This window comes from Mustela erminea, chromosome 3 (genome assembly GCF_009829155.1).
Source record: "Mustela erminea isolate mMusErm1 chromosome 3, mMusErm1.Pri, whole genome shotgun sequence".
Lineage (NCBI taxonomy): Eukaryota > Metazoa > Chordata > Mammalia > Carnivora > Mustelidae > Mustela > Mustela erminea.
The window spans coordinates 40,952,914-41,025,002 of NC_045616.1; the positions used below are offsets into that span (position 1 = coordinate 40,952,914).

Here is a 72,089-nt window from a genome sequence, read left to right on the forward strand (position 1 = left end):
TTGTGCATTTAATGCATAGGTCCCAGTGATGTAACATAAGATAGTAGAAGAAAAGTATTTCCTCCTTTATACATATTAAATATATATTTTATATTTTAATCCCCCATAACATTTTACTACCCTTTACAATTCTGCTTAGTACTGAGTGGTAGAAAGAAATAGTGTTGTGATAGATATTATGTTAGAAAGAGTATCATGTCATATTTAAGAGAGGTCCCTTGTCATACTGCCAACTTTTAAATCTGCTTTATCACTTATCATGTAACCCTGAGAATTTAATTAAAATCTCTTGCTTTAGAGGGTTATTTATTTATTTATTTAGGTATGACAACAAATTTGATGCCTCACAGAATTATGGTGAAAATTAAAGGACTCTATAAGTATAAATCACATTGAACAAAACCTGACTCAGAATGCTCAACTAGTATTAGCTTTAAAAAGTCGTATAAACATCCTGAACACCCTATGTTGTAGATCGCAGTCTCATGGCTGCCCTGTAGCAAAACCGTAGTGCTCGCATGACATGAAGCCTGTTAGCTTGAAGGTAATTTATTTTGATGCTTTAAAAATATTAATTTGTAATTCAGCTTTGGTTTTATCTCTTTAACTGGTCCCTCAGTCAACTCACATATAAAGCACACTGTCCTCTGTCTTCTTCTGTTACCCCAAGTCATGACAACTCAATCCACCCTAGGAAAGCAAACACGTAAGTAGCATGTTGGACAATACGAAGATTAGTAAAGTGTGGCTTCTGGCGAGAAAAAATAGAGTTGTTTTCTTTTTGGTAGAGTTCTAGGAAACTGCTGTCTCTTCTGGTAAATCAGAGAATTTTGAATACAAATGGATTGCCAATTTACTCTTGCAGTTGAATAACTGAAATAATGCTTTTGGTTTATAAGACAATGGAAGATAAACTTATATGTTTACATATGATGTAGATTACATCTGCATTTTTTGTAGAAGTTAAATTTTCCATCTCTCTAATATATTCATATAATTGGATAAAAATCTTACCTCATTTCTTATATCTAATTACTCACATCATTAATAATTTAAAAATATACTCTTGTCTAATATAAGACTAGTCAGGACTCACACTTCCTGGGGATTTCTTTCTAAAGCGACTTTTCCTGACTATCTGGTTCTTAACCTTGTTCTGTATTTTGGCAGAGACATGAAAAGTGGAATGATCTGACAAGTATAAAGTAACATATTCACAGTGTTTGCATGAACGTACAATGCTCCCCAACCCCGTATGATGACTACTGTGATTGATTTATTTAGTATTGTAGGAGCTTTTTGCACTCTGCTTGAAATGGTTAACCTATATGAGCAAAAGGTTTACACAACACAGAAGCCCATCATATGTTTATAACACTAAATATCTTATCACTAGGACTTAAATAAAAACCTTCAAAAAGTGATTCTGTATCATCTAAGTGATATTTAAAAAGTCATTTTAGAATACATATCCAATTCTGAAAAAAAAAAAAAACTATAGGAAGACCAGGTTTTCATTTGTAAATGAAATCACATTAAAATAAGCAGGACCTAGATCTATCTTTGGCATAGTCAGCTTTCCATGATGAATCTCTTAAGACGCGGAAGGAAGGTGACCTTTTCAGAAAATATCTCTGCTCTGAATAGTCTTCATTTAATCACGTTGCCTCAACACTGACCAATTTAGGTTAGCAAACTCCTTTTTTAAAAAAAATCTAGCTGTCTCAGGATGTATATTAACTTGGTTTATTAGTCATGCATACCTATTATAGAATATTAGAAAGTGTTTAAATTTTAGAACTTCACCGAAATTTAAAAATTCATCTAGTACACCCTCATATTTAATAGCTCCAGATTCAAGGTCATTTCAGCATAACGGTCAAAACCATTGCTTTAGAGACTGGACTGCCTGAAGACTGCTAGAAAGTTGTGAGACCTTAGGGAAATTACTTAAATTCTCTTTGCCTCATCTTTCTCAATTGTGAAATGGGGATAATGTCTGATACCTTGGTAACAACTTCATGGGTTATTTTGAGTATTAAATGCCATAGTCTATATAAAATGGCGAGAAGAACACCTGATACATGGTAAGTGTTCTTTTGCTATTATTACGAACTTACTATGGAGATCACAATTGACTTACTTTAAGTGAATACCAGGGTTATTATTTAAAGAGATTTAGAAGAACATTTCCTTTTGAAATTCACTAAATGTCAATGGGCATAGTAAGTAGAAAAGGAACTCATGCATGCACACACCTGGGTCAGAGTGCTACTGTGACGTAAGCCTCACCACATCTTTTTTAAGTGGCATGTGCTCTGGAAGAAAGAGAGATCAAGAGCAGACCTAGACTCCTACTTCATTTTTGGGAGGAGATAAACAGGACAACAGAACAAAACCACTGAAGGTCAGGTTTCCTCTGACTTCTGCCTGGTTTTCTCACACCTCAAATAATCAATTGAATAGTGCTCTGGTAAAAACAAGAAATAATAATAAAAAATTTAAAAATGGTGCTTTAGTAAATGGGAGAAATTTATTTATTTATTGTGTGTAAAGGAGACAGGCACAGTTAAAATTAAATTCACTGAGTTAGCTACTTCTGTCATCCTCAATATCTCCTAATATCAGAGTGATTTGGGTAGAAATAACAATAGGAATCTAGTTCTAACATAAAGACCTAACACTCTTGGGATGCCTGGGTGGCTCAGTCAGTTAAGCATCTGCCTTAGGCTCAAGTCATGATCCTGGGGTCCTGGGACTGAGTCCCACTTTGGGTTCCTTGCTTAGCGAGGAGTCTTCTTCCCCTCTGCCTGCTGATCCCCCTGCTTGTGCTTGGCCTGTCTCTAATAAATAAATAAAATCTTAAAATAAGAAAAGGCCTAATGCTCTTTTAGCAGAATATGTGAGAAACCAACGATAATCATCAGTCTTATGAGAACACTGAAGGACGCTTAAATAAAGATACCCATTGGTGAAAACAGCAAAGAACTTTAAGATGCTTTTGCAGTATAGACAGAAAGGGTCAGTTTAGTGAATACCACAAGTGCTCTAATCACATTCTCAACATGAGAGTCCAATTGCTTTCTTTTCAAAAACCCCATTTCCCTAATCATTTCTTTCCATGACATATAAGGATATATAAAGGATTATAATGTTATGATGTTTCCAGTTTACCCAGAACACTGGTTGGCCTTAGGCTCTCTTCTACACAGAGTATTTAAGTCAGTAGTTATTCTGTCTGATGAAATTCCCTTTATTATTTGAAATTAAAGCTAACATTACTCTGTGGTTTTGTGTCTCCTTTGCCTCTATTTGTAAGACTACTTCTCAACAAATAGCAGCCATTTCTTCTCAATGAAACCTGAACAATTCAACATAAAAGGGTGAAAACCTTTTTTTTTTTTTTTTTCCCTTGAAGTGTGTCTTCTTAGATGAGAGAAGCAGGAATGCTAGAACTAGGAAGGGCCCAGGTCTTATATGGGAGGAATTTTCTCCCAGTTCATACCTTCCCTAATACGTGGGTAATGGAAAGGGATGAGTTTGTCTGCAGATAAAGTTGAGTGTTTCTTTCTTTTCTTTTCCTTTTTTAAAAAGATTTTATTTATTTATTTGAGAGAGGGGGAAAGAGAGAAAGACAGCAGGAAGGAGAAGGAGAGAATCTGGAGCTGACTCCACACTGACCACAGAGCCCAAAGTGGGATTCATCCCACCGCTGCGAGATCACGACCTGAGCCAAAACCAAGTGTCATGCTTAACTGACTGAGACCCATCGGTGCCCCCAGCTGAGAGTGTTTCTAGAAGGCAACTGGAAGGAATTATGCTGGTAGCCTCCTGGCACTGGCTCCTGAATGTTGAAATGCCAGTGGGGAGTGTATGAGGCTATGGTTACCACCAATCCTAAAACAAGCAGTGTACTCTTGTTCTGTATCTGTATATAGTTCTAGACACAGATCAGTTTAATTGCATCAGAAGTATAAGTTGAATCAGAAGATGGAGGAAGATACACCAAATGGAGTTGGTTCATAAGTTTCATTAGGATCTACGGGGGATAGGACTCAGGACAGGTGAGACAGGGAAGAAAATGAAAGCTGAAAGCAACAGTTATTGTTTCCAGGAATTTCTGGATCCAGGATAAATGTTGGAAGATAAAATATTGGGAACATACAAAAAAACCATTGTAAAATCAACATCAAAATAAAACACATTGGATTTTAAAAGTATTTTACTTGTTTGCTCTATTTTCATGACGGTTCTTTTTCTGAATTCAGCATTTGTTTAGATTTCTGTTTAGATCTCACAGCCAAACAGCAATGTTTCTGTCAAAGCAGCACACAGTATGGAACCAGGGTCGGAATTTGAGTCCTGCCCTCGCCCTCATTACCTTTGTGGTCACGTGCAAGGTGCTGTAACTTGCACCTAGATGAGTCCTAATGATAAAGTTTTGGAATACAGATGAGGTTCGGTGGGGTGAGGTCTGGAGCTGATGACCAAGAAGGATTCTTGAGATGTCTTTGGTGCAAAATGGTGGTTTTTCTGAAGCACAGGGACAAGACCCATGAGCAGAAAGAGCTGCTACACTGGGGTTTTGGGAAATGGCTGAATATATAGTCAGGAGCAGGTGAGGTGAGGAAAATGAGGTGTCCAGAAGGACTGTCCTGTGCTAATGAAGACGCTCAGGCTACTGGAGGTTGGTTATTGTGAAGCCAAGGCTATTTTCCCCTCTAATGAGGCACTAACATGAAGACGGTTGGGAGTTTCCTAGAGGAATGTGACATTCCCCTTGTCACTTGACCTTGTCAATGGGCTTCAGGTTTAAAAAAAAAAAAACAGTTACATTTATGTTTCCTTCCACCTCACCTCCCTCATTTTCATGGAGCGGAGGGTGATGGTAGGGCTTCAGGAAATGGAGTTGTGTACCTCCGGAAGTTAGGCTATTGATAAGAAAGCTTCTTCCTTGTAAACTGAGGGAGGCTCCTGTCCTGTAGGACTGAGATCTCCATCAGTTGACCATTTGTTCTTCCTTTAGGTTAGGCAGGAGTGTCTGAGGAATGTCACACCTATCACAGGAGCGGGCGGTGGAGGGTGCCATTTTCTGCTTTGAACTCAGCTAGCCTTCTGCTTCCTCACCACAAAGATCTGCGATGCTGTCTAGGAGTGGACGGTAAACACTGGGTCCAAAGGCCAATGCAGTGGGAAGTTCTCTGGGTCCTCCGCAACAGCTTTCCAGAGTTTTCTATATCAGAAGTTGTTTTGGCATCTGCCAGGAGGTTCTGATGCCTACATGGGGGCAAACTGCCAGGATTTCTTTTTTCAGTCTTACTCTACCTAGCCATTCCAGTTTATTTCAAAACACTCATGATTATTTAACATCCTCGGGACCATGGCCCAAACCACCTCCTCCTTCATTTCTGATCTTTATCCAAGATTTTTGCAGGAGCTTTGTTTATAGGAATTTAAAACACTACTTCCTCTCTATAAGTTACAGATTTTTTTTGCTGTGTTCTCTATGAGCCATGAGTAACAGCTATAATTGCAAAGTAGCCAAGGCGAAAGTAAGAAGTAATTCCAAAACCTGGCTCCAGAGCCTGGGCCACTCTCTGCTGCTGGGAAAGGACATGAATTTGGTATGCCACCTCCACGGAGATGCCACTGGAGATTCCACTAATATATGTCGCATTAGACTCTACCTTTTAGTTATCAGAGCACGTCAAAACCTATCTGTTGTGTAGCCAAAGGTGGAGACACACTTCCACATCTAGTGAGTCAAGATTGAGGATGACAATAAAACAAAAGACAGGAACAAGAGGTCCTGACCACATTTTCCCCCCTTTCAGTTGATGGGGTAATTTTTGCTTTTGAGCATCTGACTGCTATCAAAATCATGCAGTCTTTTCCCAAACATGGTTGATTTAGTTTTTCATTATTATCATGGGATTCATTTTTTGCTCTGCTTTTTGGTAAATTATCGATCTTTTCCCAACGCGAGAGTTTTCCTATCACTAGTATTCACAATCCTCTGTTTTATTGTTTTTAGTCAATGATAAAAGCAAAGCTTAGTTGGTCTTTCAACAAGCACCTGTATTTTATGTACACCTACATTATTTTTCAGTTTTCTATCTCCTTTTCTGTATTTATGCAAAAGAGTCAATAAAGAGGCATGCTTTTCTGAGTCATGGAGCATAATTTTTAAACTGAGGTATAACTGAAAAAATGTATTGTTCTTCTTATATCCCAGAAAATAAGGTATCAACTGTGTTCTCATGTCCACCCTCTCATTTTATCTTCAAATGTTCTTTTCACCTGGTCTCGGTAGATGCGCTCAGAGGAGGTTGAGGGAAGACCAAGGAGTAGATAGAAGCTATTGGTCTATGTCTTTTGAAATTTTTGTGGATTTTCTAGTCTGTATGGAGTAGTTTATAAAGTAAAACTCTTAAAAAACAAACCAAAACAAAACAAAACAAAAACAAAACAAAACAAAAAACACTCTTTGTCTCACTAACACCAGAAAGGATGTTTAAGAAGCTGGTGACATATCCCACTATTACTGAATTTTCAATTACTTTAAAAGGCATCTTTTCTTCCAGAACTAATTTATTCAAAGGTCTCTAGCTGGGTCTTGTTCTGATCTGATAGGTTACATTTTCTAAAGGTGCTCATTATTAAATTGGAGAATGCAGTGACAAAAGTTAGTTTAAAAGTGTTTCAATTCCACCTTAGAATCTCGTCATCATTTTATCAAAGTCTGCTCCCTTGTTATTATGTAACTAGTATTTTTCTATGGAAACTAACGGTTTTCACTGAATTGTCAACATGATTTAATCCTAACAGGATTTACGTAAACATTTCCCAAAGAGCAAAATGAGTTCTTTAGAATTTCCAGAGAAGAAAGGAGATGGACACAGGGCAAATGTGAAGGGTTAGTTTACTTACAAATCCTTATTGATTCCTTCAGCATATGTGTCCATTAGCAGTTCCTCAAATTACAGTAGCAGCACGTCTGGTACAATGCGAAGTACCCGCATGACAATTAACCAGTCTAGTTGCTCTGGTAGTTTTGGCCAGGCTAAATGATATGGGGCTTTCTGAATGTGTTTGGTTTGTGGTTTTCCCAGACAGTCCAAAACAGTTAAACTAGCACATAAAGGGCCCAAAGCTAAAATTTAATTCTTAAAGCTAAAAAAAAAAAAAAAAAAAAAAAATTGTCACAAAGGAGATCTAGATTTATACGGGGATATACATCTGTATCTCCAAAATTTCCAAGACCAAAATTCAGGTTTATTTTGCTATCATTTGAATCAGGTACCTAAAAACAGGCAAATGAAAAGAGACAGGGCTCCTTATATATCTCATAGAGGCCCATCTGATGTAGAAGATTTTATTTCCATAATAACCAATGATATTCCTTTTCTTCCAAGTGCATATTTGGTAAATCATGGAAAACACAAGGCAAGCATTATCTCCTGTAATCCTCTTAACAGCAAGACAGGCACAGGGGAAGCAAACTACTCACCAGCTGTGGGACTCCTGCGTAAATCACTTCACCTCTCCGTGACTTCATATCCTCCTCCGTAAAACTGAAACGATGATATATAGTACATAACTCATTGGGCTGCTGTAAGAATCAAAAGCCATAATTAATATTCAATACTTAAGAAGCCTAACACCTAGTACGCCCTTTATAAATGCCCTTATTGAAATGATATGATTGCTATGATAGGATACCACGTTTTGTGGACGAACACAATAAGCCCTGGTTTAAAGGTTTTCATGAGCACACAGGTTACGGATTGTGGAGCTGCGATCCGAACACGGGTGTATCTGATTTTAAATCTACAGTTATTTATTGCTCTAGTCTCCCTCACTGCTACTGAGCTGTTCGCCACTGAAAGTCCAAATACAGATTTTCAGAAAGTGTCTCTCTTAGAATGACCATTGGCTCAAATGTGAACTAAAAAAATGTTTATTGAAAATATTGTTCTGGGGGCGCCTGGGTGGCTCAGTGGGTTAAAGCCTCTGCCTTCGGCTCAGGTCATGATCCCAGAGTCCTGGGATCGAGCCCCACGTCAGGCTCTCTGCTCAGCAGGGAGCCTGCTTCCCCCTCTCTCTCTCTCTGCCTGCCTCTCTGCCTACTTGTGATCTCTGCCTGTCAAATAAATAAATAAAAAATCTTAAAAAAAGAAAAAAAAAAGAAAATATTGTTCTGGCAATTAATACCTCTTATTTTCTCACTCAAAACCAAAGGCTTATGCTAATTGAGGGGACATACTCTTTTAATACTTCACTTGTTTATGTAATAAATAATTGAAAAAAAATTTTTAAATCATTGAAGAAAGCTCCATGTGTTAGAATTCATAAATATTTGAAAATGAAAAGTTTTTAACTACTCTTTATTCATAGTTTAGGTGATTGCGATTTTCAGTATTATATACCTTATTATTTTTTTCATTCAGATATACAGAAATCAGAAAAAAAATTGTATTTTTTAAAAATAAAGTTTCGGCCTCCTGGAACCACTGAGTTTTGCCTTATCTCATTCTATTGCTTAAATCCTGCATATGTGCTTTACTTTTCTGCATGTTAATAGTGACCTTGAAAGCTAAGAAAGTCTTTGAAATACTCTCTGAATATCCAGTCTCTCCCCCCCACATGGTGCCCACCCCATCCCCAGCTGCCTAATACAGTTACTCTGGGATCACTGCTTTTATCAAATTCTCACCTCTACTCCCTCTAATCTTTGTCTCAAAAACACAGTTTTTGGGTGACTGTCTATTTTTATTTTATTTAAATTCAGACACTATAAATTTTTATAAAGTCCCATAAAAAGAGGCATTAACTTCCTTAGATATCCTTCAACATCCCACAGGAATGAAATAAAAAGCAAATAGAATTTTTAAAGCATAGTGTTTTTAACAAAAAGAAAAAAAAAATTAGGGCAAAGTGATGTGTTCAGAGCCACTGTCAGAAATTCAAATGCCATTTTAAAGTTAGAAGTTAAAAGAGCCTGAAGCTAAATCACGTGGAAGAATGTTAGAAAATAGGCACTTTAATGAACTTTCTAGTCTAAAAAAGAGTATTTTGAGTAGGATTATATATGATAAAAAGAAAGTTTTGAAGTATAATACCAGACCAGAAAAATGAAATGAGCTACTTGGCTATCTCTCACTCTGTATTTCCCTTTTTTCTCAGAAAGTCTCTGTCTCTCTCTAACAAGCCAAAAATTCCCAGAGCAATCAGCCCCAAATGGCGGGTCTTGATTAATAATTCACTGCTTCCCTAATTTTTGTCTTTGCTGGTATGTATTTTGTCTCTGCCAGATACGAAGCCCTCACCCATCACACAGCGGCCCAGTTTCTGGTTTTCCTATCTACAGCTTCCCAGTGACAACAGCCTTCCAACAGGGAACCTGCAGGCTTCTCTTTCTTCTGTCCAAGCCTTCCCACTCTTCAGCTTCCCTTTGAGTCTGCCAAATGCAAGTGGCGGCGGCTGACTATGGCAAGCTTTTGCTTTTCCTTATTTGGACTATCCACACTTACTTCATTCACTTTGCCACCTCCCTCTCTCTGAGGCAGAACAGGCAAGGTGGGATATGTAATTATATATATCTCACCACAATCAAGATAACACATATATTCACCATCCCTGAAAGTTTCATCATTCCCTTTCATAAACTCCCCAGCCGGATTAGTCCTGCCTACTCCATCCCTTGACAACCACATACCGTCCTTCTGTCTTTACATATTTGTGTGCATTTTCTAGAAATTTGTATAAATAGGGGCGCCTGGGTGGCTCAGTCAGTTAAGCCTCTGCCTTCAGCTTAGGTCATGATCGCAGGGTCCTGGGGTTGAGTCCCACATCGGGCTCCCTGTTCCACTAGGAGTCTCCTTCTCCCTTTATCCCTCCCCACCGCTTGTGCTCTCACTCTCTCTCATGCTCTCTCTCTCATAAATAAACAAAAATAAAAATCTTAAAAACAAGAAATTTATATAAATAAAATCATAAACTATATGCTCTCTTATGTCTGCCTTTTTTCATTCAGCGTGATTGTTTTGAAATGCATCGATGTTGTTCCATGTGTTAATATGTAATTCCTCCTAACTGCTCAGTAGTACCCATTGTATGGCTACAGACCTATTCACTCATTCATTCACCTAATATCCACATCTGGATTATTTTCAGTTTTTCACTGTTATGATAAACCACAACAAATATTCATATACAACTCTTGGCACAAACATATGGTTTTATTTTTCTTGGGCAAATACAGAGGAGCAAAATGACTGCGGTGTGTGATAGGTGTACGTTTAACTTTTTATGAAATTGCCCCACAATTTTCTAAAGTGATTTTATTATTTTAAATTTCCACTGGCAGTGTACGAGATATCCAGTTGTTCCAAATCCTTACCAACACTTAGTATGGTCAGATGTTTAAATTTCAGATATGCTGTAATTATGTAGTACTATCTAATGCCTAATGATATTAACCCAGTTTTCATGTGCTTATTTACAATCAGCGTATCTTCTTTGTTGAAGTGATTCCACTTAATTTCATGTGAAGGCTCATTAGCTATAACTCATTATAGTTAATTAATTTCATGTGAAGGCTAATTAGCTATAGCTCATTAAAAGATAATCAAATCTTTAAAGAAGAACAATGCAACATATTTTGGGACTTCTATGGTGTGGAAATAAAAAGTGTAACCATACCACCCACTCCTGAACTTGAAGAAAGTCCAGATCTTTTACCACACACCTTGGAATAACATTACCTAGGCTAGCTGATTTATCTGAGGAAAAATTGCTCCCAGGAGAATCTATGAGATTTTATTAAAATACTGGTATAAATTAAATATAACAAACTGAAAAACTGTACTAGATGAAGCAATATTAATAAGCAAGCAGAAGTAAGATTTACAACACCCTCAAAGATATGAGGTAAATTTCAATAATATGGAACAGGGACAAGGAGAAACAACTGTTTTGTTAACAATTGCTAACAGAAGGACTAATTGGAAATATTAAACATAAAAGCAGTTTAAATAAAGAACTCCATGAATGAGATTTATAACAGAACTGATACAGGTAAGCTACAAATTAATGAGTTCAAATAGTCACAGAATTACCTCAAAAAGCATCAAGAAAAAATAAAGAAAAATTTAATAATTTAGGTGATTTAAAAAATATAAATAGAAGGACAGATATCTATATATTATGAGTGCCAGAAAGAGAAAACAAAGAAAGATAGGGAATGTTAAAAGAAAAGTGTCCCTCAAGCAGAAGGAAATCCCCATCAGAAAGTAACATGAATCTACCTGATGCAAGTAAGAGAAATTAAAATGGAAACAATGTAGGTAAATACAGTATTTTTTTTCCTTCTACAAATAAAAAAAAATGGTAATTGGAAAATACTAAAATTTATTGCAAGTCAAAAGATCTTAGATGGAACCGAGTTATTATATACCAACCAAAATTTGCCAAAAGAGAAAAAAAGTACACTGCTTTCCACCATGTCTGGTGATGATGGTTAGGCCAAATGTCATTCTGCAAGAGTGACTTAACTACTTCCAAGTTTATTTCTGCATAAAGCTCCTGAAAGCTTCCTTTATGTCTTTCTTCCTGCCATGAATGCACATATCATTGTTGAAGCTCCAGATCATCTTCCTACACTGAGGGTAGGCTGTGGCATAGCTCAGCACCAGCAAGACAGTAACAGTTGACCTCAAGATTTTGTGTGGGTAATTAGAACACTGGTTCTCAGCAGGAGGAATGCAAGCATTTTTTTTGTTGTTGTTATTGTGAATTCGTTATCTTTATATCAAAATACTTTTGTCAGTGCACTTCTATTTCAGACACTGGTCAACAGCTTTATGCAGTTTCATTTTTTTTAATTAAAAAAAATTTAATTAACATATAATGTATTATTAGCCCCAGGGATACAGGTCTGTGAATTGCCAGGTTTACACTTCACAGCATTCACCATAGCACATACCTTCCCCAACGTCCTTAACCCCACCACCCTCTCCCTACCCCACTCCCTGGCATGTCCATCAATAGATGAATGGATAAAGAAGATGTGGTATATACATACAATGGAATACTATGAAGCCGTCAAAAGAAATGAAATCCTGCCATTTGCGACGATGTGGATGGACCTAGAGGGTATTATGCTTAGCGAAATAAGTCAATCAGAGAAAGACAATTATCATGATCTCCCTGATACGAGGAAGTGGAGAGGCAACATGGGGAGTCTGGTGGGTAGGAAAGGAATAAATGAAACAAGATGGGATCGGGAGGGAGATAAACTGTAAGAGACTTTTTTTTTTTTTAAGATTTTATTTATTTACTTGACAGAGAGAGATGACAAGCAGGCAGAGAGGCAGGCAGAGAGGCAGGCAGAGAGAGAGGAGGAAGCAGGCTCCCTGCTGAGCAGAGAGCCCGACGTAGGGCTCGATCCCAGGACCCTGAGATCATGACCTGAGCGGAAGGCAGCAGCTTAACCCACTGAGCCACCCAGGCGCCCCCCATAAGAGACTCTTAATCTCACAAAACAAACAGGGTTTCCAAAGGGGCGTGTGCACCTGAATGTTTATAGCAGCCATGTTCACAATTGCCGAACTACGGAAAGAAGCTTTATGCACTTTTCTGGTGCTTTCCTAATTTTTCCTTCCCCTCCTCTTCTTTAACCCCTTCCCTTCCCACTAATCTCTGATATCTCACCACAGGCCTTCGTAATTTTCTTTACCCCTGACCTCCTTCACTTCCTCTGCCTCCTTCCATTTCTACTCCCCTAAAGAGTGTTATCACGGACTCAGGGAAAAACCACAAAGAGGAATAGACTCTCACTAGGGAAAGGGATGACACACTGGGGAAAGGTACTGCAACTCAGAACCGTTGCGAAGATCGAAGATCGGAAGAGCTTCTGGAGATGGTGCTTTTGCAAGTGATCTCTCAAAAGAGTTAAAGAAAATACTGAAATCTCAGCAGAAAAACTACATTAGAGATGACAGGTGTGAGAATGTCCTTGACAGCAGGGCAGGCTTCTATGGAAGCAGCAGAACAAATATAGTAGCTAATAATTTATATTAGAATGTTAATAAATGTTTAACAATTTTATTATTAAAAATTTATTTTTTCTTGATGGATTATATATTTTATTTAAAATACAAAAATTTAGTTCTACCCTTCTAAAATTAATATTGAAGAATTTATTTTTACCAACATATTAGAATGAATGTCAGAACTGCATTAAGACCTAGATTTTTAAAAATACCAGCATTCTGCTTAGTTATTTTCTCTTGTTTTTCCATAATCTTCTCGCATGAGAAAAATAAAGCCTTATATGTTTGTCACTGTCTTTCTCTCATTTGCAAGTGAATGAACACATTTCTAATAAAGAAACTATATTTCTCTTTAAGTATACACATTTGTATATGAAACAGACAGAAAAGGGTCAATTATGATCTATCTAATTAACAATGTGCCTCTATCAAGGAGTATTTCAATTTTTCTCTCCTTCTTGAAAAATCGTATTAGTTATGTAAATGAAATAAAAATTAAAAAGCACATGTGACAAAAAGCAAAGATGACCAGGACCGGTTTTAATTAGGATCCATCAAAGAGCTATTTTTAGATAATTTTAAAAAGATGACATGGAGGATGAGTAGTCTTTCAACAAGACTACTTCCATTTTCCTCATATTTTCAACCCATTCCACCACCATCTCATACCCCCTCATTCTCTTTACTTTTCTTGCTTTTATTTCCAAAGAAAATAGAAACCTGTAGCTAGATGTTCCTTCAAGTGAAGTTACCAGATATTTAATGATTCCCACCTCTGAACACATATATATAATATATAAAATATATATATTTTATATATTTATTTATTTATTTATTTATTTATTTATTTGAGAGAGAGCATGAGACAGGGAGAGGGGCTGAGGGAGAGGGAGAAAAGCAGATGCACCACTGAGCATGGAGCCCAATTGGGGGGGAGGGTGAGTTTCAGTCTCACACCCCTGAAATCTTGATCCTGAGATCGTGACCTGAGCTGAAACCAAGAGTCAGCTGCTTAATTGACTGAGGCACCCAGACACCCCTACATCTAACTCTTCATTTCAGCTCAGGTCTTGATCTCAGGGTATTGAGTTCAAGTTCCATAAAGTCCACAGTCAAGCCCAGCATGGAGGCTGCATAAAACAAACACAAACACAAACACAAAACACAAAACACGAAAGAAGTCATCTCATATACGGCACAGCTGAGACAGAAATCTTTCCTTCTTCAATTTCTCCCATTGCCAACTTTTATTTTGCTTTTGTCGTTTTTACTGTTTCAAATCCAGAAAGATGCTGGGCTTCCCTAATACAGTCAATCCTTCTTCCATCCCTTGCCAACATCCAACTAATCAGTAAGTCCTGTATACTTTTTAACCTCTTGAACAGCCAAGAGTCCAACCAATTTCTTGAAAAAATTCTACTATATTTACTATTACCTAAAGCATCATCCCTTAAACTATGACCTAGACACGAAAATGATATTTTTCTAAGCACTTTCTCCATTCTCATTTCCAGCATTCATGAATAAAACCAGAATCATGATGATGACTATTTAAGTCTCAACTGTGAGTATACATGTATTAATTAAAACATTCAGTAAATTTCATTTTGAGGTTATAAACCAAAACCCTTTAAGACAACATGCAATTTCTCACTAATTTGGCCCTTGCTTCTGTCTCATCCTTCCTTTGATATCATACTTCTACTTGTTCACCACATTTCTTTTTTGTTCTGAAATAGGTCACCTTTCCTCCTGAAATTAGATATTTAACATATGATCTTTATACTGTGGTTTCTCTTCAGATCACATAAATCTTTTGCCTTTAATATATGATCTTTTCCCTGGCTAGAAGAATTATTTCTTTCATGCAACTTACTTAAAATCTTATTTTTCAGATAGCTTCAATTCTTTCACATTCTCTGTAATGTCATCTCTGGCGTTATGTGTAGGGTAAACCAGCTCTCATCCTAAGATTTCATCTCACACACTTTTCCTTATTTAGGAGTTTTCACACTTGAAGGTATGCATTGAATTAATTTCTCTCTTCCCAGTCTATGATGGTAAAGATTATGGGTGTTTTTGAATCCTCAGTGTCCAACAATATATCAAATACATAGTTAGATGGCCAAGAGATATTTAGTGAATTAAATAAAATGAGATGAGTGAATGAATGACACAATCATTCAATCAACCAACACTACATTGGACAATAAAGTTTGTGACTTAGCATGGAAATTCTTGTTTCCAATATAATAAAATTAAGGCATACATAAATATTTTTTAGACACTGAACAGATTTCCACTGAAGATAGAGGAAAAAAATGCAGGCAGATTGTTTCTGGAAAAGAAAAATTCAGTAATTGAACAGATATTTATTAGCCATCTTCTGCATTACCGTCATTTTGCTAGATAACAAAGATACAAATTCCAAAGTACACAGTCCTTTCTCTCAATAGATGAAGGAAAACATGAAATATAAATGTGAATTCAGTAACAGGGGGTGAAAAGTAACAGATTCAAAAGAGGTTACAATAGGGAAAATGAAATTATTTTTAATGCTCAGGTAATATTGTCTTTGTGAGATAGTACTAATTTTGAAATATTCCTTTATCTAACAGTCCTATAATTGCTACCTTTATGTGTCTAAGAGCTCTGAAAACAGTATGCATTTAAAATACATTTTGGTTGCTATCTAGTCATAAGTTTACCCAGTGATAAAATACACATGATGGTATCTGCTTTCCATCTTACCTCACAAGGCTAGAATGAGGTAATAATGTAAACATATTCTGGAAACAAATATAAACTACTATATTAATGTAATATATATATATTTTTTGATTCAGCTAAAATTGATATAAAATATTTTGGAAACAAACATAATTTTTGCAACAGTATTAGACTTCCTCATTCCTACCTTGTTTAATCTCCAGAGCTGTGTCACAGGATGGACAATTGAAGACATTTTTATATAGTTGTAGACACTCTCATTTGATCTAAAAGTTAATTTTCAAGCCAAAATGTCTAAATATAATACAAAATATATGTTGGTACTACCTGTATAAAGGTCAGAAAGCTGAACAATTTGTATACTAAGATACTCTTCATAATGTTTTTCTCATGAACTTATATAAACTGGAATGGAATAAAGTCACATATCTGTCCTGAATCATGATACTGAATTAGCAACTATGTATTATACAATGCTGGTGAATTACATGGAATATGAATTACATCTTTAATAAAGCTGCTATAAAAATATTAGCATTTTTGCCAAATAGTGAAATAATGCAATCAATTGAGGTGCTACATTGAGTAAAAAATTATTTTTCATGGTAATAATAAGATAAAAGGGAAGTTTCTTCAAACTTAGAAGAAAATGAGTGATAAAAGTAAAATAACATTTAATATAATAAAAATGTAATGTATGATATAGGAGTTTATAACTATTAAAATATTTTTGTTTTTCTTAAAGCTCTGTGTTATCCAGGAAAAAATTACTGTCTGCAAAAGTAGATGGGCATATACCCAGTAAAAGAAGTTCTAGATCATCTATTTTGATTAAATATGTAACAGAAGAAAACAAAATGGATGATTGCATGTCATGGTTTTTGATATCAGAATGAGGCATTATCTTATACTATGAAACACAAAGTTTAAAGGAGAGAAACTTTTTTAAAGGGCCATATTTCTGAGGCAGATAGGGAGATCTTTATCCTATTGCTATCTAAATTATAGGCAAGCTAGTAGAATTGCTAAATTAAAACATTATAGCAATAAATATATGATAAAAGGTATTTCCCTCAACTCAAGGTAAACATCTGAGTAACTGCATTGGAAATAAAAATGGTGTTTATAGAAACACTAATACTTGGCTAATGTTATTGATGATTATTCCAAATACATATATAATTAGTTTGGTCTACCTCTGGTAACTATTAATTTCTAGGCTAGAATCCAGTACTTTAGTACATAGATACCTTCAAATGAAGATTAAGCTAAAATTTAGTCCACAATAAAATTTCTATCACAAAATCCAGTGAATGAACTTGAAAAAATACATTGTTAATTTATCGCTATATCTTTAATCATACTACATTTCTTTTTCCTGGCTATAAAGATAATACGATCAGACTTATTTTTAAAAAAAGAAAAAGATTATTTGTTTGAGAGAGAGAGCAAACACAAGCAGGGGAGGGGCAGAAGGAGGAAATCTCAAGCAGACTCCCTTCTGAGCATAGAACCCCATGTGGGGCTTGATCCCATGACCCTGAGATCGTGACCTGAGCTGAAACCAAGAGTCAGATGCTTAACCTAATGAGCCATCCAGCTACCTCACAATCAGACTTTTAAAATAATGGAGAATATCAGGATAAATGTATCAATATCATTAGCTAAATATGTGATTGAACTGGTGAAGTTTCAGAGTAATTGCAGTAATGAAACACTTAAGCAATAACACTGTTATTCTTCAGTGATTAGTCAGTGCTTGAAATATCTGATACTGCATGCTCTTACGTAGTATAACTTGTCTAAGAATCTCATTTTTTAGTAAAAAAAAGCAAATGACAAGTTATTTCTAATTCAACATAAACTGTAGATTCAATAAATGTTTACTGAAAGAATGAATAATAAGGGAAAGTTCAGTTAAAAAGGATGGATATTTAGATGCAAACTAATTGGTAGGAATATATTTGGATGCAATAAAGTGAGATTTTATATATGTATATACATATATATATCCCAAATTTTATTATATGTATATGAATGATGTATACATTTATTATATATTACATATTTTACATATGTATTAAATGTATACATCAATATAAGGAATAGAATTCACATATACTTTACCCACATGTGAAATATACTAGTATTTTAAATTAATAGCTTAATAGCTTAGTGTTGGATTATAGATGATTAGTAACCAAGGATGTAAGTAACATGATTTAAAACTTATTTAGGTAGACAGAGCTCATATAAATATATGATTAATTCCTGATCCACAATTAAGTAGTGAATCTTTCCATTAATTAAAAGAATTTCTTTTATCTAACTACAAACTTTTTAGGAAGTTCATCAACAGAATTTGAAATGATAGAGAAGCCCTATGATACATTCTAGAATTTTAAGTGGAAGGTTTTATGACAGGGAACTATACATCAGTCTGAATAGAAATGATAAAAATGTTATCTCAAGCATAAACTGTGTACCTGTGGGTGTTGAGAAATTGAGTAGGAAAGGACTGGATTATACTTCGGCAGTTGATGGAAGGTTTACCCTTGATACAAGGGGTTGGAGTGGTATTGAATCTCTGTGCTGAACCAGAAAGGGTCCAGTTCCTAGGATGAGACCGAGAGTCCTCTGTGTATCTGTTGTTGAACAGTTACAATCTCTGAACCTTCATTCCCTCATTAAAAATGAGAATTATACTACCTTCCTCCTTAGGTGGATATGTGAATTACATGAGTTATGAGAGGTAAAGTGTTCAGTATGGGTCTTTTGATGGTTGTTATTATTTTTTTTTAATGCTCCTGACAAAGCAAGTGATCACAGAATCTATTCATTTTACCCTCACTTCTTCCCAGAAATGGACAGCAGCAATTGTTCCTTTGCTGTCAGATAGAAATGTATCCAGGAATTTGCAGGCATGGGTGGTCAGATCACGTCTGGTTGAGGTTCCACAACTCTATACTTACTTGTTGTTATTTGAAAGTAATTCAACAAGAGATAAATGTGTAGTTTCACAGTCATTGATTAAAATTGGTAGCTATAAATGCAAAATTTGCTTTGCATGTTGAAACTGATTTCACAAAAGTGACATACAGATTAATTGTTTTAATTAAATGGGGATAAGAAAGCACTCAGATTTTAAGATACCTGAGGTGGGGGAAGAAAATACTCCCATGTGTGGCTAGCTTTCTGGAGGAGAAAGCAGAGCACACAGGAGTAACTGGAAGCTTGGAATAAATTTGTAATGGGGTCATACATAATATTGTCTTGGAAGAGGTATTTTATCCCTGGTTATAAGTACATAGAAGGTTCCTTTTCTTATGATACCTAAAGCAGTTAGTTTTTATGACTTGAGAATACAAGTTATTGCAATGTGGAGTTTTTGAAGCTTAATTTTCTTAAAAAAATCATTAATCACCATATAACTGAAATTGCTTTTTTCCATAAAATTATAAGTCATGAAGAAAAAATAGTAAGTGCTTACTGATTGCATATAATAGAAAAAATAAAAGACTGTCATATGATGTTAACATGATTACTATCTTCATTCGCTCACCCACTCATTCATTCACTCCATAAATATTCATTTAAGATCTATGTGCTAGGAATGGTGCTAACTAGTAGAGGTTCAAATAAGACATAGAACTACCCCAAGAAATGAAACAAAACAAAACCAAATACCTATACATAAGTAAGCATTTCAAAAGACAATTTAAGATATGAATTAAATTTTTAGAAACTTTCCTGAGTTAGTTTTTTAAAAAGATTTATTTAGAGAGAGAGAGAGAGAGAGAGAGAGAGCATGCATGCACATGGGGTGTGGTGGGCAGAGGAGAAGGAAGAGAGAATCATCAAGCAGACTCCCCGCTGAGTATGGAGCCCACCACTGGGCTTGATTCCAGGTCCCTGAGATCATGACCTGTGCTGAAATCAAGAGTTGGACACTTAACCTACTGAGCCTCCCGAAGTGCCCCATGAATTACTTGTTAAATATCCCCAAATCCACAACTATAAGAAGTTGACAGTTAAACTCCAGCCACAAAAACAATGAAGAAAATATTATGATTTGGACTTCAGGAGAATAGGGAGAGAAACCACTGTTTAGGAATGGTGGATTTATGATCTATTTTCTCCAGGAGCAACGGTCTTCCATTAGTTACATACAGGAAAAAATTGACCCAAATTATTTGATATCCCCAATTGATGGTAAGTAAACTATCTCATGACATTTATAATTCTTATGATGCATTTAAAATTGGAGTATTTATTGGAAGGTTTATTAATTTTATTACACAAATTAAAAATGCAAATGACTCACATCATATACAACAGATAGCAAGAAACCTCACCAACTATTTTTTAAAAATATTATTTTGGGGGTGCCTTTGTGGCTCAGTGGTTAAGTATCTGCCTTTGGCTCAGGTTATGATCTCAGGGTCTTGGGATGGAGTTCCCTATAGGTTTCCCTGCTCAATGAGAAGCCTGATTTTTCCTTTCCCTCTGTTCCTCTCCCCCACCCCCATTCATGCTCTTGCTCTCTATCTCTCTCAAATAAATAAATAAAATCTCTTTAAATAAAAAGATCTTATCTTTTTGAGCAATTTTAAGCTTACAGAAAAATTATGAGGGAGGTACAGAGATTTCTCATATATCTCCCACCTCCACTCATGCATAGCTTCTCTAAATATTAACAACCCCTACCAGAGTGGCACATTTGTTACAGTTGATGAACCTACATAAACACATCTTAGTCAACTAAACTTCATAGTTCATATTAGGATTCACTCTTGGTGTTGTATATTCGATGGCTTTGGACAAATATATAATGATATGTGATAATCATTATAGTATTATACAAACTATTTTCACTGCCCTGAAATCCTCCATGCTCCTTCTCTGCATCCCTCCACCCCACAACTTCAGACAACCACTGATATTTTTCTTGTTGCCATAGTTTCACCTTTCTCAGAAAGTCATATAGTTGCAATCACACAATACGTAGCCTTTTCAGAACAGCTACATTCACTTAGTAATATGTACTTAAGATTCCTCATGTCTTTTCATGGCTTCAGAGTTCATTTTTTAAAATTTTATATGATTTTAATTAATTATTTGAGAGAGAGAGAGAGAAACTGGGGGTGGGGGGAGGGACAGAAGGAGACTGAGAGGGATAGGCAGACTCCCTGCAGACAGTATAGCTTTGGACACATTCATTTTTTTCACTTGAAACTATTTTAAAGATTGTTGTAAATTCAAATGTAATTATAAGAAATATTGTAGGGATGCAAGCATGGATCAGTCGATTAAGTGGCTGCCTTTGGCTCAGATCATGATCCCAGGGTCCTGGGATCCAGTCCAACATTGGGCTCCTTGCTGAGCAGGGAGCCTGCTTCTCCCTCTTCCTCTGCCTGTCATCCCCCCTACTTGAGTGCTCTCTCACTGTCTGACAAATAAATAAATAAAACCTTGAAAAAAAATAATATAGTAATATTCTGCGTACTCTTTATCCCATTTCCTTCTGTAAGAAAATCTTTTAAAACTATAGTACAATAGCACAACCAAGATACTGACATTCACACTACCCATGATTACTGTATTCATTTGTTTATGTGTCTATGTGTGTTTAGTTCTTCATAATTTTATCACATGTATAGGTTTATGAAACCACCACCAGAGTCAGGATACAAAATCACCCCAAAGATTACTATGTTACCCCTTTATAAATTCCCTACTTCCTTCACCTCTGTTTAGCTCTTAAAGCTCAACAGAAAACAAAACAAAACAAAATAATCTAATTAGAAATTGAGTAACAGACATGAAAGAAACACTAATTAAATCTATCATAAGACATCACTACACACCCACCAGAATGATTAACAAAAAATAGCAATAATACCAATACTGGTGAGAAAAAACACTGCTGGCAGGAGTGTAAAATGTTATAGTGAAACAAGATGGGATCGGGAGACAGACAAACCATAGCAGACCCTTAATCTCACAAACAAACTGAGGGTTGCTGGGGGGAAGGAGGTATGAAGAGGGTGGCTGGGTTATGGATATTGGGGAGGGTATGTGCTGTGGTGAGTGCTGTGAAATGTGTAAGCCTGATGATTCACAGACCTGTACCCCTGGGGCAAATAATCCATTATATGTTAATAAAAATTTTTTAAAAAATGTTATAGTCTGGTAAATTCTTAAGAAATTTCCTATAAACCTAAACATGGAAGTATTATATGGCACAAGCAGTTGTACACTAGGGCATTTCACTCAAAAGAAATGAAAAATTATGTTCACACAACATGTACACTAGGTTCATTATTGCTTTAACTGCAATAACCACAAAAAAGCACAGATGACTTTTAATGGATGAATGGTCAAACATACCACACATTTTAATACTAATTTATGATTCAACAGTAATTCTAGTTTTGAATATTTTCTAACCCCATCAGGAAACCTTCAACATAAACAAGACTTTGAATAAATTCACCCTTTCAAGAAGTTTCCTCACATCCTTTGCAATCTCTTCTTTTCCCCCATGTCTCCCTTCTTGTTCTGGAAGTCATTGATCTGCTTTCTGACACTATAAATTAATTTGAACTATGTAGAATTTAATGTAAATAGTGTAAGATATATTGCTCCTTCTATGATTTATTTCACTTATTTGCCATTCGTACATATTCTTTCAAGAAGTTTCATTTCAAAAATTTGGCCCGTTATTTATTAATTTAGTAGGGTATTTATCTTTTTGTTAATTAAGTTTTAAATGCCTTAAACATATTTTGGATATAAGCCTTTTACCAGATATACGATTTTCATATGTTTTATCCTGACCTGTAACAAATCTTTTATTATCTCAATGTAACTTCTCAAAGAGCCAACTTCTCAATTTTTATGAAGTCTGCATTGTCTTTCTTAATAGCTTGTGCTTTCAGTGTCATAGCTAAGACATCTTTGCCTAAGTGAAGTCAAAAGTATTTTTTGTGATGTTTTCTTTTAGATGTTTTATAATGTTAGCTGTTTCACTTACATACGCTACATCTTAGTTAATTTTATACACGGTGCAAAATACAGACCAAAATTATTATTTTGTATATATGGATATCCCATTGATTTAACCCATTTATTTAAAAGATTTCATTCCACCACTGAATTGCCTTTGCATCTTTGAAAAAAAAATTTCCATATATTTAGAGTTCTATTTTATGACTCTTCAGTTCCAATGATCTTTTGTTCTATCTGGACAATAAACAACATGCTTTCTTGATTAGTTGATGATCATAGTCCTATAGAGTAAATAAATTACTTTTGGTATTTAAGTAGCTAAGTACATATATCATTTCAATCAATTTTACATAATTTGTCTATTGTTTGTTACTAAGACTTGTGCATATTTAGAAAACTTCTCCATGAGGAATAGAGCTAATGTATGATTCACCTCATTGTTACCTAACCAAGTGTTATACTTGAGAATGTTTGGCCCAATTAAACATTTACACATGCCAGGGGAATGCAGTTACCATGTCAGAAGGACTGCTTCTGTAAAACTCAGGAATCTCAGAAAGAGTAGGTGAGAAATTTCAATATATTTTTTTCTGTTAAGTTATATTTTTCACCTAAATCTGTGAACAGCAAACTTTGAGTGCAAACATATTTGATAACACATTCTTCTTATTGTCAGCTAAGGCTGGCTGAAAACTTTGACTTGTGCATAAGTCAAACTATTAAAATGAACTTTAGTGTACATCATTTTCCTGAAATTTTCTACCTTTTCCATTTATTGGTTGGGATGCATTTTCTAAGTGTATTATTGGAAAGAGTTAAACGTTCACTTTCTCCTCTTTTTAATAGAAGATAAGGCTAGAAAATCATGAAAGTCTTTGATAGTTGCCAAGCTGACAAATGACACTAAGAAGAAAATAGACCCTATGCAGAGGAATTAATTTTGACTTTCTAATAATATATTTGGTGTAATTATAATGTCATCTTTGATAGATAGAGTCTTTTATTCCTCATTTATAACTTATACAGTGTCTTCCGCAAGAAAAAGACAAAGTTACTGATTGTTTGAAGTAGGTTTGCTCAGAAATTCACTAATTATTATCACAGATTTATTTAGGTATTTAATTAACATGACCAAATAATTATAGAAAGAGCATTTTATGGCTTTCAATAAGTTTATCTTCGCAAATAATTTAATGCAAAATAGTTTTGTAATATGTGCATATGCATATTGGTCAAAAAACCCCTATCTTTAGAATGATTATAACAAATCAACAAGAATGTTCTTTAATTCTTAGTAATCAATATAGACTACTAAAATATAAATTGTGAGGTTAATAGCAAATTAATATAAAGGTAGCCACATCAAATTAAATCTTGTGCATGTTGTGTGAGTTTGCAGATTTTATAACAGTATAGAGTCATGGGCAATGATATAGTATCAAATTCATGCTAATAAATTTCTTTGTAATATAAATAATAAGGAAAAACATTTAAGACAAATTCATTAAAAACAGAGCAATACTATAATAATAAAATTCACAAAGAATATATAAAAGTAGCATAAATATTTCTGTCACCCTGCAAATTTTATCTATATCAACACTCATATCTACATGTATATCCCTAAGTATATCTGTATTTGGATGAATGGATAGATAGATGCAATTATTAGGGCTATAAGGGAAATTGAGAGAAATTCAGTAATATTAGGGTAAGCTAACATATTAACTTCTCGCTACTCAGAGTGTTACTGAAAAGCATAAAAGTTAACAAATTGCCAAAATCTTCACAGAAGGAGGGATTGTAATAGAGACTTCTGGAATTGACTGAAACAAGATGGAGAGTAAGTGGTATTACCCAATGGCAGGGGTTGCTTGGTTTAGGATGAAGGTGGGGACAGAAACCTGTATGTCGTAATGAGAGGCAAAAAGCATCTCTGATGCTAGCAGAATGATGAAGTAACTAGTCACCCCTTAAGAAGCCTGCAAAAAAGAAGCTTCCTTTCAAACAACCAGGCTTTAAGTTACATGATCAGGTAGGAAGATGTAGAGCAAGTTCAGGGGTAGATAGTTGATAGACTGTAAGATACAAATTGGAAGGGTTTGGCACAGAAGATAAAATCACACAAAATAATGTTGATTGTACTATATCATTTTTTCCTGAGTCACAGTATGTCATTTTAACCTGCAGATTCAAGTCTTTCCTTTGGGAATACTTTCCTCTATCTGGAGTATTTTCCATTTGTCTGTTCTATTCTCCTCTTCAAAAAGCCAATTACTAAATCTACCAAAATATTCATATTTTCCTTTTAAACTTTTTTGTTTCAATTTTCTCTAGAATGACTGCAATATAACTTCCTGAGTTTATAGTCTTTAATATTTTCTACTTCTAATGTGATAGTCCTTTTTATAATGCCTTTATATACTCTTTAATTGATTTGTTGGCTTGCTAATTACTCTTTACATAAATTATCTTTGAATCTTTATACTGACATATATTTATTTCAAATGTAGAGGTAGATGAGTTTATTCAAATGGATAGTCATATAACTATCACCACAAACAAAATATAAAATATTTCCATCACCACAAAATTTCTCTAGTGCTTTTGTTTGCTTTATAATGTCTTTTTTGACAGTTTAATTGATATATAATCATATACTGCAAATTTATCCATTTAAAGTATACATTTCAATGTATTTAGTATAATCAGAGTTATGAAACCAACACAACAATAAATTTTAGAACATTTTATCACTCCAGTAAGAAATCCTATACCCATTAGCAGGTACCTCAAACCCACCTATCTATCTCTATCTCTGGGCAACAATTATTCTATTTTTGTTCTCTACAGACTTTCCCAGTCTGAATATTTTATATAAATTGTATCATATAATATGTGGTCCTCTGTGACTGATTTTTTTTTCACTTAGCATTGTTTTCAGAGTTCATTTATGTTGTAGTACCTAGTATGTTTTAGCATGTATCATCATTCATTTTTACAGCTAAGTAATATACCACTGTACAGATATACCACATTTTGCTTCTTTATTCTTCCATTGATGGACATTTGGTTGTTCCTAAATTTTAGTTATTATGAATATGCTGCTATGAACATTCATATGAAAGTTTTTGTTTTTATTTATCTCAGGTATTTATGTAATAGAATTGCTAGATCATATGATAACTTTACATTTAATCATTTGAGGAACTGTCAAGACTGTTTTTCACAGTAGCTGCAACAATTTTACATTCCCACCAGCATGTATGAGTGTTTTGATTTCTCTACATCCCTGTGAACACTTGTTATTATCTACATTTTTTTATGATAACCATCATATTGGGTATGAAGTGATATCTCATTATGGCCTTGATTTGTGTTTCTACTTGGATAACGAGCAACATTTCATACATTTGTTGGCCATTGTATATCTTCTTCTTCTTTTTTTTTTTTAATATTTTTAAATTTATCTTAGAGAGAGGGAGAGAGAGCATGAACGGGAGGGGCAGAAGGAGAGGCAGAGAGACTCTAAAGAGACTCCATGCTGAGCAGAGAACCAGATGCAGGGCTTGATCTCACATGAGGCTTGTGAGATCATGACCTGAGCCAAAACCAAGTTGTGAGCTCAACTGACTGTTCCATGCAGGTATATTGTATATTTTCTTTAAAGAAATACCCATTCATATCCATTACTCATTATTTAATTGGGTAATTTCCCTTATTATTCTGCTGTAAGGGATGGTTATACATCTTAGATATAAATCTCTTGTCAGATCCATAGGATTTGCTAATTTTCACTTTCCTGTTGGTTTCTATAGAAGCACAAATATTGTTAATTTTGATGACTGGATTGTCTTTTCATTTGCTTTCATTTGTTTTATCTGTTGTCTTATTATTAACTAGTAAGAGTCTATTATACAACATAGTTATAAGTCCTTGATCTGATAGTATGTTTTACAAGTATTTCCTCCAAGTCTCTGACTTGTTTTTCATTCCTTCAACAATGGATGGTGAAGAGCAAAAAACATCTTTTCAGATAAGACATAATATTTACTTACTTTTCTTTAAGTCATCTGGTTTAAACTGTGATTTTCCTTTCTCTGATGAATTGCCTTGGCACTTTTGACAAAAATCAATTGGCTATGCTCCTGGACTCTCCACTCTTTTTCATTGAGCTACAGATTTCTTTTTCTGAATACCTAGCTATCTTGATTACTATGACTTAATTATAAATGTTGAAATATGTTTAAGATAACTTTTGCAGCATTATTTTTCTTTTAAATATTGCTTCGGACATTATAGATGCTTTGAATTCTTTTATAAGTCTTAGAATAATCTTGTCCATTTCTAGAGATAAAAACCTGCTAGGGGTTTCCTCAGGAATATACTGAATCTAGACATCCATATGGGGAGAAGTGCTCTTATAGCACTGTTGATTCTCTAATACATGAGCATCACTTCTCTTCTCATTCATTTAATTTCTCTCAGCAAGGGATGCCTGGGTGGTTCAGTCAGTTAAGTGTCTGCCTTAGGCTCAGGTCATGATTCCAGGGTCCTAGAATTAAATACTGCTTGCTCAGCTGGGAGACAGCTTCTCCTTCTCCCTGTCACTGCCCCCTGCTTGTGCTCTCTCTCTCTCTGATAAATAAATAAAATTTTAAAAACTATCTCTCTCAACAACATATTTACTTCTTAATGTAGAAAACGTGTGCGTAACATTTTGGATACAGTCATAGGTAATTTTTGCTATCATAAATGGAATTATTTTTTTAATTTCAATTTTCCAATCCTTTGCTGCTACCTATTCAAATAAAATTAATTTTTATACTGAATTTGAATCTGCTAACTTCATACATCTAATAATTTGGCTTCTTAGTTACAACTATTATAGATTTCCTACAATTTTTCTAAATAATCATAACATCTACAAATAGGAAATTTTTACTCCTTCCTTTTTAATCTTACACCTTTATTTGCCTTACCTTATTAGAATGGCTAGGTCCTCTAATAAAAAGTCAAATGCAACTGATGAAAACACATATCCTAGTATTCCATCTTAAGGAGAAAACATTCAGCATTTCACCACTAGTATGATTTTTGGTTATTGGTTTTTTGCAAGCTACTCTTTATCAGCTTCAGTTCCTTAATATTTCAAGTTTGCTCATTCTTTTTATCCTGAATGGAAGCTGGGTACTGTCAAACAGAACAGTGATTTATTCCTCTTCATTTTATAGGAAAATTGAGTAAATCTGGCATTTTTCCTTTTGAACTGTCTAATAAAATGTACTAGAGACACCATCTGTGTCTAGTATTTTTATTTCAGAAAAGATTGATATAAACATGCATATTTGGAAATATTTGGAACTAATCAGATAGTCTATTTCTTCTAATCAGTTCACTTGCAATCCTATCTAGTGTATGCTTCATTTCAGATATATTTTTTCAAAGTTTTTTTTAACTTTATTTTTTCAGTGTTCCAAGTTTCATTGTTTATGCATCACACCCAATGCTCCATGCAATATGTGCCCTCCATAATACCCACTACCAGGCTCACCGAACCCCCCACACCCTACCCCTTCAAAATCCTCAGTTTGGTTCTCGGAGTCCACAGTCTCTCATGGTTCATCTCCCCCTCTGATTTCCCCCAATTCCCTTCTCCTCTCCTTCTCCCAATATCCTCTGTGTTATTCCTTATGCTCCACAAGTAAGTGAAACCATATAATTGACTCTCTCTGCTTGACTTATTTCACTCAGCATAATCTCTTTCAGTCCCATCCATGTTGATACAAAAGCTGGGTATTCATCCTTTCTGAAGGAGGCATAATACTCCATTGTATATATGGACCATATCTTCTTTATCCATTCGTTTGTTGAAGGGAATCTTGGTTCTTTCCACAATTTGACGACTGTGGCCATTGCTGCTATGAACATTGGGGTACAGATGGCCCTTCTTTTCACTACATCTGTATTTTGGGGTAAATACCCAGTAGTGCAATGGCAGGGTCAAAGGGTAGCTCTATTTTTAATTTTTAAAGGAATCTCCACACTGTTTTCCAAAGTGGTTTCACCAACTTGTATTCCCACCAACAGTGTAAGAGGGCTCCCCTTTCTCCACATCCTCTCTAACACTTGTTTACAGTTTTGTTAATTTGGGGCATTCTAACTGGTGTAAGGTGGTATCTCAATGTAGTTTAATTTGAATCTCCCTGATGGCTAATGATGATGAAGATTTTTTCATGTGTTTGTTAGCCATTTGTATGTTTGTAACTTTTTCTATTTTGTTTCATCATGTTATACTTTTGTTTATATCCACAAGAATATGGAGATTATTGATTTAACATCTTTATTTATTTATTTAGTTAGTTAGTTACTTATGTTAGTCACCATATAGTACATCATTACTTTTTGATGTAGGTTCCATTATTCATTGTTTGCATATAACACCCACTGATTGTAACATTTTTAATATACTTTTCTTTGTTCTTTGCAGATCTCTTTTTATTGAATTTTTGGTAAATGACAACACTAACAATTTAATAAAATAATACCAAAAAATCAGTCCACTAATATCTCACCTATATCCCAAATTCAGTCTATTGAATTTTTAAAAGAACACTCTAGTTGTTTCTTACTAAAGTTACTGTACATTGGCATAGTACTTAACAGTTGTTTTAGATCAGACAGTGGTTTCCTTGCAATCTCGAAATATTTCAGTTACTTACTGTGGTAAATATATTGTATTTCTGCTCAACAACATAAAATTCTTTCACCAGAGTCAACATAATAGTTCCCTACCACCTTGATATGAAAAACAGCCATCTGATTTGATTATGACAATGAAATGTTAGTGCTAGTTTTGAGGATTTAAGGGCTGCTGAAGTAGTCAGCAGTGTCCTAGCCTGCCTAAACCATCATCCTCAAAGATTCATGATGCCAAAAATTAAAAAGCATAACCACCAGTCAACCATAATGAATACATAGCCTGAAAGAGAACTATATGTTTGTGTTTATCAACCATTAAGATTAGTTTTTGTTTATTTATTAGTAAGAGTTATGATCATTTATTAATAAGAAATAAATTATTGTATACATTACAACTGACATTTAACTGGTAGTTAATGATGTTTCCTATCAGGTTCTAAACACTGCTGTAGAATCAATATTAGACTGTGTTCCAAAATCTATACATTATTTTGCTAGAAATAAAAAATTGTCTATAGAGATACTATGACACAGAAAATCCCTAAACCAGAATTGGCACTTGGGATGGGGAAATTATTATTGCACAAATTTTGGGAACTGAAAAGTAACTGACTTAAATAAATGTATCAGAAAAGAAGTTGAGTTCATTTAAATTTTTAGAAGAAATTATTTTATGGTGATAGAACTTTGCCAGTGCACTGAAAAATAATAGTTCATTTAAACACCTTTGAAGAATATATTTGCTTTGCTTCCTTGTCCATTAATGAACTATTTAATGTTTCATCCAAAAGAATTTCAATCAAGGGGGGTTACATTTGTCAAACTGTTATTATTTTTATTAAAAAAAATTTCTCAACCTAATTTCACCAAGACATACATGACAGCTAGTGCTCATAGTCTAATACACTTAATTTTAGCGCTATAGTTGCCAGCTAATGAAGTCGATCTGTTGATCCAAGACAGTTTTAATCCATTTTGATTAATCTAATTAAATGTCACTTCTGCAATCTTCCCATTAGTCTGTGACATGTTAAACTTTTATCAGCTAAGAAATTACTGTATTTTATGTCCAGTTTCTTTATTTTTGAGAAGTGCCAGAGAGACCCTGTTTTCTGTTGCCTGTTTTCTGTACTTCCAATGAACATACTTGCAAATATGTTTTCTTTTTTTTTTTAATTTATTTGACAGACAGAGATCACAAGTAGGCAAAGAGGCAGGCAGAGAGAGAGGAAGGAAAGCAGGCTCCCTGCTGAGCAGAGAGCCCGATGCAGGGCTTGATCCCAGGACCCTGGGATCATGACCTGAGCTGAAAGCAGAGGCTTTAACCCACTGAGCCACCCAGGCGCCCCGAAAATATGTTTTCAATGTGTAAAAAGGTAAAGGTCTCCTTTTAAACATTGAATAATGTTTACATATTTATTGTCAATTTCTAAAACATTAATTATTTTTATTTCAGGGGTGACTAACAAATTAAAACTAAGACCTCACTTACATTTCAATAAACTATTATGCCTGGGGAGTGTGCACCAGACGCTTACATTGCTGTCTTTGTGGTTGGTTTCTTTTTCCCTTTCTTCCTCCCTCCTTTCTTCTTTTTCTCCTTTTCTTTTCTTTCTTTCCTTCCTTCCTTCCTTTTTCTCTCTCTCTCCCTTCCTCCCTTCTTTCCTTTCTTCCTTCACCACAAAAAATGTATACCTGTTTTGATGTTTAGTTTTGTTCCCAAAAGTTCCTTTACATTAATAAGACTGTTAGCCTTTTTCAAAGTGAAAAGTGAGAAAGTGTTTTAAATATAATAACAAATTTGAGGTAAATCAAAATTTTAAACTTAAAACTTTACATAAACAATTTGGGCTTTTTTCTTGAATCACCTGAATACCTGAAACTTACAAATGTTCTTTAAAAGAACTTTTATACCCATTAGCTTTAGGAATATAATATTTCGGACTGTTCTGAAAATTTAACCTATTGCCATTCTAATACACAACAGATAAGAATTATTCAAGTTACCCGTGTTGTTGGCCCCCAAAGCCAGAGAGAGTTTCTTCCTAAAATCCAATTTTATTGTTTTCTTTCTTTGCATTGATTTAAAATTCTTATCACTTAGAATTTTATTGAAGGCCCTCAGAAATTTAGTTTCAGTCTACCCTCACCTTTTACTGGCTCTTCACATCTATGCATCGAAACAATTAGGCATTTTCCTGAGACATTTCACTTATTACCTGAAAACTTGATAATATACATATAATTTTTTTTTTTTAAGAAGTCAAGCAGCATTTATTACCTTGGTCTATCATACTGGTCTTGTTACTTTTCCTTCACAATTAAATGGTTTTCTGCCTTCTCCTCCCCCCTCCCCCCAAGTCTGGCTACTAAACACAGTACATCCTTGAACCATTAGCTCATAGCAACACTATGCTTATTCTCCTTCTCTAACACCATTCATTCACAGATCAAAGTTCTGGTGCACAAACCCTTCCCTGTAGGAAGTTCAGTGCTTGTGGAAGGATCTGTTATAATCCAGGTCCCTAGGAAGGCCAGCTCCAGTGACATGAGGATGGACAGTAGCAGCCTGCTGGTTGTCACTTTTCTGAACACTGGACAGAGAATCTTTCCACTTCTGCTCAAGTTTTCACTTGTATTTGTTTACCGACCTCCTCTTGGTACATTCCAACTGGTCACACTGCTCCCCCAGCTCTTCTGTGATTCCTGGGCCAATCTGGCTAGTCTCTGGGGCAGTCCAATGAGAGCACCCAATACTCTGGGTAGTCCAGTTCAGGCCATCAGTACCTTGCAGAAGCAACTCTCTTTGAGACTGCAACCCCCTCACATGCCCATTCTCTACAGTGTATGCGCCATATTTCATGTGTCCTCACCCTCCAGGTGGGGTTGTCAAAGATGTGCATCTTACTTTCTGATGAAGGTTTGGCAAGGCCTTCTGGTAGGTTTGAAGATTTGACATCATAAGGTTAGGGAAAAATAGAGGTGCATGATGTGGTTTCTCTTCCATCTCTGCCAGAATTTCATTTGCAACAGGAAAAATCTGATCAGCTGCTGCTTCTCTTCTGTCCTTGCCATCCACAGGAGACACTCTGGCACCCCCGAAAGGTGTTCATGGAGGCCATAGAAGATCTCATGAAGTTTCTTAAAATGTTACAAATAAGGTGTCGGAAGTGGCCATGGCACAGGTCATGCTCCAGCAGTGGCCACCGAGATTTGCATCAAGAGGTCTACTCCGATCCCCAGGATCAGCCATCCACCCCAACATATATTGGGGCAACTGCCCCACCACTGCCTGGAACAAGGTGCTTCCTGCAGCTAAAATATTCTTTAATACATGAGGAAATTCATTGTTTAAAGGAGAAAATCTTCTCCCCGAAAGTGTTCTTTTGTTTAATCTTAAGTTAAAAGACTGCTTTTTGGATAACTTGTTTTATCACAATAATTGTTATAAAACTGTATTTTTCTTTGGCACACAGATCAAGTAATATTACGCAAAGAAAAGACTATGACTTGACATACAGAACCAGATAGTAACATCCTTTCGGACAACTTCTGGGTCAAAATCTCCTGCCTGGGGGGGAGTGGGTTTGGGAGAAGGGGGTGGGATTATGGACATTGGGGAGGGTATGTGCTTTGGTGAGTGCTGTGAAGTGTGTAAACCTGGTGATTCACAGACCTGTACCCCTGGGGATAAAAATATATGTTTATAAAAAATAAAAAATTAAAAAAAAAAAAGAAAAAAAAATCTCCTGCCTGTTATAAACTGATATTTTAGAATTATCACATTTGTAAATGATTTATATTTTGATTAGTTCTGTTTGTCTCATTATACTCTGTTTACCTCTATTTGGCTGGTTCGTGTCCCCTATAGTCTACATTATCTATAGCCTCCATTGTTCTAGGTGGTTACATTTATCAATATTTGTAGTTCTCTTTACTGATGATTGATTGCTACATCTTCATTGCTTCTTTGGCAGCTTATAGTATTTTAGTTAAGGATCATTTGCAGAATGAACACATATAAATCAAATCACTGTTTTCATGATTTAAAAAAAAGTAAGCCTATTCTCTCTCACTTCTTTCAGTTATTTAGAATAACAGTTATCACTTGATATTATTAACCACAAATTTTGCTACCAGAAGGAAATGATTTATACCATTTTTTTTCAACAAAGCAAAGAAAAAAGTGACAAAATAGATTTGCCAGTATCAAAGATATTATATATCACTCTAGGTTAATACAAAATATAGCGTCATGATATCAGAAAGCTACTTGGGTTGGAGAGAGAAGATTAAGAAATTGTTCTGTGTTGGGCGCCTGGGTGGCTCAGTGGGTTAAGCCACTGCCTTCGGCTCAGGTCATGATCTCGGGGTCCTGGGATCGAGTCCCGCATCGGGCTCTCTGCTCGGCGGGGAGCCTGCTTCCCTCTCTCTCTCTCTCTGCCTGCCTCCCTGCCTACTTGTGATTTCTCTCTGTCAAATAAATAAATAAAATCTTTAAAAAAAAAAAAAAAAGAAAAGAAATTGTTCTGTGTTATTTCTGTGGGGCCTTATTGACATAGCATTGCAACATTTATATATTTTGGTCAATTGTACTGCTTAATGAAACAACCACAAAAACTTTACAGTCAAACTGAATTATTGACTAACAAATTATAGACTAACAAAGGGGTGGCATGGTAGAGAAATTAGTGTCATTTGGGTATATATATGGGTATGTATATATATGGCTATATATAGATAGAAATATATAGAAATATATATATAGAAATATATATATTTATATTTAAATATATTTAAATATATATATTTATATTTAAATATATTTAAATATATATATTTATATTTAAATATATATATTTCTATATATATTTATATATATTTATATATTATATATTTCTATATATATATATATCTTGTTTCATATATATATATATATTTTATTTATTTATTTTTTGGATGCTGGAGACAAACATCTTTATTAAAGATACTACCAAAATTTTGGCAAACATTTCAAAACAGATTTGTAAACATAATGCTTCCCTTTTCAACTGGCAGCACTTTGAAAAGACAATACGGTAAGACAACACAAGTTGAATCAACATTAGTTCAAAATCCTTATATATTTTTTTTTTTTTTTGAATTCAACATTTTTTTCCATTTTTTTTTTTTAAATTTCCAGCATAACAGTATTCATTATTTTTGCACCACACCCCGTGCTCCATGCAATCCGTGCCCTCTATAATACCCACCACCTGGTACCCCAACCTCCCACCCCCCGTCCCTTCAAAACCCTCAGATTGTTTTTCAGAGTCCATAGTCTCTCATGGTTCACCTCCCCTTCCAATTTCCCCCAACTCCCTTCTCCATTCTAAGTCCCCATGTCCTCCATGCTATTTGTTATGCTCCACAAATAAGTGAAACCATATGATAATTGACTCTCTCTGCTTGACTTATTTCACTCAGCATAATCTCTTCCAGTCCCGTCCATGTTGCTACAAAAGTTGGGTATTCATCCTTTCTGATGGAGGCATAATACTCTATCCCCAGGGGTACAGGTCTGTGAATCACCAGGTTTACACACTTCACAGCACTCACCAAAGCACATACCCTCCCCAATGTCCATAATCCCACCCCCTTCTCCCAAACCCCCTCCCCCCAGCAACCCTCAGTTTGTTTTGTGAGATTAAAAGTCACTTATGGTTTGTCTCCCTCCCAATCCCATCTTGTTTCATTTATTCTTCTCCTACCCACTTAAGCCCCCATGTTGCATCACCACTTCCTCATATCAGGGAGATCATATGATAGTTGTCTTTCTCTGCTTGACTTATTTCGCTAAGCATGATACGCTCTAGTTCCATCCATGTTGTCGCAAATGGCAAGATTTCATTTCTTTTGATGGCTGCATAGTATTCCATTGTGTATATATACCACATCTTCTTGATCCATTCATCTGTTGATGTACATCTAGGTTCTTTCCATAGTTTGGCTATTGTGGACATTGCTGCTATAAACATTCGGGTACATGTACAAAATCCTTATATTTTTGACCACATAACTTTTGTTCCCACATGATAAAACAAATGATAGTTTAAATCAACGTCAACAGATAAACTCCATGAAATGAAAGTTTGTGCTGTTTGATGAATCACAGCATGTTATGGTTAAATATATCTGCTCTTTTTTATATTCCTGGCTCCCAGGATGAAAAAAAAAATCTTTAAATATACATTTCATGTAGGTAATAGCTTCTTTGCATATCTCTCGTCAAAAAATACTTTATAGCAGTATATAAATAGGTTATCTACATGTTTAATTTTATAATTTTGCCCCAAAACTATAGATCTGTTTCATTTTCATAACATATTGATTTTGCCCAACATTAATAAAGCTGATGAACTGTATATATATATATATATATTTATATATATACTTATATATATATTTATATATAGATAGGCATATATACATGGGAGAAGAAGGAGGAGGAGGAGCAGGAGGAAGAAGAAGGGGAGGGGAGGGAGAGAAGGAAGGAGAGGAGAAGAAGAAAAGAGAGATTACTATTAACCCAAAGATTATGGTAGCTATGGGAAAGCGATAATACAGTCTTTTAGTCAGACATCCATAGGAATTTAGATAGTAGCTTATCAGTATCAAAATTTTTAGATTTCACGTGTTTTACTCGTAAAGACAGAGCCTTGTGTTTGTGGAATAACTGGAACCAGATTAGTTTTCTGCTGTGAACAGCTATAAAACTGGACAAAGCATATGAGGCATCTAGTTTCATAAAATGAGTGCAAAGCTACAATCCCCAACAGAACTTCAGCAATGACTTGAGCTCAGTGATGTGAACTCAACAATCACACTCCTCTGCCTGGGGACGATTTTCTCAGCCTTAATAAAGATGTGGAATTTTGCAAAACACAGAATTCCCATTGTGCTGAGGAGCCAGAAATCAGAGTTCTGGTCAGCTGAAGCAGCAGGAGTCTATAAGCCAGGATAGTGATGAGGAAGGTGCTGGGTAGAGACTGGAATTCAGAAGTCAGCATAGGGATTCCTTGGGAATCCATGGCTGAGGGGTGGCTTGTACACTCATGTCTCAGCAGAAAGTGGCCATCAAAGATTTAAAGAGGAATAGATACCAGAAGGTGAGGGACATCCTGGTAGAAGAGTTCCTTAGGACATAGGAATTCTTTCAGAATTGTTCAACTTACTCGATACCTCCTTGATACCCCTGGAATTCCTCTGAGAATCAAAAAGGCCGAATCTGAAAAATAAGGACCATTCCCTATCGTAAGACTTCTATTTGTTTCCTGGAACTGCCATAATGAAGTACAAAGATGTGAGTGACTTAACCAACAGAAATTTGTTCTGGAGACTAGAAGTCTGAGTTCAAGGCTTTGGCCGAGTTAGTTCCTTCTGATACCATGAGAGAGTATCTGTTCCATGCCTCTCTTCTAGCTTCTGGTGCTTTGCCAGCAATCTGCCATCGTTTGTCTTGTAGACCCTGTACTGTATCTCTGCCTTCATATTCCCATGAGTCTTCTCTGTATGTGTGTCTTTGTTCATATTTCCCCCTTTTATACAATCACCAGTTATACTGGGTTGAAGCCCACCTTACTCCAGTATGACCTCATCTCTACTTATTACATGTAGAATAACCCTATTTCCAAGTAAGTTCACATTTGGAAGTACTTGGGGGTTAAGATTACAATATTTGAATTTGTAGGGAGACACTGTACAACCCATAATACTTTAGAATCATCTTAAAAGAAAGACTTAAAGCAAGTTCTGAAAAGATTCCCTAGGGGACAAAGGGTCTGGAGGGTGAGCTCCCGTAGTTAAAACAACTATGAAATATCTTGGGCCTTCCACAGTTAAAACTAACAAAGTTTAAACAAAGCCTACAGAAATTCAAGTATACATAAAAGCCTCATGCAAAATTGTGGTCTCTAAATTGCTTCATATTGAAATTGTTTTAATTATTCATTATTCTCAATCTTTTCTTACAAGAGGCCTATATATGCTTTACTAAATTCCTTTTAATAGTTATAGTGAATACTGAAATAAAAATACTTTTTAATTGAACTGCCTGCTAGGATAGGAAAATAAACATTCTGCAGAACTTGGTTTATGATGAAAAATGTAAGGGAGCGCCAAAAAATCAGGTTATCTAGATAAATATTTCAATGCAACTCTCAAAAACAAAAATAATGTGAAAAATCCATGATAAATACAATAGAAAGATTTTAAATATAGATAGTATCAGCTACACACACACACACACACACACTCAAACACATACATATGTGTATATAGCCTCAGGCTACAATATCCAACATAAAATTTAAGCTACACATTCTGAAACATACTAAATATACTAATGAAGTATAATTTAATATGCTGCATCATACATATACTGTATTTTAAGTGTTTATTCTCTCAGGAAATCAATAACTTAATTTTTGTTTTAAATTCAGTCATGCACTCACAGCTTTGTAGAAACTAGCAGCAGTTGCATTTTAATTTTATTACACATTTCTAAAAAGTATCTTTATTTCAATGTTCACTAGCACTATTAAAAGGAGTTAATGTAGAATATATGGCCCTTTTCTGCAGAAAGGATCGAGGATAATGATATATTAAAGTAATTGGAACATGATGTAATTCAGAGGCACAATTTGAATGAAGCGCTCCCACATATTGCTTGTATCTGATGGAAATTTGAAAAGTCATTTAAGTACCTAATAAATTGAACTATACTGTAAGCCCACATCTATAAACATCAGAAAAGAACAAAATAATAAAACTAGATTTAACTATTTTTGTACTAAAAACTAGACTATTAACAATGACGTTACAAAAGAAACGAGATGCTATGTTGGCAATGGAGTTAATATAAAATAAGCCAACTGATAGAGACATTCATGTTGCAAAATTTTGCTGAGCAAATTTATGCAGTGCTAAGGTATCTATTTTATTAATCTTATTTTATAATTTCCTCAGCAGATATATTACATACTTTGATTCTGTTCCTGTGTTTATAGCCTATCAAAAATAGCACTACATTGTTGTTTTAATAGGTAAATATAAAATAAAAATACTAAAACCTTTCCGAAAGTAATAAATGTAGAATTTCAGTGACAGGTTTAAAAATAAGAAAATTAAGTCAAATTAGGGGAAAGTCTCTTAAATACATGTTGACAGGCATACAGAAAACAACAAAGGAGCCCAGTAGAACTGCAGGATCTTATTCTGGTAGTTCTGTCTTTAATTTCTGAGGAAGCTCCATACTGTTTTTCATAGTGGTTGCATAGATAGTGCACAAGGATTCCCCTTCTCCATCCCTGGCCAGAATTTGCTAGCTTTTGTCTTTTTGATAACAGCCATTCTAACAGGTGTGAGGTGATAAATCATAATGGTTTTGATTAGCATTTCCCTGATGATCAGTGATGCTGAGCCTTTTGCCTTTACCTGTTAGCCATTTGTCTTTGGAAAATATGTCTACATCTACTCAAGTCTTCTGCCCATTTTTTTTTTTTAAGATTTTATTTATTTATTTGAGAGAGGGAGAGAGAGCATGAGAAGGGAGAAGCAGACTCCCCAAGAAGCTGGGAGCCTGATGTGGGACTTGATCCCAGAACTCCAGGATCATGACCTGAGCTGAAGGCAGTGGCTTAACCAACTGAGCCACCCAGGCATCCCCTTCTGCCCATTTTTAACTCACATTACTGTGATTGTTGTTTGCTATTGAGAGGTATAAGTTCTATACACTTTGGATATTAGTGTCTTCTCAGACAAGATGGTTTGCAAATATTTTCTCCCACTCTATTAACTGACTTTTTCATTTTGCTGATTGTTTCTTTGGTGTTGCAAAAATTTTCTTTCACACAATCCCCCCCCCCTTTTTTTTTTAAGGAATCACATTTGTTTAGTTTGTTTTAGTTGCTTGCACTTTTGGTATCACATACTTAAAAATTATTGCCAAGACCAATCTGAAAGAGTTGACCTTTGTTTTCTTCTAGGACTTTTCCGGTTTCCAGTCTTATATTTAAAGCTTTAGTCCACCTAGAGTTAATTTTTTTGAGTGGTATAAGATGGAAGTGCAGTTTTATGTCATTTATGGAAGAGACTATCTTCTCTTCATTTAATATTCTTGGCTTCCTTATCAAATATTTGTTGACCATATATGTGTGGGTTTATTTCGGGGCACTCCATTCTGTTCCATTGCTCTATGCCTCTGTTTTTGAGCCAGAGTCACAGGATTTGTTTACTATAGCTTCGTAATTAAGTTGGAATGTAGAAGTGTGAAGCCTCCAGCTTTGCTCTTTTTCAGGATTGCATTAGCTATTCGGGATCTTTTGTGCTTCCATGCAATTTTTAGGTTTTGTTTTATTTTTATTTAGTGAAAAATGCCATTGGAATTTTTATACTGAACTGAATTTATAAATGGCTTGGGTATTACAGACATGTTAACAATATTAATTATTCTGATCCACGAACCTGTGATATTTTTGTATGTACTTGTGTCTTCAATTTATTTCATCAGTGTCTTATAATTTTCAGTATACAAACTTTCATCACCTTTGTTAAATTGATCCCTAAGTATTTTCTAGTTTTTGATGCTATCGTCAATGGTATTGTTTCATTTCTTTTTTCAGGTATGTCATCGTTAGTGAATAGAAATGCAACTGATTTTGTATATTAATTTAATATACTGAAACATTATTGTATTTGTTGATTAGTTATAACCACTTTTTGGTGTAGTCTTTAGGATTTTCTCTATATAAATATTATACACAGAGACAGTGTTTGACATGATCACTGCTTAGTTAAAGCTATTTTTATTAGTTTATTTTCTTAGTATTCTCACCTTAAATGTAATTTCTTCACCAGAAAAAATCAGAGAAAAGTGATCTGAAAGCAAGTGTGATAATTCTTGAGATTGTCCATTAGTTCTTCTATTCATTATTTTAATTCAACCTCTTTTTCAGGATTCATATCTTTGGTTAGCATTATCTCCAAATGAAATAATTTTTGATATAGTTTCTATTTCTCCTAAACATAACTTCGTAAAACTTCAGTATGATAGGTATTGAAAACAAAATGTTAAAAATATGTGTGATGATAGCTTTTAAAAAATGGCAACTTACAAAAGTAGACTATCCACATCCAAACCAAGAACCTGAAAAACATTCTGATTCCTATTAAAACCAAAAGGCTGTGTAGAAATAATCAGCTTCTAGGAGTAGGAATTGTTATTTAACTAGTTTAACTAGGGTCTTCATAAATTCACACTGAAGAGGATTATATCAACATGTTAAGTTCTAAAATCTAATATAACAATTAGATCTTGAAAAGTTACAGTGGAAAGAATTTCATGAATCATTTTTAGTTTCTTAAATTTAAGGCGGGGGAGTGCTCAGTCAGTTAAGCATCTGCCTTCGGCTCAGGTCATGATCTCAGGGTCCTGGGATTGAGCCCTGTGTCCAACTCTCTACTAGCAGGGAGCCTGTTTCTCCCTCTCTCTCTCTTTCTCTCTCTTTTTTTTTTTAATTTATTTTTTATTTATTTTCAGCATAACAGTATTCATTATTTTTTTACCACACCCAGTGCTACATGCAATCCGTACCCTCTATAATACCCACCACCTGGTACCCCAACCTCCCATCCCCCCAAAACTTCAAACCCCTCAGATTGTTTTTTAGAGTCCATAGTCTCTCATGGTTCACCTCCCCTTCCCATTTCCCCCAACTCCCTTCTCCTCTCTAACCCCCCATGTCCTCCATGCTATTTGTTATGATCCACAAATAAGTGAAACCATATGATAATTGACTATCTCTGCTTGACTTATTTCACTCAACATAATCTCCTCCAGTCCTGTCCATGTTGCTACAAAAGTTGGGTATTCATCCTTTCTGATGGACGCATAATACTCCATAGTGTTACGGACCACATCTTCCTTATCCATTCATCTGTTGAAGGGCATCTTGGTTCTTTCCCCAGTTTGACAACCATGGCCATTGCTGCTATAAACATTGGGGTACAGATGGCCCTTCTTTTCACTACATCTTTATCTTTGGGGTAAATACCCAGGAGTGCAATGGCAGGGTCATAGGGAAGTTCTATTTTTAATTTCTTGAGGAATCTCCACACTGTTCACCAAAGAGGCTACACCAACTTGCATTCCCATCAACAGTGGAAGAGGGTTCCCCTTTCTCCACATCCCCTCCAACACATATTGTTTCCTGTCTTGTTAATTTTGGCCATTCTAACTGGTATAAGGTGATATCTCAATGTGGTTTTAATTTGAATCTCCCTGATGGCTAGTGATGATGAACATTTTTTCATGTGTCTGATAGCCATTTGTATGTCTTTATTAGAGAAGTCTCTGTTCATATCTTCTGCCCATTTTTTGATACGATTGTCTGTTTTGTGTGTGTTGAGTTTGAGGAGTTCATTATAGATCCTGGATATCAACCTTTTGTCTGTACTGTCATTTGCAAATATCTTCTCCCATTCCGTAGGTTGCCTCTTTGTTTTTTTGACTGTTTCCTTTGCTGTGCAGAAGCTTTTGATTTTGATGAAGTCCCAAAAGTTTATTTTCGCTTTTGTTTCCTTTGCCTTTGGAGACATATCTTGAAAGAAGTTGCTGTGGCTGATATCGAAGAGATTACTGCCTATGTTCTCCTCTAGGATTCTGATGGATTCCTGCCTCACATTGAAGTCTTTTATCCATTTTGAGTTTATCTTTGTGTACGGTGTAAGAGAATGGTCGAGTTTCATTCTTCTACATATAGCTTCCCAGTTTTCCCAGCACCATTTATTGAAGAGACTGTCTTTTTTCCACTGTATATTTTTTCCAGCTTTGTTGAAGATTATTTGCCCATAGAGTTGAGGGTCTATATCTGGGCTCTCTACTCTGTTCCACTGGTCTATGTGTCTGTTTTTATGCCAGTACCATGCTGTCTTGGTGATCACAGCTTTGTAGTAAAGCTTGAAATCAGGTAATGTGATGCCCCCCGTTTTATTTTTGTTTTTCAACATTTACTTAGCAATTTGGGGTCTCTTCTGATTCCATACAAATTTTTGGATTATTTGCTCCAGCTCTTTGAAGAATACCAGTGGATTGGAATGGCATTAAAAGTATAGATTGCGGGGCACCTGGGTGGCTCAGTGGGTTAAGCCACTGCCTTCGGCTCGGGTCATGATCTCAGGGTCTGGGATCGAGTCCTGCATCGGGCTCTCTGCTCGGCAGGGAGCCTGCTTCCCTCTCTCTCTCTCTCTCTGCCTGCCTCTCCATCTACTTGCGATTTCTCTCTGTCAAATAAATAAATAAAATCTTTAAAAAAAAAAAAGTATAGATTGCTCTAGGCAGTATAGACATTTTAACAATGAAAAGATTATCCACCATGACCAGGTGGGATTCATCCCTGGGCTACAAGGATGGTTCAACATTTGCAAATCAATCAATGTGATAGAACAAATTAATATGAGAAGAGAGAAGAACCATATGGTCCTCTCAATCGATGCAGAAAAAGCATTTGACAAAATCCAGCATCCGTTCCTTATTAAAACACTTCAAAGTATAGGGATAGACGGAACATTCCTGAACTTCATAAAATCTATCTATGAAAGACCCACAGCAAATATCATCCTCAATGGGAAAAAGCTTGCAGCCTTCCCATTGAGATCAGGAACACAACAAGGATGCCCACTCTCACCACTCTTGTTCAACATAGTATTAGAAGTCTTAGTAACAGCAATCAGACAACAAAGAGAAATAAAAGGTATCCAAATTGGCAATGAAGAAGTCAAACTCTCTCTCTTTGCAGATGACATGATTTTTTATATGGAAAACCCAAAAGACTCCACCCCCAAACTACTAGAACTCATACAGCAATTCAGCAACGTGGCAGGATACAAAGTCAATGTACAGAAATCAGTGGCTTTCTTATACACTAACAATGAAAATACAGAAAGGGAAATTAGAGAATTGATTCCATTTACTATAGCACCAAGAACCATAAGATACCTGGGAATAAACCTAACCAAAGTGGTAAAGGATCTGTACTCGAAGAACTACAGAACACTCATGAAAGAAATTGAAGAAGACACAAAAAGATGGAAGACCATTCCATGTTCTTGGATTGGAAGAATAAAGATTGTTAAAATGTCTCTCTCTCTCTCTTGAACTTTCCTACCAGCTTGTGCTCTCTCTCTCTCACATGAATTCTGTCCTCTCTCTCTCAAATAAATAAAACCTTTAAAAATAAATAAATAAATTCAAATATGACTAATTGGAGCCTTTTAGCTTAGCTCTTTACTTCTCAAATGAAAGATCAGATTTTTACTTTATTAGAAATGTATTATATTTCCCTGTAAATGTTTTTGGTGTTTTATTCAAAAGGGTGACTACATCATTTTGAAGCTGGCTTTTCTTCTAAGGAAAACATTTGTTATTTTATAGTCATAGTTAATATAAAATACCATTTTTGGCAAAATGTTTCTTGCCATATTTCCCTTCTTTCTCATAGAATCTTTATTCTATTTATTAAAGCTTTTCTGGAACTACATTCTTCTCCAAATAAAACTAAAGAGCTAACATCTTGTCTATGTCTAGATACAATCTGCATATTTTCATTTTACTCACAGTACAAGTTTTTATCAATATTGCTAATAAAGTTGGAAATGAAAATGTCTTAAATTGATACAAAACTGCCTAATAATCAATTTTCACTATTAACAGTGATGTTATAGGGTCAAAATCAAGTTTTAAGCATCTCTTCTTCTGAAAGAATATTAATATTGAAATTAGAAGCTGATAAATCAAAAACAATCCTCAAAATTGATGTAAAAAAAATTGCAAATGGTTTCCGGAGACCAAAAGTCTAAGAAAGTTATCTATTATTTTTGAAAGTAACTTGTAAACATGAGAAGGAATTTAAAACAGTCAATTCATTAAATAACAGAAAAATTTTCATTTATGTACAAGAGATTGAATAGTTTGCTTTTGAGAAAGCTTTATTATTATCTATTTGCAAAATATGCAATTTCAAACTATTATATAGATCGAATATGTTATTAGTACTTTGTGTATTTGTGAGTTTTATTAATATACAGACTAATTTGGTCATATAGAAGTAAGAAACTTCATTCAAATATATTATAATCCTTTGTTAGCAAAATTAAAATATCAGTTCTCTTTAACTCATTATAGGATTTTAATTCTTGATTTTAATTTGTTTGGACCTTTACACATCACACGGCCATAGGTTTTTGTCTAAATCTAGACTGGTATTGATCTTCCCAAAGTGATCTTAAACACACACACACACACACACACACACACACACCCCTACCTGCACATGTGTGCTTTAGTACTTGGTTTTCACCATTACTAACAATCATCAAAACTATTTCATCTATTTATTTCCTTTCATACTGCCAGTGATCCTCCTCAGCACACACAAAAGAAAGTTCCGATTATTCATATTATCATGCCTGTTAAATAAATACCACAGTGTTGTTCTTTACTGGTTTCTTAATTTCTAGTCTATGCTGATATTTTCCAGGGTTTCAGGAATGCACTTGCCAATAGTCAACAACAAAAAAGTTCAGAAATTATCCCAGCCTCACTCCATTTCATTTGCTTCTGCATAGCTTCAGTTTCTTACATGTGTTTTTCAGAGTATGTATCCTTTTATTCTAGCTATGTTACAATTAAGGAACACCCTTTTCACCATTCACCATGATCACTCTTACCACTTCCTTAAGGTGGTGGTACTTTGGACTATTTTCACCCAGTTCCATGTTAGGGCTCTTGGTGGGGGCTGCCTCCGTTCTGTACCTTTTCTGGACCTCCAGGAATTCTACTTGACTGTACTCATCATGACACTTTCTCACTTTGCTTTAACATTAGGCCTTAGTCTCATCACTACATTTAGATCCAAAATACGTTTTGCCATTCACCTATACGAATTACGAAATCAGTAACAGTAAATTGAATAGTGAGTTATTTTCAGTATTCCAATTAGACCATGAAAAATTTTAAAAATGTCACTCTGTTTTACCTTGAATACATAGTTCTTTAAATATTTGAGTAATATTTTTTAAAGATTTTATTATTTATTTTAAAAGATTTTATTTATTTATTTATTTGACAGAGAGAAATCACAAGTAGATGGAGAGGCAGGCAGAGAGAGAGAGAGGGAAGCAGGCTCCCTGCTGAGCAGAAAGCCCGATGCGGGCCTCGCTCCCAGGACCCTGAGATCATGACCTGAGCCGAAGGCAGGGGCTTAACCCACTGAGCCACCCAGGCACCCTATTTTTTATTTTTTGACACAGAGAGAGAGAGATCACAAGTAGTCAGAGAGGCAGACTGAGGGTGGGGGAAGCAGACTCCCTGCTGAGCAGAGAGCCTGATGCGGGGCTCAATCCCAGGACCCCGAGACCATGACCTCAGCCAAAGACAGAGGCTTAATCCACTGAGCCACCCAGGCGCCCCAAATATTTGAGTAATATTAACAGGAAGTGGACTACTACTTAATGAATGTCCTTTGATAGAAAAAAATAGCATGATATAATACAGTTAATAAAAAAGGCTTTAGTGACAGAGAGGAGATAAGTTTCTAGCTCAACAAAATAGAAAATGCATTAAAAGCAGCTTATAACAGAGAAGGATAAGAACTCTGTAAACTTAAAATAATTAGAAAAATAAATATGACCTCAAAATGTGTTTTTAAAAATCCCCTCTAGGACACAAATGAGTTTTTGAAACTTCTGGTGTTACCGATCTATCTATATGCTTGTTGTATGTAACCTTTCGGTGTTATCCATCTATATGCTTGCCACCTATGCTTAGAAAGAGCTATTGTCAGTGGAATTTAGTACCCAAATTTAGACTTCTGATACTGTCCTAAGACTCAGCTAAATCAATGTTTGGGGGAAGCAAAGTCAAGATAACCCAGGGATATCTTGTTATTTCCAAAAAGCAAAGATAATTTCAAAGATGTCTAAAATAGTACCAGTGAGAATGAAGAAGCCAGGGAATTAGAGTTCCCATATGCCAAATACTGACAATTTGAGATTCATATCAACAAAATAGCAGGGGCATCTGGGTGGCTCAGTGGGTTAAAGCCTTTACCATGGACTCAGGTTATGATCCTGGGGTCCTGGAATCGAGCCCAGCATCGGGTTCTCTGCTCATCAGGGAGCCTGCTTCCCTTCCTCTCTCTCTGCCTGCCTCTCTGCCTCCTTGTGATCTCTGTCCATCAAATAAATAAATAAAATCTTAAAAAAAAAGAAAATAGTAATTACTGTCAGTTTTATTAAGTTGATTTTATAAAAGTTCTAAGTCCAAGGTGACACTCAAAAAGGACAAATACTTAAAATGTACTAAAGGTAAATCACACAGGACTTTCCCAAGTATGTTTACAAAACAAAAATTTCTATATACTGAACCATATTTCAGCAGAATGCATCTTAGGCAATTATGTTTTCATTTATTGCACGAATTAAATAAGTAGTATATATAAATTTCGGTAATTGCCTACTTGAAAATCATATGGGATATACAGCATTTAAGAGAATAAAAATAACTTTTAAACATATTTATATTGCTTGTTAATGTTAATTAAAAATGTTAGAATACATTGAACCATATAAAAGGTAATACTAAGTAAGTATTATGACAGCAGTATTATAAATGACATCATACCAAATAAAACCAATAAAATATATGATATAAGAGAAGATGGGAGAAGTTTAAACCTCTATTATATTAGATACAGAAACAGCTAAAGAACTCAACAATAAGTTGGTAACTACTTTCTAAGGCAGGATTAAACAAAATCAATATAAGAGCTTATCGGAATTTTCATAGTATTTTACAACTAGTCAGGGTTTCATGACCTTTTTTCTTCTTATTAAAAATAGAGACATGTATATGTTACACTTTATGGGGGACTTTGGGAACAAATTCTTTGGCACCCTATTTATGCTGGATAGTATAGAAGATCAGGCAGAAAAAAAGTCTTCTGAGATAAATTAAAGAGGAAAACTGTAAGTTAAATTATATATACATATATAGAGAGTTTATAAAGATAACATATATACACATATATGTATATCTATCTATATATGTATGAATGTATTTATGTATGTATGTATGTATGGTTTGCTTCTTTTAAAGCTCATTGAAATATTAATAATTTAACACATTCTCCAAAGAAGGTTATGGTATATGATCTCCAAACATAATGGACGACAAAATTGTTGTCTTTTCTGGCCATCTTGAGGAACTAAATTTCTGCAGAATGCACTTTAAGAAATTATTTTCATTTATTGCACAAAAATATGAATTGGACTAATAACACACATGGAAATTCCTATTTCTGGTATTTCTAAGATTGAAACGAAGTTTTGTTGTCTATGGAGCATTCATAATGCTTCTAGGATTACACTGGCATCACCATTAACTATAACAGTATATTTTTAGATAGGCCTATATTTTAAAGGAAAACTTTAATAAGGGGAGAAACTGCACTTTTTTTTCTTTTCTAAAATAGTACTCAATATTCAAATTCACACCATGCTCTGATTTTCCTTTTCCAGAGCTTAACATACATAGACTAATAAAGAATAAGTAATTTCTCTTCTGATTTCTGATTTGAGAACCGTAACAGTAAAACAGCTTGCTCTAAAACTGCATAATATGTCATTTTAAGATTTCTAGAAATGCATTGTAATAGCACTGGGAAAGATCTAGGAGGAATATAATAGAAAGTCACATTAAAGTAATATTCTCTCTTGAAAGTAAAAATAGTACACATTATTGCATGTTTGCAATTCCATATTGCTTTTCATCTCAATACTTCAAATGCTCAGAGTGTGATTATAATGGTGGCAGGTTCACCTAACAGGATTGGGAGAAGAAGGATGCTGTGCAAGTGAAAACATTGTATATTGTTAGAGAAAATTTGTTTTCACTGCACTTGTATAAGAGCTGGGAGTCTGGGTTTTGATTTTGTGGTTATTGTAAAGGTAGTTTTTCTTAATCTGCCTAATACCTTTCAGGAAATTAATGGGTTAGAAAAAAGTTAGGTATTTGACTGTATTTTTATCACAATAGCAAGTGCTTATTTATTTAAAGTAAAATACTAAATTCAAAAATAATAGGACAAAAGATATAGTACAGAGTAACATAATGGAAATTCTACTGCAAATTCTTTAACCTTTTGAGGACATCTGGTCTCGAGGGCCTTTTTCAGTGTGAGCATAATACAGTATCACGAACTCTAAGTCAACTTGCCCTCGATCCTTCTATCCAAAGGATCTCACAGCTGCCTTCCACAGCAATGAAACTACTCTGGATCTGTAGGTTCCAGAGACCTCAGTTCTGTCCTCCTGGTACCAGATTTATGACCATGACACAGGTTTTCAACTTGACTGGTCTTACACATTACATAAGAATTACCACACATACACACTTCCAGGCCTGGTGCTTTGCAAGCAACAGTGGCCTTATCTTGTCTCACTGACTAAATGCTCACATTGTATCTAATATTTTATAAAGCACCTCTATGGAGTGGGTTTTTTTTTTTTTTTTTTTTTTTTTGTATTTTGAATCTAGTGGTTGTCCTTAGTAAATGACCTTCAATTACCCAGCTGCAGTGCTGGCATAGAAGTTAACAAAAGATGCTTCTGAATAGACAAGCCTTAAAATTTTTTCTTGGATGAAAAGAACACAGAAGTAAAAGTGGCAAGAGAATGAGTGGGACAAAGTTGGGCTCCAGGCTCTGTCCTATTTTTTTCTAGCATTATGTACTTTTTTTTTAAATTAAAATAGTCTGAGTGGATTTACTGAGCCCAGATGAATTCAAGGAATCATAGGAAGGAAGAAGGCAAGGCTATAAAAAATGTGGGAGTTCCAGAGGGTAACTATTGCACTCACCTGCCACTTGGCCAGCTTCCCTCTTAGTGGGAATTGGCCCTTGGGATTGGCCTTGTTCTATTCATACACGGAAGAAAGCTAATTAAAACTTAAATAGGGAGCATAAAGTCTCCTTTCCAGGGATATCGGCTTGTATATGGTTTCCCTATTCAACTGTTCTAATTTTGAGACACAATTTTTACACTTTCTTCTTGATGTAGAACATCGACTACATTGCAGGTAGGCAAAAGACACCCACGCATCACTGTATTTATTTAACCCTCAGTACACGTTGGAAGAATATTATTATTATTTTACAAAGGAAGAAAAATTAGGCTCAGACGAATTACCCAAATCATTGACATTAATAGGGAAAATAGGAAGAATTGTTATAAAGAAAAATGCTAAAGCTAATTCTCATTCCTTTATAATCTGGCCCATTCATTTATTTATACACTGAGTGTTTGCTGAAGACTCACCTGGCCTTGAGTACTGAGCTAGGTGAAAGGGGGATATGACAGTCATTGTGAGTAATTTTCCAGGTGACTGTATCCTGCTCTCTTCCTAACAGAAGAGCAACCTCATTGGAAGATTTCCCAAGAAACATCTCATGATTGACACTGGTCAGTCATAATCCCCCACCCTTTTGGTGGATACATATTTTTCTTACTTCTGTTGTTATGGAGTTAGGGGCAAGAAGATTTTTGTGAAAAAAAAAAACAAAAAAGAAAAAGAAAGAAAGCATGAGTTTTTTGAAGACCAAAAACCACAGCCTTTCAAAGAGAAGACCTTGCTCATACCCTTTCTCCCTGCTGGGTTGCTGGAGTCATCTTACATAAGACAAAGACGACAGGCCCACGTGTTAAGGAGAGGGGAAAAGATGGAATGGGTTGATGATGACACTGAGGCACTGAGTAAACTCTGGTCTATCTCTGAATTTTTATAACTTAATTGGGTCAGAAAGATTTCTCCAAGGGAGCAAGAAAGACCTGAAGGATCAGTAAGAATTAATTAAGCAAAAAGAGCACTTGTCCTCTCAAGCTTCTATGTAGCATAATGTGTTCTAAGAATGTAAATATATGATACTGTCCAGAAAAGGATTAATTTTGCCAAAAGAAACATTTGACCTGTACTCAGCTCCTGGAAGATAATCTCAAAGCCCCTCAAAGTTTCTGCCAGGTAAGAGTGTCTTTTATCAACTGGGCCATCAGCTGACCCACATTCTCTATGTTAACAATATGATTTATGGTGGGGCCTTGGAGGAGCTGGAAACTTTAGAGGGACTCATTGTGGCGTAGCCCCAATAAAACCTCTGACACCAAGGCTCTGGTAATCTTGTTGGCTATTCTCCATGCATACTGTGACACGTAGTTGATGAGAGAAGGAAGCTCTGCCTGTACCCACTGGAAGAGGACAACTGGAAGGTCCATCCTTGGAACTCTCCTGACTCCTCTTCTATATGCCTCTTCCTTTGCTGATTTTAATCTAGATCATTTTGTTGTAATAAACTGTAACTGTAAGTAAAATAGCTTTTTGTAGATATTGTGAGCACATCCAACAAATTATTAAAACTGACAGTGTTTGGCAAACCCCTGAACTTGCAGTTGATGTGAGAAGTTGATGCCTTAAACTTCGTAGATGGTTTACAATACTTATGTCTCAAAAAATTTATTTATACACTGAGTGTATAAGTATTGCTTACATTATTTGTCACACCTAGTTCTTCTCTTTCTATAGCTTTTCTTGATGGCTAAAGATGGTATGTAGAATTATATATGCTTGGTCATTAAAAGAGAGTTAGACTGTTTCAATTTTAAGTAGTCTTTTTTGGATGAATCTATTTGCCCAGACGACTTTAGAAAAATATTTCTGTATTAATTTTCTAGGGTTATGTAACAAAAATACCACAGACTGGGTGGCCAAAAATAACAGAAATTATTGTCTCAGCTCAGGAAATAGAAGTCTAAAAATCAAGTTGTCAGCAGGATCATGTTTACACTGAAACCTGTAAAGTAACCTCCTTTCTACATCTTCCTAAAATCTTCTGATGATCTGCTAGAGATCCTTGATCCTTGATTGTTTGTCTTCCAGAAAAAATGCACAGTATCTGCCTGTGTCATCAAAGAGGTTTCTTCTCTCTGCTTCTGTTACAACATTTCCTTCTCATTTTGAGGACTGTAGGTACATTAGATTAAGCGCCTACCCCTCCGCAGTAACATTAGATAATTACAACTGCTATGACCCTATTTCCAAATAAAGAATATTTTGAGATACTGAATATATTACTCCAACATATATTTTAGGGGGACAATTCAACCCATAACTGTTCTCTTATTTCTTTTACTTTTCTTTCCTGTTTGTAAAATATTGTGGTATATGGAGAATTGCATGCATTCTTATGGTGACCTCTAACTTAGCTCTATGAAACTAAGGCTCTGGCAACTCCGTGGAGTGCTCATGCTTGTCTGAATGTGAAGACAGGGAAATGGGCTCACAAATTCTCTCAGGCTCTGCTGTGGGAAGTTACTGGGATTTCATTACAAATCCATTTCCATAAAGATCTCCATCCTTTTTTGAGAGTAATGTAGAAGACAAATCAGGATACTTGGTCTGACCCCTCTATTATCTCTCCTTCAGGTTTATTCCACTTTCAAAGTGGTGGACATTTGAGAATTACTGTGGATGTAAAGGAAGGGTGTGGTGAGAGGGGAAGGAATATACTTCATTGCTGGAATTGGGGAAGTAAACAGCTCAGCTCTGCCGTAGGTCATTAAAACACGGTTACTGTGGAGATATTCATTGGAGTGATTTTCCCTTATTTTCAAATCTTCTAAAATATTAATACACTATACCAGATCAAATGCAAAGATCAAAATAAATGTAGTATACCTTTATCCTTGAACTTCTATTTACTAAAGATTAAAATATAACTTTCTTCTAAGACCTATGATTTACATGATATTCTTCTGCTTAAAATTATGAAAAGTGTTTCTCTTGTGCTATGGATTTTATCAAGTATAATCTTATAGCTTAGCAATGATTTTTCTGGCCAAGTGGCATTAACTCTTTTGCAAAGTACTTAAACTATTTATACAATTCGTGAGGATCCTCATGGTTTTATGCTTTAAGGTTAATAAAATTTTAATTCATAAATAATTAAAAATATTCTATGCATCAAAAGCACATCTGGACTAGAATTTGATGAGTTAAGACATCCTGGTTTTCCTTGTAGGATGCTCACATAATTTCGTGGACCACTGATATTGATATTGTTGAGATCCCAGCCCCTGTCCTCTTACGAACTATTAATATATTCTCTAATTTTTACAACAACCTGTTCCACATATGGTACCTAGGCAAGATTTCTGAAATCATACACTAAAGTTACAGCTCACTGGGAGGTGTTTAGCTCTTCCTCATAACAGCCACAGGAATGTTGTACATGTTGCTTCATACGCTTAGCGTGCTCTTTCATGCTTGTTGCATGGCTGACTCATTTGCAGGTTTCTTGTGTAAAATGTCATCTTTTGATACCTCTGTTAAGATCTCATCTTTTCATAGACATCTTCTATAATAATCCAAACAATGTAGCCCCACTAGTAATTATGCTATATTCCTTCTAAGTTTTGTTTCTCTACCTGAAATGATCTCATTTTAAACCTGACTCATCTATCTACATCTTCTAAAATATAAATCCAGTGGACATAAGGATGGCATATGGTATCTGGCATTAAGTATCCAATAAATCAAGGTGAAGTATAATAATAAAACATCATTTCAGCTAAATTAAAAAGTACAACCTGTGAAGCTTTGTGATCTTCTCTGATAACTTTCCATCACTTTGGATTTGGAATAAGAACTTTGAAGAGTGGACTAGGAGGGGAGTGATGTACCAGAAGGAAACTGTAAATCAGGAATTTGGCAAGTTTAAGAAGAATAAAGTATAGATACTGAGAGAATGGGAGATTGAGATAAATATAAGATATGCTCTTAATAACATTTATGTTCAAATTGGTTTCACTACCTCTTAGAAAGCACATCCCCAAATATGTTTTCAAATGAGCTCTTCCATAAGTTGATTTTCATGTGATTACTAGAGTTTGGCTTGTTCAGAAGACAGGGTAAGAATTCCTGAGAAAAGAGTAGATATGGAGGACCAATTTTATATAAGAATTTAGATCAGAAATGAGTCAAGAGGGAAGCTCTTTCAGGAAGGCAAGGATTTTTTAGTGTCTATAGCTCTGTAGGTTATTGTTATCCTCTCTTTCCTCATTAATCCATGAAATTTTATTGAGCTCACACTCCCAGCATTTCTCAGGCACTATAGATAAACCAATGAATTACACACTCCAATTCCTTGACATTATGATATTTACATCCTAATGGGGGACATATCAACATTAAATAAAAACTTACTCTGGTTAGATCCAAAAGACTGAATGCCTTCAAGTAGAGTTAATTCTTCCTTAAATGTCATATAAGCAACATCAACAACAATTAAAATGGTTAAAGAGATCGTTATAAGCAACATTCTACAAGAACAGAGAGAACAGAGCAGAGAATATATTTCTGAAGCTAAAAAGAAATGACTGAGTGTTAGAAGATTTAGAGTATCAGAGTCTGTAGTATACAAAACCAATAAGCAGCTTTTTTTTTTAACCTACCAGAATTCCCACAAAGTTTCCAAAATTAATACTGCCAGAAGCCTTTGCAATTGTGGGATATGGGCAAAGCTAAAATTAGGAAGACAGGTGAAGTTTCTTTAAAAAGCTGTAAGTGACTCACTCTTTCCCCCATTCCATGCAGGCTGTGATATTATATCCCCACCACAGTAAAAGATGGGGGTTGTAGTCTCCGAAGAGAATTAAACAGAAGACTTGGAAACCAGGCATGGTTGAGAGCGAGGAAACCATATGGAAAATGTACAGAATAAAGAGAGTTGTATATCCTCCAGGTCATTGTAATTCCAGTAAGAAAATAGAAAATTGTGTTCTGGGAAATCTTTCAAGTAAAAAGTAGATATTTAATTCAAATTACTTAGTTATATCCCACTCAGCAATTTCATTATAGTACTCTTAGCTTTAGGTAAGTCTTAGTGCATTAATCTCATAAATGATGAGACAAATAAGAATTCTCAAGTCAGAGAAAAATGTCAGATATGTAAGAAGGAGACATAAGCAAATAAATGAACAGCAGTCTCCAGGAAACAAACAATTTGAAGGTAAAAATAGATATAAAAATATATTTTGAATATCAACAGAAAAAGAAGATATTTTAAAATTTGCAAGAACAGGATAGTATAAAAAAGTATATATAGAACATTCTAAAAACTATTTAAAATTAAAAATATAATGTTAGTACTTAAAAACTCAAGAAAAGTTTAAGTGGTGGGAATCTTCCAGCAAAAAGCAAAACACAACTGTAGAAAATAAAAAGGAAAGCCAAGGTGACTGGATGATCCATTCAGGCATGTCAACCTCTAAATAGTGAGAGCCTAAAAACAGTGAACTCATTAAGGAAATAAAATATTCAAGAAAATTTTCAGAGCAACAACAAAATGTTTCCCTATGTATATCTTTAACTTTGTACTGCAACAAACAAAATAAATGAACATAAACCCATACCATATAGAAATTACTATGCATTTACTAAACTGTATCTCGTTTGAGCTAAACTGGCTGTGAAGCTACTGTATTTTCTCTACTTTCTTCCCACACTTGCTGGCTGGATAGAAATGATCCATCAGAGGACTCCTCCAAAGCCCTAGTAACTTTCAGAATGACTAGTTGAGAGGAGCCTGATATATCACACTGAAAGCCATATTTCAAGTACGTTCCAAACTGACTGACAGATGAACTATAACCTCTGTCGTGGCAAGCTACAGAAATTTGGGATTGTTTGTTATAGCAGTAGCCTCAGTGATTAATAGAAACTGTAAACACTATTTCTCTAATCTAAATCCTGATATAACCACATTAAGGATATGGAAAGTGAAAGTATAGAAAATGTGTTTGTGGGGCACCTGGATGGCTCAGTTGCTTAAGCATCTTCCTCTTGGTTTTAGCTCAGGTCATGATCTCAGGCTCCTGCGATGGAGCCCCGAGATGGGCTCTATGCTCAGTGCCAAGTCTCCTTGTCCCTTTGCCTCTACTCCTACCCGTGTGTGTACTCTCTCTCTCATAAATAAAAAAAATCTAAAAAAAAGAAGAAGAAGAAGAAGAAGAAGAAGAAGAAGAAGGGGAAGAAACTGTGTTTGTAGAGGGAGGGGACAGGGGACGGAAGACAGAGGCATATTTTTCATTCTTTTTGATAGTGGAAAGTAAACAGATAATGATTCAAGGTAAAAAAAGAAATCTAGAATTAGTAAGTTAGTCTATTATTTAGAGATTATATAAATAAATGTCAAAATAATTGGCTAAAAGAGTTAAAAGACACTATACTTGTAGAAAATTGTGGAATGGGTATTTTCTTTTCCTTAAGGACATTTAAGAAACTATTTGACAGGGAAGGAGTCAAGATGGTGAGGAGTAGCAGACTGAGATGAGATCAGGTCACAGGATTTCAGTTAGATATTTATCAAGCCATTCCAAACACCTACAAACCCAACAGGAGATCGAAGAGAAGAAGAACAGTAATTCTAGAAACAGAAAATCAACCATTTTCTGAAAGGTAGGATGTGCAGAGAAATGAATCCAAAGCAATGGGAAGATAGACCGTGGGGGGAGGGGCCAGCTCCTGGCAAGTGGTGGAGCAATGTAGCACAAAATTTGAACTTTTAAAAGTCAGATGTCCACTGGGGGACATTGCTCCAGAGGATAAGCAGGGGTGGAGACCTTGCGGGGTCAGTGTGGTCTTAAGTCCTACAGAGTCACAGAAAGATCAGGGGTGTCTGAGTGTAGCAGAGCTCATAGGTATTAGAGCAAGGAAGCCAGCTACAGAGATGGAGCCAAGGAGCAAGCTCTCAGTTTGGGATTACCTTAAAATGTGATCCATGGCACAATGAGACCACTACTCTTTGAACAGGGACCCCACAAGTGGCAGATCTGGGGAGAGCCACCAAAAGAGCAGAGTGGCAGGAATCTGCTGGGTTTGGAGACTCCAAACAGGGCTGTGAGCCAGAGACAGAAACACTAGGTCACAGGCTGGGTGAGCTCAGAGTACAGCTGGAGACCAGAGGGACAGGAGTGATTGACTGCTTTTCTCTGAGGGCTCACAGAGGAGTGGGGCCCCAAGCTCTTGGCTCCTCTGGGCCAGAGATTGGGAGGCCACCATTTTCATTCACATCCTCCAGAGCTCTACGGAAAGCCTTCAGGGAACAAAAGTTCCTGAGAGCGAACTCAAGAAGATTATTTAGCCCAGCCCCTGGTAAAAGGGTGGTGGTGGGGAAATACTGCCTCAGGCAAAAACATTTGAGAATCACAACAACAGGCCCCTCCCCCAGAAGATTGGCAAGAACATCTAAGCAAGACCAAGATCACTGATCAAGAACAGTGAAATTCCAGAGGAAGGAAAAACAATGCATGGAATTCATGGCTTTTTCCCCAAGATACTTTAATCTTGCAAAGTCAAATTTTTTAATTTTATTTTTCTCTTATTCTAATTTTTAAACTTTTCCTCTTTCCTCTTCGAGCATTTTTAACTAGTTTATCTTAACAATACTTTCTTAAAAAATATTTTTAAACCTTAATTATTATAGTGATATTTTATCATTAATTGTATCTAACTTTATTTTTTGTATACATATAGGGATTTTCTTCTATAAAATTTTGGGATACAACTTCTAATAGATCAAAATATACCCTAAATCTAGCAGAAGGCTTTGTTCTAGTCTCCAGCCTGAGCAAATTATCTCATTACTTTTTCTTTCTTTTACCAACCAACTTATCTTATCAATTCCCTTTTTAGATTTATTTAAAATTTTCATCTTTATAAGCATATTCCATCCCTTCATCATGTTTACCCTTATTTTCATATATTTATAAGTTTTTCTTTCTTTAAAATTTTGGGAGGTAGTGTCTTCTAAGAGACCAAAATACACCCAAAATCAAGTGGATGGCTCTGATCTATTCACCAGTCTGAGATACACACACACACACACACACACACATTTTAATTTTTTTTAAAACTTTTTTTTAAAACTTGTTTTTACCACTTTTCTTCTTCCCCTGATTTGGGGTATCTTCTGATTTGGTTAGTGTACATTTTTCTGGGGTCTTTGCCACCCTTTTAGCATTTTATTCTCTCATTCATATATTCTTATCTGGATAAAATGATAAAGCAGAAACACTCACCACAAAAAATAGAACAAGAAGTCCCAAAGGCTAGGGACCTAATCAGTATGGACATTGGCAATATGTTAGATCTAGAGTTCAGAATGATGATTCTCAAAGTGCTAGCTGGGCTTAAAAAAGGCATGGGAGATATTAGAGAAATGCTTTCTGGAGAAATAAAAGCCCTTTCTGGAGAAATAAAAGCACTAAAATCTAACCAAGCTGAAATTAAAAAAGCTATTAGTGAGGTGTAATAAAAAATGGAGCCTCTTACTGCTAGAAGGCAGGAGAGAGAATTAGTGATATATAAGACCAAGTGATGGAGAATAAAAAGCTGACTAAAAGAGAGACAAACAGCTACTGGACCATGAAGGGAGAATTCAAGAGATAAGTGATACTGTAAGACAAAATGATTTAAGAATAATTGGGATTCTAGAAGAAGAAGAAAGAGAGAGGGGGGCTGAAGGTATATTGGAGCAAATTATTGTAGAGAATTTCCCTAATATGGCAAAGGTAGCAAGCATCAAAATCCAGGAAGCGCAGAGAATCCCCCTCAAAATCAATAAGAATAGGTCCATACCCCATCATCTAATAGTAAAACTTACAAGTCTTAGTGACAAAGAAAAGATCCTGAATGCAGCCCAGAAATAGAAGTCTGTAACATACAATGGCAAAAATATTAGATTGGCAGCAGACTTATCCACAGAGACCTGGTAGGCCAGAAAGAACTGGTATGATATATTCAGAGCACTAAAAGAAAAAAACATGCAGCCAAGAATACTATATCCTGCTAGGCTGTCATTGAAAATAGAAAGAGAGATAAAAAGCTTCCAAGACAAACAAAAACTGAAAGAATTTGCAAACACCAAACCATCCCTACAGGAAATATTGAAAGGGGTCCTCTAAGCAAAGAGAGAGCCTAAAAGTAACAGATCAGAAAGGAACAGAGACAATATACAGTAACAGTCACCTTATAGGCAATACAATGGCACTAAATTTATTTCTCTCAATAGTTACCCTGAATGTAAATGGGCTAAATGCCCCAATCAAAAGACACAGTGTATCAGAATGGATTAAGAAAAACAAAACCCATCAATGTGCTATCTATAAGAAACTAATTTTAGACCCAAAGGTACCTCCAGATTTAAAGTGAGGACATGGAAAACAATTTATCATGCTAATGGACATCAAAAGAAAGCTGGGGGTGGCAATTCTTATATTAGATAAATTAGATTTTAAGCCAAAGATTATAATAAGAGATGAGGAAGGACACTATATCATACTCAAAGGGTCTGTCAAATAAGAAGATCTACAACTTTAAATATCTAAGCCCCTAACATGGGAGCAGCCAACTACATAAACCAATTAATAACAAAATCAAAGAAATACATTGACCATAATATAATAATAGTAGGGGACTTTAACACCCCCCTCACTGAAATGGACAGATCATCTAAGCAAAAGATTAACAAAGAAATAAAGGCTTTAAATGACACACTGGACCAGATGGACATAACAGAATATTCAGAACATTCCATCCCATAGCAACAGAACACACATTCTTCTCTAGTACACATGAACATTCGCCAGAATAGATCACATCCTCGGTCCTAAATCAGGTCTCAATTGGTACCAAAAGATTGGGATCATTCCTTGTGTATTTTCAGACCACAATGCTCTGAAGCTACATCCAATCACAAGAATTTGGGAAGAACCCAAATACAAGGAGGCTAAAGAGCATCCTACTAAAAAAATGAATGGGTCAACCAGGAAATTAAAGAAGAATTGAAAAAATTCATGGAAACAAGTGATAATGAAAACACAACTGTACAAAATCTGTGGGACACAGCAAATGCAAACGTGAGAGGAAACTATATAGTGATAAAAGCCTTTCTCAAAAAACAGGAAAGGTCTCAAATACACAACCTAACCCTACACCTAGAGAAGCTGGAGAAGGAACAGCAAAGATAGCTTAAACCCAGCAGGAGAAGATAAATCATAAAGATCAGAGAAGAAATCAATGAAATAGAAACCAAAAGAACAGTAGAATAAATCAATGAAACTAGGAGCTGATTCTTTGAAAGAATTAATAAGATTGACAAACCCCTGGCCAGACTTATCAAAAAGAAAAGAGAAAGGACCAAAATAAATAAAATCATGAATAAAAGAGGAGAGATCATAACACCAAATAAATACAAACAATTATAAGAACATATTATGAGCAACTATATACCAGCAGATTTGACAATCTGGAAGAAATGGAACATTCCTAGAGATGTATAAACGACCACAACTGAACCGGGAAGAAATAGAAAACCTGAACAGATCCATAACCAGTAAGGAGATGGAAACAGTCATCAAAAACAAGAGCCCAGGGCCAGACAGCTTCCCAGGGAAATTCTACCAAGCACTTAAAGAATTAATTCCTATTGTCCTGAAACTCTTCCAAAAAATAGAAATGGAAGGAAAACTTCCGAACTCATTTTATGAGGCCAGCATTACCTTGATCTCAAAACCAGACAAAGACCCCATCAAAAAGGAGAATTACAGACCAATATCCTTGATGAACACAGATGTGAAAATTCTTACCAAAATGCTAGCCAATAGGATCCAACAGTACATTCAAAGGATTATTCACCACAACTAAGTGGGATTTATTCCTGGGCTACAAGGGTAGTTCAACATCTGCAAATCAATCAGTATAACACAGTACATTTAAAAAAGAAAGAACAAGAAACATATGATACTCTCATTAGATTCTAAAAAATGTTTGCAAAGTATAACATCCTTTCTTGATCAAAACTTCACAGTATTGGGATTGAGGGTACATACCTCAATACCATAAAAGCCATCTATTAAAAACCCACAGGAAATATCATTCTCAGTTGGGAAAAATTGAGATCTTTTCCACTAAGGTCAGGAACACAGCAGGGATGTCGACTCTCACCACTGCTTTTCAAAATAGTACTAGAAGTCCTAGCCTCAGCAACCAGACAACAAAAAGAAATTAAAGGCATCTTAATCAGCAAAGAAGAAGTCAAACTTTCACTCTTTGCAGATAATATGATACCTTATGTGGAAAACCCAAAAGACTTCAAAACTTCTAGAACTTTACAGGAATTAAGTAAAGTGTCAGGATATAAAATCAGTGCTCAGAAGTCAGCTGCATTTCTCTACACCAACAACAAGCCATAAGAAAGAGAAATTAAGGAGTCAATTTCATTTATAATTGCACCCCAAACCACAAGATACCTAGGAATAAACCTAACCAAAGAGGCGAAGAATCTGTACTCAGAAAACTATAAAGTACTCATGAAAGAAATTAAGGAGGACACAAAGAAATGGAAAAATGTTCCATGCTCCTGGATTGGAAGAACAAATATTGTAAAAATGTCTATGCTACCTAAAGCAATCTGCACATTTAATGCAATCACTATGAAAATACCATCATTTTCTTTTCAAAGAAATGGAACAAATAATCCTAAAATTTATATGGAACCAGAAAAGACCTTGAATAGCCAGAGGAAGGTTGAAAATGAAAGCCAAAGTTGGTGGCATCACAATTCCAGACTCAAGCTCTATTACAAAGTTGTCATCATCAAGGCAGTATGGTACTGGCACAAAAACTGACACATAGATCAGTGGAACAGAATAGAGAGCCCAGAAATAGACCCTCAACTCTATGGCCAGCTAATCTTCGACAAAACAGGAAAGAATGTCCAATAGAAAAAAGACAATCTCTTCAGCAAATGGTGTTGGAAAAATTGGACAGTCACATGCAGAAAAATGAAAGTGGACCATTTCCTTACACCACACACAATGGATGAAAGACCTCCGTGTGAGACAGGAATCCATCAAAATCCTTGAAGAGAACACAGGCAGCAACCTCTTCAACCTTAGCCACAGCAACTTCTTCCTAGAAACATCACCAAAGGCAAGGGAAGCAAGGGCAAAAATGAACTATTGGAACTTCCTCAAGATCAAGAGCTTTTAGCACAGAGGAAACAGTCAACAAAATCAAAAAACAACTGACAGAGTGGGAGAAGATATTTGCAAATGACATATCAGATAAAGGGCTAGTATCCAAAATCTATAAAGAACTTATCAAACTCAATACCCAAAGAACAAATAATCCAATCAAGAAATGGGCAGAGGCCGTGAACAGACATTTCTGCAAAGAAGACATCAAGATGGCCAACAGACACATGAAAAAGTTTTCCACATCACTCAGCATCAGGAAAATACAAATCAAAACCACAATGAGATACTAACCTCACACCAGTCAGAATGGCTAAAATAAACAAGTCAGGAAATGACAGATGCTGGCGAGGATGCGGAGAAAGGGGAACCCTCCTACACTGTTGGTGGGAATGCAAGCTGCTGCAGCCACTCTGGAAAACAGCACAGAGGCTCCTCAAAGTGTTGAAAATAGAGCTAACCTACGACCCAGCAATCACACTACTGGGTATTTACCCTAAAAATACAAACATAGTGATCAGAAGGAGCACGTGCACCTGAATGTTTATAGCAGCAATGTCCATAATAGCCAAACTATGGAAAGAACTTAGATGTCCATCAACAGATGAATGGATAAAAAAGTGATATATGTGTGTGTGTATATATATATATATATGCATGCATGCAGTGGAATACTATGCAACCATCAAAAGAAATGAAATCTTGCCATTTGCAATGATGTGGATGAAACTAAAGGGTATTATGCTGAGCAAAATAAGTCAGAGAAAGACAATTATCATATGATCTCCCTGATATGAGGAATTTGAGAGGGAGTGTGGGGGGTTTAGGGGGAAGGGAAGGAAAAAAATGAAACAAGATGGGATCGGGAGAGAGGCAAACCATAAGAGACTCTCAATCTCACAAAACAAACTGAGGGTTGCCGGGGGTAAGAGAGTAGAGAGGTAGTTGGGTTATGGACATTGGGGAGGGTATGTGCTATGGTGATTGCTGTGAAGTGTGTAAGGATAGAGAGGTAGTTGGGTTATGGACATTGGGGAGGGCATGTGCTATGGTGATTGCTGTGAAGTGTGTAAGCCTGACGAGTCACAGACCTGTACCCCTGGGGTTAATAATACATTACATGTTAATTAAAAATAAAATAAAATATGAAAAAAGTAAAATTAAAAAAATAAAACTATTTGACTTTTTGAATTGTATTTATGTATAACTGAGTTAAAGCTCAGGACAAAAGAAAAATATTTCAAATATGAAAACTTTACAAATGAGTGACAAGAGTTTTCAGAATTGAGGAACCTAACCTGGAAGGAATGGTGAATCAAGAAATGCAATAAGTAACAATAATATCTGAGATCTGGAAGATGACCTGGTATTATGTAGGGTCTTTCATATTCCTATCTGCTGGTATCCAAAATTATGTGTTCCATTCATTTATTAGAAATCAGAAAAAGTTTCATTTGAATATGGAAATAACATAAGAAAAATATATCACTAAAATATTTTGAAACGGTTAAACAAAATAGTCTTGGAGAATTACACTGAACTGAAACCCCAAATAAGTTAGAGTGATCTGGTTTATACAAGAAAAAGGCATTAAACTTTATATTTTTTTCTAATTTGAAAAAATATATATATATAGAATGCAAGCCTCTTTTTCCATTTTAATCATAATCAATTATGGTGGAGGAACATTTCTGCCATTGGCTAAGAGCGAGTTATGTGGGAAGGTGTGTATCTTATCCTCCTTATTCAGAAATAATAAAAATTTAGTACTGGAATTATACAGCTTTTAACAAAATTCTCAAATGTAATATGTCACAGTTTAAAGCTTCCTCTAATTTGTGTTTTATGTTTCATTCTCTCGGAACACCTAACCCTAAGCACAATGGACCATTTGTCCTATAACCTATAGAGCAACACATGCTTTTAAGAGTGGAAAATTCAGGGCAATTCTTTCTTGTACAGTCTCTCCAGCACCCTGACATCATAGGCCTGTGCTTACTCTCATAGACAGGAGGCACTTCCAACTCTACTATGCTTATTCCCCTTTCTTTACAATGTTTTCTAAAACTAATGCTGAAAAAAATAACTTGGGGGTGTAAGAAGAAAACTTAATTAGCTGAAAGGAGAAACAACATATCAAAGTCTACACCCGTGAGCTACAATGCAAAACAATGTTATTGTTCCTAGAAGAAATCTTTTCTTGGCTCTCAATATGTGAAAGTGTGAAGGAGATTAATGATCCTTTGGCTAAAAGACTCCAGCAGAAAGTATCTGTAAATCATTTGTTGGTTTCTAGGAAAACACCCCACGTTACTTTCATTATACATTCTATTTCAGTAATAGTATTCCTCTTTTTTCTTCAAGCCTTTTCTTCTTTTTAGAGTTGCTAGCCTTATAATCAATGAATACACGCTAATTATGTTTCTCTCCAATGAGGCTTCTCTAGTACAAGCTCTATGTCTACCAAACACTGTAAATGGGATTGCCAGACGAACTGACTCATTCCAAATTTATACACCTAAATAACTGTATCTTCTGTTCTTGCAACTTGGATGTGAACATCAAAGTATACAAGAATGATTTCAATTATTACCTATATAGTACCTCCTTGGTCATCCTTCTTTGTTTAAATTTGGAAAATACTGTCTTCTAAATCTGAAAGAGAAATCGTTAGGTAATTTATCTTTCACTTTAAATTCACTGTGTTTTCCCCCTCTATATATCTTTTTTCACTTCTCTGTGTTAACTGATGTTTTGGGGAGTGCATGAATTGTTAAGTTTGTTTGGTCACATTTTTGGCTATTCAAAACAGATCTCAAATATTATTGGCACTCAATGATTCATTTTTTTTTAAAAGATTTTATTTATTTATTTGACAGACAGAGATCACAAGTAAGCAGAGAGGCAGGCAGAGAGAAAGAGAGAGAGAGAGTGGAGGAGAAGCAGGCTCCCTGCTGAGCAGAGAGCCCGATGCGGGGCTTGATCCAGGACTCTGGGATCATGACCTGATCTTAAGGCAGAGGCTTAACCCACTGAGCCACCCAGGTGCCCCTCAGTGATTCATTATTAAATAAAGTCCATGTTATGGGATAAAATCAGGAAATAATAAGCATTTAGAGAAACCCTATGTAATGAATGTCAAAACCATGGATGAAAACTTTACCGTACTTCCACAGAAGGAGTAGAAATAGTGTTAATTTTAAATTAAAACAAAAAGAAAATGATCAAGAATACTTATTAAACGTTAAGAATGTGCATAAGAAATAGGTAAGAGAATTTCAAGTTAGTAACTTTTTTTTTAAATTAATAACTTCTACTTAGTGGAAGCTTTCATTGAGAAGATGGTCTGTGTTCCAGCAACATTAATTTTATGTATTTGTTTACTAAAGAAAGATGTGTACTCTGAAATTCAGAGGTATCACTTAGGTGTTCCTCAATTATTCACATTACTATATCTCATATTTCTCTTACTCAAAAAAAAAAAAAAAGAAGACACAGGTCATGATGGTAGAATAAAATGTTACATGTCAAATTATTTCCTTTTCCCTCAAGACTCAGCCAATTCAAGTCAATAGAAATATGTTTCTCTAAAGTTTGTTTGCCAAACAAAAACAAGAAAAGTATTAATTTTTTACTTAGAATTTCTGATGCTATGGAGAATAAGTATATTTTAAATGCATTTGATGTAAAAGTACAATACACTCAGTTTTATGAGTTTTTAAGCAGTCACATACACACTCTGAATTTACTAATGTATCATCCAGATTAGCATTTTGATAAAAGGGATACAAGGTATTTAATAAAAATCTCTATTTTTATATTTTCCTTGACCAATATTTTTTCCCATAAAAATAATTTTGAAATATGTTGTATTTTTACTAATAATACTGCTCAATATATGTGAATTGCTTAGCACAACACTTGACACAAAATAACATTTTATATGCATACTAACTGTTGAACTTATCAGTCATCCTTTAATTATTTTATTGTATTATATATACAAAGTATTTTGCTTGTGTATATTCACATTCCTGGAGGGCAGGGGCCTGCCACATCTTTTTCATTGGTGTATCGTCACTGTCTAGCAAAATGCATACAGAAGACTCTTGATTATGTGAAGAAAAATGATAAGAAAATAATGAATAAGAAAAAGCTATATTGCTGATAAATTCTCAGCAAAGAGAGAGAAATGATTTATTGCTTGCTTCTGACACAGCATGTTATAAACACCCAAGGCAAAAATATCCTCATTATAAAATTAGAATAATACCTAAAGTCCTCCTTTGGCAGAAGGTAGGTCAGAATAAATAGAGACTTGTATAATATCTCTGTAGTAAATTCACTTTTTAAAACTCTATGATTTAATAGTTATCATAGTATCTAAATAATTTAATACATTTAGCAAAGCATTTTATAAAGTACTATATTCATAGATAAAATAGAGGAGCAAAAGAAGACTTTGATGATAAATTTAACTCTCAAATCTTTTAATTTAATCTAATTTAATTTTTCTACGTGGGATGCTTGCTGGCAGAGGCTGGGACACGATCAGGGTGGTTGGGAACATGGGGGTTTTCTAAGAATGAAAAGAGGAGGGAAAAGGGTAAATAGGATGCACTTAGAGCCTGCAGGGTGCACTCTGTGGCTCTCACTGTGTGGGGGGAAAATAAGTGCAGGTCCTGATGGAGGGCAGAGAGAGGATGAGCTGGGATGCATCAAGCACCAGGGAGGTTCAGAGAATGGTGAAGTCAGACAGGAGGCAATGCTACCACTCTTCCCAGAGGGAGCCTCATCTCTGAGGATCTGGGCAATTCTATAGGATAGTAGTGACATTCCACAATGAGAAACACCTGGATGCCTTGGTGCCAGACCCCTTGTGCCACACACATTTGTAAGAAGTCTGGCTCGTGCCATCTATCAAGTGAACCCCAATGTTCATCACACCTAGCCCCCCACCACACCCCTAGAGTCACAGTACAGGGAAACCCCCCTCTAGGGCATACGTGTGGCAGGCGCTCTTTCTGCAGGCAGAAAGAGTTACTAGGGTTTATATGTGGTATGTGAGTTCTCCATGAAATACTACCATTTCCCTTTCCATCTCAAAATGTTCAACATAGGGGCACCTGGGTGGCTCAGTGGGTTAAAGCCTCTGCCTTTGGCTCAGGTCGTGATCCTAGGGTCCTGGAATCGAGCCCTGCATTGGGCTCCCTGCTCAGCAGGGAGCCTGCTTCCTCCTCTCTCTTTGCCTGCCTCTCTGCCTACTTGTGATCTCTGTCTGTCAAATAAATAAAAATAAAATCTTTCAAAAAATGTTCAACATAATCTAAAGGAATTATTAAAATACCATCTAGTCTTCTGTAATAAATACATAATGAATTAACAAGTTCTTGATTATACTTAATGAACATTTTCATTATTTGTCATGAACATCATTATATTTCCTTAGGATAAACGGGGGCTAGAAGTACCTGAAATTGCTTTGCTCAGGAATTTGGGAAACTATAAGCCTTTTCTATCCACATTATGTTGTTTATTATCACAAAACCTCCTGAGTATTTAAAGCATACATCTACCTTTTGGTCATGCTTTCCTCATGATATATATTTCCTGGTTTTATTGTCCTATTTTGGCAGTCCACTTGCTCTAGAATGTAATGCAGCTGAATTAGAACTCTGTTTCTTGTTTCTTCTAGGGTCTAGTCTAACACAAAACGGAACATTAAGTCAAAAGAAAAATTTAGTACAAGTCTAGATTTATGACAGCCAAAGTTTCCTATGGTGTAGATTTCCAAGAAAGAAGTGCAGGGAACTCAAGTATGCTAAAATGTCCAAAGCTACATGTTGGCCAGAACAGAAGTATATAGATTTTTTTAAAAAAAGTCTTTATGAAGTCAACCCTGTGACTCTAGGGGTGTGGTAGGGGCTAGTACATATTTCTTAAGGAAAGTTTTTTTCTCAGAGAATTCAGGGCTTGATGTAGAAAGACACCTTCTATACCACCTCCAGCAAAACTGCCGCTGCTTCTCTCCCTGGGAATGCATTCAGTTATTCACCAGGGGTAGGGAATTACGCTTAAAAGCTTGAATTTAAAAAAAAAAAATCTTATTGCCACCACTTCCAAGAAAGAACGTGAAATCAATGGCAACATCCCAAACTTTGAAGGATGATTATGCGTAAATAGTTTAGAGTTCAGAGATAAATAAGGCACGTTTCTTTCCTTCCAGAATGTACATTCTGGTGGAGAGGACAAACACTTCCATAACCATTTGGGGCCAAATGTGGCAAACTCTATTGATATGATACAAGCAATGGACTAGGGAAATACTTGGAAGACAGAGTTTATTTTGAATGGAGGAATGGGAAACTTGAAGAGATGGAGATTGAGATGGACCTTAATGAATGGACTCAAGAAGACCTTCTTTGATGTGACCATAGAGAAGAAATTCAAGGCACAGGAAATAGGTAACACTGAAAAAAATATATAGGAAAGGTCTTCTTTAATTTAAATTTTCAAGAGTCAGATTTTTTTAGCTGGAAATGGAGTTCATTTATTTTATGAGTCTTCAAATCACATTTCTACTTACACTTAATATAGAAGTGTTTCTAGGAAGTGAAGATAAAGGGAAAATATTTTGTTGCAAAAATTAAATTTCAGTGCCAGTAGTCATTTCTAATTGCTCAATTTTACAAAAAAAGAAATAGCTTCTTGGAAGATGCATATGATATCCATTTTGTCAGAAATCGTTTTGCCTAGAAAACGAGATTTGGGAGTCCTGACTTGTATTCCAATAAACTTTGGCTTAGTTTATTACTACCATGTATCTTTTTATCTATAAGGATTGAGCCAATTTTTGAAAATTAAAAAAAAAAGCAGATAGGTTATGATAGTAGCAGACTTTCATTTTTTTATCCAATAAATTGTTTTAAGACATGATTAATGAGCCTCTACAGTATAGTAGGCATGATTTTTATGCATAAAAGTATAGGAGGAAACAGAGAAAAGTCCTATTTGCATGGAATGCAGATTCTATCAGAAGAATTTTTATCAACTTACTAATGTTTACATTATCAACATTATTATCAACACAGAAAGCACAAATGTGTAATGTTTGTAATTAAAAGAAAATACAGGAAAGTAATTTAAAACACATTTTCTAGTACTAAACCATCAGTGTTTAAATCTAGTATCTTCTCCTTATTGTCTGAATGATCACATGTATATTGCTTAACCTCTCTGTGTCTCAGTTTCCTCATTTGTAAAACTGGGTAACTATGCTACTGAGTTTATAGTGTTGTTTTGAAGGATTAAATGAGATAGTACATGTAAAATTGAAATGTTCCTAGGATTCATTATTATTTTCTTTGTCCTTGTCTTTTTTTAAACTCCATTTTTATTGTTATACTAGCGTATATACCTTTTCTAGTCTTCTATTTTTAATTTATTTAATTAAAGTAAAATAGACACAAAAAACTACAGATATTTAAAGTGTACAAATATGATAAATTTGCAGTAAGTATACATCAGTGGAAAATTTCACTATAAAATAATGAACACCCCTAAGTCTATTACCCCTAAAAGTCTCCTAATGTACTTCGTAATTCTTCCTTACTTTTCGTCCTATCCCTTACCTGTTCCTAGGCAACCACTAGAGATTATATTTGCATTTTCTAGAATTTTATGTAAATGGTACCATACAGATGTTCTCCTTTTGTCTGACTTCTTTCACTCAGCATAATTATGTCTAGGTTCATTTATATTGTTGTATGTAGCTATCTGTTTCTTTATATTGCTAGATGTATTTTATTATACAAATTATGCCTGTTGTTTATCTATTCACCTGTTGGAACATAATTCTGTTGTTTCTAGTTTTTGGCTAATGCAAATAAAGTTGCAATAAAACTTCATATAGGAGTCTTTTTAAGTATGTAATGATATTGAACAACTTTTCATGTGCTTACTTTACCATCCTTGGTTTTTTTTATGAAGTGTTTGATCTAAACTTTGGATCACTTTATATTGAGCTTTATCTTATCCTTCAGATTTAGGAATTCTTTATATATTTGGGTACATTTCATTTATGGTTTGCAAATAGTTTTCCCCGTTTGTGGCTTCTCTTCATTCTCTTGGGAATGCTTTCGAAGAGAAGGTATTTTAAATTTTGATACAGTCCAACTTATTAATATTTTCCTTTATGGAAAATGATTTTTATGTCAGATCTAAAATCCAGAGACATAAATAATTTTTCTATACTTTTCCTGATCTTATGAGTTTTAGATTGTACATTTAGGTCTGCAGTGCATATTGAGTTAAATCATTCTTGAGATATAGATCCAATTTCACTTTTCTCTGCATGCAAATATCCTCTTTTTAAATTACCATTTGTTCAAAAGCCTATTCTTATTCCACTGAATTCTTCTGCACAGTCATTAAAAATCAGTTATCCTTGGGTCACCTGGGTGGCTCAGTCAGTTGGTTAAGTGTTGGACTCTTGATCTTGGCTCAGGTCATGATCTCAGGGTTACGAGCTTGAGTTCTGCCATCGGTCTCTGCACTGGGTGTGGAACCTGAAATATTCTCTTTCTCCCTTTCCATCTGCCACTTGAACCCTCCTCTCTCTCAAGAAAAAAAAAAAAGTTGAAAAAAAAATTAAAGGGATGAAGTTGCCCTTTTTTCAGCACTGCTCACGCTGTGTGTGTGTGTGTATGTGTGAGAGAGAGAGAGAGAGAAATCCTTGATCCTTTTCTGTTTGGGTATATTTCTAGACTACCTATTCTGTTTCCTTAGACCAATACAACACTGTTTCAAAAGTACAGCTTTATAAAATCATTAGTTTCCGTCTTCATATTTTTTTTCAAAATTGTTTTGAGCATACTAGGCTCTTTGCATTTCCATACAGAATTTAGACTCTGTTTGACAATTTTTACAAAAAAATACCAAAAACCCTTCCAGGATTTCTATTTGATTAGATAGAATCTATAGATCAATATGGAGAATATTTACAGCTTAATATCAAATGATCTGACACATGACCAAAATGTATCACTCCATTAACTTAGATGGTCTTTATTTTCTTCTTAAAAATGATTTTAGTGTTCATGTATCAGTTTTCCACATATTTCACCAAATTTATCCTTAAGGATTTAATATTTTGTGATGCTACACTATATGGTGTATTTTTATTTCAATTCTTGATTATGTTGCTAGTACATAGAAATATAATTGATATTTTTGTCTACTGATCTGATACTAGGCAGACTTACTAAACTGACTTACTTATTCAGGTAGGTTTTCGTTTGTGAGTTTTACAAAATTTTCTACATAGATGATCATGTCTTCTAGGAATAGTTTTATTACTTTTTCTCTAATCTGAATAACTTTCATTGCCTTTTTTGGCTTGTTTCACTACCTAAAATCTCAAGATAACATTGCATAGAAATGAATATTTTAGGAGGAAAACACTCAGTGTTTCATTATCCACCATGCTGTTAATACTAGTTTTTTCATAGATATCCATTATAAAATTGAGGAAATTCTGTTCTATTTCATTGTTCATTTTGTCAAATGATATTTTTATACATATATTGCCAGGTTTATATGTTTTCTATTTTCCTTTTTAGTGTTAATATGGTAGCTTATATAGTTGATTTTTGTATTTTAAGCCAATCTTGAATTCCTGAGATAAACCCTGGTGATAAGCTGTTGGGTTCAAATTTATTTATTTATTTTTTAGTAGGCTCCATGACCAGAGCTCACACCCAGTGTGGAGCCTAATGAGGTACTTGAACTCTCAACCCTGAGATTAAGGCCTGACCTGAGATCAAGAATTGGATGCTTAATGGACTGAACTACCCAGGCATCCTTCAATTTAATAAAATTTTCAAGATTTTTGTATCTACATTCTGCAGCTTTCTTTTCTTGTAATGTCTTTGTATGACTGGAATGTATTCTCTCCTCATCAATTATCTGGAAGAGTGGTGTAGTGTTGATATTAATTTTTTCACAATTATTTCATAGAATTCATTAGCGAAGTCATTGAGGCCTGAGGTTTTTTTCTGTTTAGGTTTTTAATCTTCTGTGTGAACTGTGTCAAGGAATGTGTTCATTTCACCTACATTGTCAAGTTACTTCCATGAATTTGTTAATAATATTTTCTGTTTATCCTTTAAAGTCTACAGAATCTCTAGTGATGTCACCTCTCTTATTTTTGGAATTGGTAATTTCTGTCTTTTTTTATTTTTTTCCCCTTGATCTGACAATCTATAGGTTTATCAATTTTATGATCTCAAAAACTACATTTTATTACATTTATCTTTTTTTACTGATTTTACCTTATCACATTATTTATCAGTTCAATATTAAATATGCCTTTTTTAATCAGCTTTGGATTTAATTTACTCTTTTCTAGTT

General features: G+C 35.1%; 1 pseudogene; it reads right to left on the reverse strand.

Annotated features, from left to right (window-relative positions):
• Positions 1-31,986: 31,986 nt before the first annotated feature.
• On the reverse strand, positions 31,987-32,645 carry LOC116587187 (annotated as a pseudogene).
• Positions 32,646-72,089: the final 39,444 nt, after the last annotated feature.